At 40.3% G+C, this 72,089-nt stretch overlaps 1 protein-coding gene across 1 annotated transcript; it reads left to right on the top strand.

Annotated features, from left to right (window-relative positions):
- The first annotated feature begins 5,430 nt into the window (after positions 1 to 5,430).
- LOC115792690 (protein sprouty homolog 3) lies at positions 5,431 to 22,812 on the top strand. The gene is made up of 2 exons (XM_030747320.1): positions 5,431 to 5,539; positions 21,482 to 22,812. Exon 2 carries the CDS (start codon positions 21,567 to 21,569, stop codon positions 22,464 to 22,466), a length of 900 nt encoding a protein of 299 aa, XP_030603180.1. The 5' UTR covers positions 5,431 to 5,539; positions 21,482 to 21,566; the 3' UTR covers positions 22,467 to 22,812.
- Positions 22,813 to 72,089: the final 49,277 nt, after the last annotated feature.

Consider the following 72,089-nt stretch of genomic DNA (forward strand, 5'->3'; position numbering starts at 1 on the left):
TGTTCCCATTTCTTTAGCTGAATCTATGAAAAACACTCCTAGCCAAAAACATTTCTTGGCATGGTGTACAGTGTGTCCTGTGACAACAGGTCTTATGGATGGATGGACGTCTTAATGGTGAATCTAAATGTGAAATTTTTGGTTCATGTCATCATCAATAATAAAGTCATCATCATCATAGGTTAGGAGAGAGGTACAACAGTGAGTATCTACAGTCAAACATGGTGGATGCTCTGCCATGGTTTGGGGCTGCATTCCGGCCAGTGGTGTTGGGGAGCTTGTTAAAATTGGTGGAATTATGATCGCAGAAAAGTACGGTCAGATTTTTAACCACCATGCAATACCATCTGGAAAGCATCTGATTGGCAGTGGCTTCAATTTTCAGCACGACAGTGACCTCAATCACACTGTCAGTCCATTAAAAACATACCTGGGTAGTGTTCAATTGTGTGTTTTTCTATCAGTCATGGCTTAGACTCTCCAGAGCCAGGACCTCAACACTGAAGCAGTGTGGGGTCATTTTGACAGAGAATGGAAGAAATGGCAGCAAACATCCAAAGAAAAGCTTTGAATGTCCTTCAAGAAGCCTGGAGAACTATTCCTGAGGCCATTTCAAGAAATCTGCCTAAGGAAGTTCAGGCTGTGTTGAAGAATAAAGGTTTGAATTGTACAAAGTATTTTTTTTTTTTTAATTTACTGCATTGCCATTTATGTTTGCACATTTCAATAAATCACTGCACCTTCCCATTCCCATTTGCCTAGCAAAATAGGAAGAAATGAGGGGTGACTCAAGGCTTTTCTACAGTACTGTACCCCAACACGTATATGAAAAAGGTAGTTAGTGATAGCAAAATTGTGATGATACTGTACACCATAAACAAAGAAAACAAGTCGAGATGAAGGGGAGAATGTAATTGTGACATACCTCATGTTCTTCCTGTCCATCCACATCTTCTCATATCATACTTAATCCAGCATTATTAATTTTAATAGGATGATTATTGTAGTCATACAAAGTCTCATCTCAGCTCCACCCAGTTTCTTTCCCTGTAAGCTAAATTTGGATTTTCTGGCACTTGGCATTGCTATTAAGGAGGGTAAACCCAAACTTCAAGCTTCAAAACATCTGCTCAGAAACCACACAGGGAACCACATGGCAGCACTTTTTACAGTCTGTGGTTTAACTAGTCTACAAACTTTCATCATTCCTCACCTTTAACTAAAAACTATGTCAGGCAAAACCCCTAAAATGACTCATCAGTCATTTTACATCGATTCATCAAACCTGTCATCACTGCAGTTCTCAGACTAACCTTGAAGCATATGAAGTAAGGAGATATTTCCCCCTTGCTTCCTGTCTGACTGTTCAGCCAGGCACTTCAGATAAAAGCAGTAAAAGGAAAGTGTGTGTGTGTGTGTGCATGTGTGCACTTCTGTTCACGTGACAGACATACTGTAATGTGTTGTGTAAGCTGACACCCATGTGCTCCATGGGTGGGACGCCTCTTCCATTTCCAGCAGGCATTTGTTACTGCAGCACAATATGACACATAAAAAAAAGAAAAAAATCATACAGAGATACAAGTACTCACACACACACACACACAACCACAAAGAGTGCCTCCAGAGTGGAGCGCCGGCAGAAATGAATGACTTTGTCAGCTGTGTGCTGTAAACCAGGCCATTTGGCATTGATCCCTGCATGACCCAGAACATCGTTTTATCTCTCCCCCTCTTTATCACACACACATTTCTACTTATTCTCATCAGCTGGTATGCAACTTTCATTTTAGACGAGCAATAGTTTACCCATTTGCTACACAAAAAGATGAATGTATAGACCCATATCTGTTCATTGTCACTTGCCTTTAGTTAGTCTTTTTCTCCAGTGTCATGGCTGAGAAATGTCTTACCTGTTCAGCCATCACTCATCCAACCTCCGAATGTGGACTTTGTAGCTTCTTTTTTTTCTTTCACTTGGGCTTCAGGAAAGTGTTGACAGGTGTCCCAATCCTGTAGATGAAACGGGTAGCAAACTGACATATTGTGTGTGTCAACAGTTACAGATTGAGAGATCTTTCACCTTGTTTTCTTGTAATACGCCATTAGAAATCACAAGTGGCTGCAACCAAGAGTAAAGACTAAGCCACAGTGGACACATGCATGGCAAGCCAAAAACATGCAGGAAGCCCTCCACCAGTGTCCAAGGCCCCGGCTGAGACCCAATAGAGGCCAGACTGCACATCCCGGCCCCACTCAGGCAGCATGGGAACCCAGGAAGAGGAGCACACCACACCGCAGGAGCCGAGGGAAAGCGAACAGACCCAAAACCCAAGAAGGGCACCAGCTGGCACAAACAAGGTGGCAGGGCACACCCCCACAAGAATGACACAGCCGCACCTAGGCTGCTTTTGTTGTAACATTTGTCTCATACTGCATATATTGCTGTGTCACTACTATTGTACTACAATGCTGGAGTTGGCACTTTATGGCAATAGATTCACACTTTGAATTAGGTAGTGCGTCATCAATGACACTGGGAAATAAGGATAGAAATTTTGTGTCCACTAATAAATGCTGAATTTTATTGAAGTAGGGTGATGTATTTTTGATAACTATGAGTTAGCAAGTGTTTGCCGATAAGCTGGTGTCCATGCAAACTATGGGCAGTTGTGGCAACCTGGTTGCAACCAAAGCAATCACAACGAGGTTTTTGGTGCAGCACTCTCTTTGCAACTGATTTCACCTAGTGAGAGCCAGCAACGTGTTGCCATCTGCTTGGAGACTACACATCTTTCCATAGCGACTGGTGGCTGTCACTGACTGTCCTCTAGACCTTTGTGACTGAGGCCTAAGGAGGCTGAATCATTTAGGGCAGTCATTGTTAGACAGCCATAAATTTTCACAGTGTAAAATTTTCTTGTATTCATGCTGTCCCTTCAAATCAGACAAAACATATTAACTAAGCTGCTTCTAACTCCTAATGCATTTACAAACATATTTGTAAATTATAAGGGTTTTTTTTTTTGTTAACTTTTTATTCATCTTTTGATTTTATGGGAAGAAAAGGTCCCTAATTGAAGGTAGTTTTGGTTTCCTTTAGATAATCTAATTGTCTTTGTCTTTACCTCCTCTCCTCAGTGTCTCTATCAGCAGTTTGTTTCATCTCAGATGCTTTCCTCAACAGGAAACAGAGCTCCCCTCACCCCCATTAGGGACCAGTGTCCAGTTACCTTAATGTGTGTGTGTGTGTGTGTGTGTGTGTGTGTGTGTGTGTGTGTGTGTGTGTGTGTGTGTGTGTGTGAAGTGCATGCTTGTATGCTTGCACAGTGTATCTTGCTCCAGCAAGGATCCTGCTGAGTAAGAGTGCAGACCAAAAAAAAAAAAAAGACAAAAAGATTGTACACATAAAAACATGCATGCATGAGCATCCTCACACACACAAAGGATGAGGTTCATATTTCAGTTATGTAGCATATTGTCAGTGATGTCACTTGTCCTAATGGAACAAATGAATGAATGAAGTATAGCAATCTGTACAACATTTATTATCTAAATATAATAATCCAAAAAAAAAAAAGTGTTCTGAATCTACAAAAAATGCACAAACAGCTTCACAACAGAGAGAATATAATGAGGATGTACAGACAGTCATGACACAACTGACAGAAAAATGTTGTGATGCAACTTTGTCACAGACTCCATGGTGAATTTCAGGTTATGTGTTTTCCCAGCGTCCCAGAGTACTTGTGCGTGCACATCAGTTATCCAGCTTTGGATTGTGGGTGAGGCTGGGGACTAACCTAGGTTTCAGAAGGTGGGTGGTGGTGTACACTCTGGACAGGCTGCCAGTCCATCACAGAGCTTACAAAGAGAGAGAAATATGCACATCCATTGCTACGTACTAGCAATTAAAAAGAAAAATCTACCATTCATGTCTTTGCATTAATTTTACTTTGTATAAAGGCAGTATACTCTTAAATTGATCTGGATATAACAGTGTTATAACAGTGTTATCAGTGGAAATAATGGTTGTATTGAGAACAAATGGAACATCAGTTAAATTCAATTCAATTCAGTTTTATTTATATATCACCAATTCACAACAAACAGTCGCCTCAAGGTGCTTTCCATTGTAAGGTAAAGACCATACAATAATTACTATAAATTAGATCACTCTAAATAAAACTGAATTCAGTTATGGGGTCATGTAATTTTCTTTTGACTGATCTAAACCATAAATAAAACTGGTAAGTTATTAGTTGGTTGTTGCAAAATGTCTGGTGGTTGTTGTTGTTATTAAAACAAAATACATAAAAAAAATGCTTTTTGGGCCAAAGTGTATCACATGACAGAAAGGAAAAGTGGCATTAACCCTCGCAGCCACTGCACAAAATTCACTTCAAGTGGTATTCCTCACTGGAAACCCCGGACAACCTTCAAATTAAACAAACTGGTTTGGGTTAAATCAATTAACGAAATATGTTAAGAATCAGCACCTGTTTATTAGTTAACACCCAAAGTTCTGCTCTGTCATGTTCAGACAGCAGAGAATTGAATTTAATTCAGTGATGCTGGAGGGAGGAGTTAGAGAGGAAGGGAGGAGGAGGGGTGACTGGATTGTGTATCTGTGTGACAGAGAGAGAGGGAGTGAGGGAAAGTGCATGCAGCTCTCAGTCATTCATCTCTTGGAGAGTGGAGAGGAAACTACAGCTGAAGGGGAAAAAAAGATTTTTTTTTTTAAAAAAAAGTTCTGTGATCAGTTTCTGAATTTAGATGTCTCTCACTTCAGCCTCTGAAACTGCACTTTTGTTTTAGTCCTCATGACCATTTATTTTTACAACCAAACATACTGAGCTGCAAGTATTTCACTTTGCTCCTTCCGCCCTGTGTGGAGATATTTCCATTTCTCTCTCCTGCATCAGAGGACACTTTTTCTGTCTGTGAAAGCTGAAGAGAAAATATTTAAGCAACAGACTTGTGCCTGGTTTGTGACACAATCTGTGCATCAGAAGGCTCCGTTGTAACTTGAATGCCTTGGACAGAGAGAGTGGAGACCCTCTTTGCTGTGTGTGTGTGTGTGTGAAAGGACTGGTTGGCTTTTTTTGAGGAGGTGGAGGAGGAGGTGACCTCAGGAGGACAGCACCACGATCAGGGTGTTCTGGGAAGAGCTCCGTGAAGAGAAGGAGGGCGCATCGCACCGAGCACGAGCATCCTCCCTGCCTCTTTGCCACCCTCAAGCACACACCCTCAAGACAACAGGAGTTTGTTAATCTTATAACAATTACTGTGGAGGGTTATCATTTAAGTGTTTTAAGAAAATAACTCTGCTGTATGATAAAGTAAGATTAAGACACCAAAACTTATTTAAAAAAGTGCATCAAGTCAAATTCATCTCTAGATTCCTGACCTACTACTAGCCATTAAACGGTTATTGTAGGGATATTATAGCTTTTTTAAAAATTAATCAGACATACACACACTGACAACCAGGACGCCCCAGCACACCGCTGCAGAATGGATCTCGCACCAATCAGAGGTAAGCTTAAATTCATCCTGTCGCCATCGGATCTGCCGATGAACTATTGATGATTTGCATGACCTTGATAAGACAAATTTCCATTCTTTTTTTTACTCAAAAGGTTTTTTCTAGCTTTACAAGCAGCTGTTGCAAGTTTTCTATCCATATTTGGGCAGCAATTTACATTATTTCATTAAGGTAATTCTTCTTAGTGGTCTAACACATTTGCTTCCCTCATAAATAAAAACGTGCCGTTCACCATCTTGCAAAGATTTCACTGGATCAATCTCAGTGATCTTCATGCTTAGAAGTTCTTTAAATGATTAATTAATATACACAATTTATTATAATGGAGGAGGAGTTTGAATGGGAACTCCTTACTGCTAGAAAAAAATTTCCCTACAAAATGAAAAAGTGTGCACAGCGTCAAGGCAACCTTCTGATGTTCAGGTAAATCAAGCTGAAAATGGTCATATGCTGCCGATTTCACCTCTGGAATCGCTAAATCAACATCAGAACTGTTTTAAGCCTCAGCACATCTGATCCTAACATCAACTGGAAGCAACCTCCTGGATATCTAATGGTCAAATTCCCTGTTTCTTTTCAATGCTTGACTGGTGCTCCACTGTTTCTGATAATTAGTTAAAAAAGATGAAATCTTGTCCTTTCGCCTGTTTCTTTTGTTTGTCTCGGCTGCTGGGAGGGGAACAGTCAAGCAGAAATGGCTTTTACTTTTGAATCGCTCTTCTCTATAAATGCATATTACACATGCATAACGATGCAAAGACTGAACCAAGTCATTCATTATTACTGAATCTGTGTTGTTCACGTTGACACTTATGCCATGTGTTGAAATGGTACTGTGCATATTGTATCTGTACCAACTACCAACTGGAGAAAGTCCGGTGACTTTAATCAAACTCTTAAATTACTGAAACACATTTCAGAGTGATACAAACCAAATGGAGCAATATACCATAGTCATATTTACCAGTTGTTTGGCTACATGGTAACATCCGTCCTAGTATGTTTTAGCAGTGTGTGTGTGGGGAACTGCAATAGGGACATGGTGGGGTTGGGGATTGATTGTCCTCAAGGTCGGATACAGAATGTCAATACCCATCTCCGCTGGGGTGGGACTGGAGTGGGAAACTGATGGGATGGACCGATGGGAGGGAGTGAAAGAAAAAGAAAGTGAATGGGATGAGAGGAGAGGAGAGGAGTGGCAATGCTAGGCAAGAGAGATTGACGATGGATGGATGGATGGATGGATGGATGGATGGAAGAAAGAGGACTATGGAAGATACAAAAGAGTGATAAAAGAAGATTCAACATCAAATCAAATGAAACTTGCGCTAATGTCACCTGACTGTAAAGCAGTCATCAGAAAGCTCTCAGAAAGCTCAACAGTTTTGCCAGCAGATGAATTTTCCTCAGACAAAATGAAGGCAAAATGTCCAAATAAACAATACGATGATATCACACAGTCATGATTTCAGTTTTATACTTTCTTCCAATAATAATAAAAAAATAAATGCCACCAGTGACCTCTTTTTACTAATCTTTTTACTTTTCTTTTTAAAGCTGTCTCTTGGTTTTAACTTCAAAAACAAATCCATAATGTAGCTCATCTGTGCAGGATTTTCTGATAAAAATCTTACCGAGATCTGAATTTTCCACTTGCTTCTCTGTACCGTTATTGAATGCTTACTTGCTCCAAATAATCTTTGTTATCCAGTCTCTCGCTCTTTGGGAGAGACTGGATAATATTTGGCTCTCAGTTTAATATAACTAGCAACATTCTGATGACTTTTCACTTTTTATGTAAACTAAATTATATAAATAAATAGAATAAATTTAGACAGCTGAGAATTTGCTTCAAACCTATGGTATTACAAGACTGTGGAAGGTTTTAAAGGAGGATTAAATGTCAAACAAGCAACAGCTGTGAATCTTGACGTTATGTTGGTGTTTTAGGCCTCATGTGGTTGCTGTGGTTGTCGTTTAGTCTTTAGTCCTGTGGCGGCTTACATTTCAAATCTTAGTTTGTGTTCCACCAATGGCATTTGTACAGGAAGCTAGAAGTCAGAGGTCATGAGTTCAAAACCAGCGATTCAAGTAAAGTCAAGAGAAAATCCCAATATTTAAGAAAATACAATGACGCAAAGACACAAATATGGTCCACTTGCACACAAAGTGAGAGAAATGGTTTTCTACCATGGATGGACCTTGTTGGAGAAACTACTTGTATGCTTTGTCACTCTCTCTGTCTCTATTTTGGGGGTTAATACAGCCTCTGGCAGGATATTATCTCTGCTTACAGCAAATGTGAGAAATGTGCATTCTTATCATCTTTTTCTAATGTTTAGGCTGTGTCCCCTTTGTTACTAATAACTCAGCACTACTCGTCCTCTCACAAATTTCTTCTTTGTATCTTGTTTTGTCTTAAACTCATCTTTCTAGTCCTTCTGCCATTCTAGGTTAATAAATCTCTTGCTAACAATTTTCACATGTGAACTTGGAGAATCGGGTCAGGACACTGAAGTTGTAGCACACAGCAGAAGCAGCCCATCCAGCAGTCCTCTACCTATACAGTACATTGCCACCAGAGGATTAATTGCACGGCACGTGTACACTTACTATCAGACATCGCACAGGCTTTCTTTAGGGGAGTTGGAAGGTTAAAGGCCATTTAAAGGGGACATGTAATGTTCATTTTCAGCTCCACATTTTTGTTTTTAGGCTCTGCTAGAGCAGGATTGCACAGTTCCCTGGGCCTTGGCGCAGTCCCTCGGCCATTTTAGTTTCCTTCCCTCACTCTTTAAACCAACTTTCTTCTGACTGGCTGCCCTTCCTCAGAAAGATGTTTGAACAGCAGATGGGTGGGGCTCACAGCTCACAGTTTGAGATGACCATACTATGGACCATAGCTGGGATCAGAGACCATAGCCTCTTATACCTCTTTTCCATTTGTACCTACTCGGCTCGACTTGTCTTTTTTCCATTAAGTGGTAGTACCTGGTACCAGGTACTTTTTTTGTAGCTACTCAGCCGGGGTTCTAAATGAACTGAGTCGAGATGAAAATGTGACATCAACAGACTGCGTGCCACTGACTGGTCAGGGAGTGATGTCCTTCACAAGAATCAAACCGGCCATTTTTGAAACCCGGCAACGAGGAAAATGGCAACACACTAACAGGAGTTGCAGACATTTTTTTTGCTTGTTGGCTTATGACAGAATCCTGAGGGAGCCAAACGGAGCGATCGTTTGTGTTTGTGTGGCATACAAATGACGTCATGGGACTTGGATGGTCCTCAGTAGTAATGGAAAATGACCAAAACTGAGTATAGTAGAGTCAAGTCAAATAGGTTCTAGTGGAAAAGAGAGCCAAGAGTCAAACAAGCTGCCAGCAACTGAGCATTTAGAGCAGTGTGAAGCCTGAGCTTTTGGCTCACAGGTGTCACTTGCATGCAATTTATTTTGAGCATCCATAATTTTCTGACACCACTTCTATCAGAAAATATAAGGAAAAGCACAATAGGCCTACTTAACAATTGATCCAACCACATAACTTAGTAATGTCTAATAAATTTCAGGGCTGCATGTGTAAAAAGGGTATTAGTTTGCACATAAAATCCTTATTAGGATGTAACTAAACTGGGTTGCACCAGAAAAGCACTTACAGTTAACTGTGGTCAAGCCTTTATAATGTCTAAATTATATGTAACATCTGTGAAATCCAAATCAGCACAGATCTAACAGTCTTATTAGTTTCAACTCCAAATATTTTCCATTGATCCAAATTCTTGCCTATGGCTGAAACAATACATTAGACACTTCATTGATATAGATCAAGTTGGTTGCCTGACATGTACTGTACTGTAATATTAACAATAGCTAATAAGGTGATCAGTTTTTAATACCTTGGTGCTCCAAATAAGCTTTTTCTTTGAATGACACAAAATGTGTGATTATCAGCGCTGCATTACATCCTAGTAGCTACTACTGTAAATATTGAACATCATCCATTTCTAAACATAACTAGTTGATGTGGTGTGGCCATCTATAATTTAGTTGTCCATAAATTCTGCGTCAGGAAAGAGAAAACTGGTCTCCACCACTTTCATTTTTATGATTATTAATATCACCATCCCTCACTCATATGTTGCCGCTTCCTTTCCTCTTTCGCTCCTTCCCCTCCTGACCCACCCCCTCTGCCTGGACTTGCTGGTCTGCAGTGTCTATTTCAGTCTTTCCGTTGGGGTCAGATTTGGCACATCCGGTATCTCATCCAGTTTATTGTCATTCAATCCTGCTGTGCTCCCAGAGGGCATCGGGAGGAAGGCCCCTGGGTCTTAGTGCCTGACTGGCGTGACACACATTCATGCAGTCATACATCAAGAAAAACAGGCGCCGCTAAAGGCAAATGTGCCTAATGAATGAAGCCGTTTAATGTGGTTACACAACATATGGCTGACTAATCCATTCTTATTTGGATTCACTGATATCTGTTTATAACAGCCAGAATCTGATGGGTTAAAACTTATTTAATACACTTAAGTTTGGTAGGGTTCCATTATGAGGCCTAAGCCTTAATATACAAAAGCAAAGTGTAAAAATAACTAACTTCTATTTGAGTAGAAAAGTACCAGTGCGTTGAAATTAGGGGTCTGGGGCAATTCCCTGAAGCTTTACAGTCTATTCTTGACATGCAGTATTTTTTTCCATATACTTTTACAACAAATCAATCAGAACAAATCCAATATCAAAGGTTTTCTGAAATAACAGATTGCTTTTTTCTGTGCTGAAAAAGCTCTTCTTGTTAAGATAATACAAGCAGGTTTACACAGGGAGACAAACCAACTCAGTAATAGGGGGGTGGGGGGAGGCTAAGGCATTATGGGATTAATGGTCCAAGTATGGTACTGCACTGGTAGGCCACAGGTGCTATGCAGAGCTTTGCAGACCTACATCTACGTGTTGCAGATTTGTACTGTCACTTGAGGGCAGTGCCAAAAAAAAGAAAAGAAAAAAGAAAAACTAGTGGGCTACTCTTGCTTATGCTTATGTGATGTTGGTCCTTGCTTGGAGAAGACAGAAGTCATGATCTAGAAAAGTAGTGGTGTGAAACCCAGCGTTAAAAAGAATTAAAATTCTCCATATTGTCTGCGCACATGTGACTTGGTTTGAGTTTGAGTCTTTTGCTACCTTTAAGTCCAATTCCACCGGTGTGAACATTTAGAGTCATTTATAAGTATTTCACCCAGCGAGGACGCAGAAAATGCTACCAGAAATTTCGTTAATGCTTTGGGATTTTTAACCTAACCTCCTTTAAAGCATGAGGAGACCCTCAGTGTAAAATTACAACAGGCTTACACATTTTTTAAGACAGGTTCTGAAATCTTTAGAGATACAATTTGCAGAATATATATTTGAACTCTTAACCTGCATATAGTAAACAGAACCATTTTTATTGCTTTGTGAAACATGGGGCTTACTGTTGACCCCTGTATTTCTAAAGTTGCGTCCACACTAGACGCGAGTCGCTCATCGTGCTTTCCTTTGAGGCGAATAATCCAGGTTCTGGTTACCTAGGCAACCTTCAAATGTATTTACTACCTGGATATATATCAATCGGCGGTATTTGTCTCACTCATTGGTAATTGCTTCCGTTGCTTGCATGGAAGTTGAGAAAAGTTTATCTTGGGTCCCGCCCACTTTGTGTCCCCAGCAGTTATTTCGGCCATAGTTGCCCAAAGTCACCAAATATCCTTCACTTTCTCTGGGCTCTGGTTGTCACGTCACTACGAATCACTTCCAGTGTGGATGTAGCTTAAAAATTTGGCTATCGCCCTGTTTGGAGTTGGTGTATTCCTTTTTAATATTTATGCTCAGTGGACTATTGGCACGAAGCTGAAATTAATATTGATCCTCAGTGGTGAAAAAATTTCCCAAAATGCATCGGTGTAAACTAACAGACTTTTTGCCGTGCCAGTGCTACGTTGCACTTGCATAGCTTAATAGTGTCACAGATAATTTCCAAAATTTTCAGGAAATATGTGTAACAGGTCACAAGAAAGGAAAAGTATGGGCCAAATGAGCAGAGAAAAATGCAGAAAAAGTGAAAGGAGTTAAAAAAAAAAAAAAGACAGCAATGAGGGAATGAAAGAGAAGGCTTGAGCGAATGCAGTGAAGGTGACATTTGGGAGTGAGAGGAGGAGAGAGGATAGGGGGAGATATGAGGGAAGGAAGCAGAAGAAAGGAAAGGAGATGTGAAGAGAGGGCAACCCCTCCTTATTTCAAGGCAAAGGGTCACTGCAGTCAATTCTAAAATAGCCAGAAACCATGATGTCATCTGGGAGAGATGCAGCAATGCCTTATCCATTAAACGCCATCGACCATCAGCAGGTCGAGTCCAGACTCGGCGGAAGTCAGAGAGTCAGCGGGCAGACAAGCAATCAGGACTAATTACAAGTTTCTTTCTCCATTTGATTTCATAAAGCAAATGGGTTTTCAAGCTAAAACATTTTTTTACTCAGAGTTTATAAAACGCTGGAAGTGCACTTAGACCACATCCAAACAATGATGGTCAGCTCTTAACACCACAGCCAAAAGTCAAATATACTAACTGACATTCGATCATGTTAATAATTTATGTTTTTTAAACAGATAAACTCATGTTTCTGTAATTTCTACCTGCTTCTGGTTTTCTGCTCTTCTAAACTCTCGCTGGTGGTTCTCACCTGGACAAGAAGCGATGAGTTTTGTGTTTCCGGCTAAAGTGAAGTTGATCAAACAAAAACCCAAAAATAGAAAACCAAAAACAATTTAGTATATTTAGCATTAGCTGTGACAGCTGAAAGGGCTTTGAGTTAAATGTAATGCTGGTACGTTAAATGTAAAAAAAGTAAAAGTTTAAAGACTGTTAAACCTGTATAGGTCTTTAAACTAAACTTTCATACATTAAATACATAAAGATGTAGAGGTCTTAAAGTTTTTGTGATCAGTATCTTGATGGTTGGTTTGGTTTCAGTTCCTTAACCATCGTTTTTCAAAGTGATTTTCACTTTGACTTGGTGGAGAAACCTGTAGACACAGCATTTGCTTTTTAACGTACTTGTAACCAGTAGCAGTAGCTTTTTTTTTTTTTTAAAGCTAACCGAATGTATCAAATGGAGTGGGAGAGAAATGCTAAGAAAACAACTTAAGTTTGTCCACGTGTATTTTCCCACTCCTTTTTCTTTTTTGGATAGAAGAGGTGTGAAGACTACAATACTAATATTGCTTTATTACATCTACTTTACAACCAAAGGTAGCACAATGTGGCTTTTTTTTTTTTTTTTTTTGGATACTTTGCTAACTCTGGGGCTTCAGAAATAGAAACATTGTAGCCATTGCACGTGCACAGTAATGGGAGCTTTCATACATCGTAATGTATGAAAATCAGTTTTTCAAACAGTGATTCTGTTTTAACAGCATGCTTTAGATGCCACTTCTTTTTTACTTTCTAAAGGAATCTGAATTCATTGGTTTTTAAGACTACCACCCTTACAGAAAACCCCATAAAGTCAATCAAAAACAGCAGAGCAGTGATTGCTGCGAAGGCCAAATGAGCAGAATCAGTTCCAAAATTGAGAAAAAAAAGAGAAAATAAGCTTTGATAAGAAATATTGCTCCAATGCTAGCAGATACACTGCACTCAAGTTTAAACCTGGCAGTGTGAAAGATGACTGGGCAGCAGTGCAGAGCAGTATATGGTGCTTGTTTTTGTAGAAACGTGTGACAGAGGAGGTGTGTGTGTGTGTGTGTTTGTAAGTGTGCCTGTCCCAGGGCACAGGCTCAGTCATTACTGATACTCCCCCCGCATAGACATCCATCCTCAGGTTACCGCTTGAAACAACAGCTCTCTGTGACTGTTTTCTTTTGGGTGGATTTGCTTCATTGACATCTATTGTTTATGTTACTTATGCAATGTTTAGAGAATTCAGCATGCTAAAAAAGAAAGAAAGAAAATATTCCAAAAATAAACTGTGCGTTCATGTTATGAACTCTCTCTGTCCACCCTCTGTTTCTGTAGCCTCCTTTTTCTGCTGTTGACACTTTGTCCTTCAAAATATTCTTATGGTGGTGAGCACCATTTTCACAGAAATACCCGTACGTCTTTTTTACACTGAACCTGACAGAGAAATAAAACAATTACTGTGTTGCTTTCAGTGTTAGCCTCAAATCTTCATCAAGTTTCCCCTGAACATCAATCTCATTCAGGGTCATAAAATATCAGGAAAGCATGTGAGGCAAACTTTAGATTCTGCTAAATTTACTGGAATAAGTGTTTGATGAGAAGTGTGATACAGAGTCCTGCTACAGAGCTCTAAAACCCACAAATTAGTCAGTCCTTTGCCTTTGTGGTTTTCCAGTCTCCAAGTAAGTGAGTTTTGGGTTAAAAGCCCCAAATAAGGTCTGTGGTTAACATAATCTTTCGACATTTTCATGTTTTGGTTTGCTACAAGGTCTCTAAAAATGGAGGGCTATGTAAAAAAAAATGACTGCAGTTCCTAAATGTGTAATGCAATACAGTTCTTTAGGTAAACCCCGTGAACTACAGCTGACGGTCTGCACTTCAATCACATATTGATTAATTTAAAATCCAAAAACACACAAATCTAATTATTCCATATATGCACAATAGCCGTGCACGGAGACACAAACTGCAAACAGTTTCATGCTATTTTATCACCCAGAGCTGAAAGTTGGAGAAACAATAATGCATGTTTGTAGTTTTTGAAATTTTAGGGTTTCCCAAGTAAGTGACTGCTGCAGTTTACATACCATGCTCCTTTACTAAAAGACTTTTACCTACAATCCCTGATTGGGAGCTCCCCAGAATCCACAAAACAAAATAGCTGAGGCTGCTGCCCCCGTGACATGGCCCTGGATAAGCGGAAGCAAATGGATGGAAAATACATCAACACCTTTACGAACTTTGTATATGCTTGCTTATAGGGCTGATCAGTTTATTCGATAATATTTATGTCAATCTTTATCGCAGCAATAAACCTCAATTTATGGTGGAATTTGATGGTAAATTAGAAGCTTTCTGCAATGTTTCAGTTCTGACACAAATTCTCGTTTTTAACAGGAATTGTTTCCTTCATTCTTTTTATCTTTTCATCATGTTGTCTAAAAAAATTTCAAAATTATTGTTCTGACAGGCCAAATATCCCTCTCCAAATATCTTGATTTGCTCAAGCCAAACCTAAAGATATTATACAACAGAGAAAGGCAATCCAAATTGAAAACACTGGGTCATTATGCTTCACATCTTGAATTTGTTGAAAATGTCCTACAGCACCTCTCAAGCTGCCATACTTTCCAGCGTACTGACTTGACTTGCCATAAATGTATCACGTTAGAGGGGGCAGCAGTAGGCTCGACCAGAAAGAGAAAATATTATGAGCTCATGGAAATAGTTGGCAGGCCTCTTCTTTTTAACAATTAGATGGGGTGATAGGCAAGCAGAATATAAGCGAGCCACAGCCACTGCTCTGTGATGAGATTAGTCACCAGGTCCACTTCCCTCTCCTCAGACTAATTTGAAAATGCATCCTCATCCAAATAACCTGGCCCTCCTTATCTGCAGGGTTATGACTGGATTTCTGGAAGCAGGGTGCTGCAGGGGGTCTATATAGAAAGGCCAGAGGCGTGGGCACCTTTCTGGTCAGGCTACCACAGTTTGGCACTGCATGGAGGACAGGGAGAGGATTTTGTATTCTTGCAAATTCTTACCTCCTTCATCCCTGCATCTGTTGCACTTCTGTTGTGTTTGTGCTATAGGGTGTTGCTACAAATGGAGATTAACTGATAAGTGCAGCGGTTCTCAAACTGTGGAGCAAGCCCCTTTGTTGGGATGCGAAGCTGCTTACAAAAAAATAGCATGCGGGGTGTGAACTTATTTTCAGTTTTTGAGGAGGGGCATGCCAGGGAAAGTTTAAAAACCATTGAAATAGTGAAGTATGTAGAGTTTAAAGCTTCCAGTGTCACAAACTTCTCTCTTTTAAACTTATTGTCAACTTATGTTAACATATAACTTGACCTGGACCAGGTCATGTTCAGAGTTTCAGATTAAGATTGAAACTACACACACACACACACACACACACACACACACACACACACACACACACACACACACACACACACACACACACACACACACACACACTATATTGCCAAATGTATGGGCTCGTTGGCTCGTATGCATATGAACGTAAGTGACGTCTCATTCTGATGTGATGTCAGCCCACCCTATATCAGCTTCAACTCTGGAAGGCTTTCCACAAGGTTTAGGAGTGTTTATGGGAATTTTTGGCCATTCTTCCAGAAGCACATTTGTGAGGTCAGACACTGATGCTGGATGAGAAGGCCTGGCTCACAGTCTCTGCCCTAATTCATCCCAAAGGTGTTCTATCAGGTTGAGGTCAGGACTCTGTGCAGGCCAATCAGATTCATCCATTCCAAACCCACTCATCCATGTCTTTCTTTTTGTGCGCTGGGGCTCAGTCTGGGGAAGGGGTCATCCCCAAACTGTTCCCACAAAGTTGGGAGCATGAAATTGTCCAAAATGTCTTGGTATGCTGAAGCATTAAGAGTTCCTTTCACTGGAACTAAGGGGCCGAGCCCAACTCCTGAAAAGCAACCCCACACCATAATCCCCCCTCCACCAAGCTTTACACTTGGCACAGTGCAGCCAGACAAGTACCGTTCTCTTGGCAACCACCGAACCCAGATTCGTTCATCGGATTGCCAGATGGAGAAGAGTGATTTGTCACTCCAGAGAACATGTTTCCACTGCTCTAGAGTCCAGTGGTGGCATGCTTCACACCACTGCATCCAATGCTTTGCATTGTGCTTGGTGATGTAAGGCTTGGATGCAGCTGCTCAGCCATGAAACCCATTCCCTGAAGATCTGTAACGATTGACTCTGCAGAAAGTTGGTGACCCTGCTCTGTGATTTTATGTGGCCTACCACTTCGTGGCTGAGTTGTTGTTCCCAGTCACTTCCACTGCTATAATACCACTCACAGTTGGTATTATAGCAGTTAGTTGTGAGGAAATTTCACAACTGGAGGTGGTGGCATCCTATCACAGTACCACACTGAATTACACGTCGTCTACCAATCGGAAGGTTGGTGGATCAATCCCTGGCTGCTCCCGTCCGTGTGGTAAATTATGCCTCAGCAAGATACTGAACCTCAAGTTGTGCCCCGTGCATCTATCAGTGTTTGAATGTGAGATAAAAGTGCTTGAATATTGATAAAAGCATTGTATGGGTGAATGAGACCTGTAGTATAAAGCTCTTTGAGTACACAAATTGAGTAGAAAGACACTAGCAGTCCATTTAGCATTTGTAGCCTATTTATCACAGAATATTTAATCAGTAAGAAATAATTTCACTTTGATCTGCCACAAACTAAAGTGATTTCCATACCTACTGAGTCTAGAACAGTGTGAGACATGAATGCTTTTAATAGGCTACAGTATATACTGTAGTTCAAATGTATCAAGATTACAATTTTACAACTGTAAAGCGCACCTGCTACAGTACATTAGTGGGAAACGGCAGCACTGAGAGTGTACTAAAAATATATAAACTTGTAAGATTAGCTGCTTTCTCACAGCATTTTTCCCCAACTTGCCTTATTTGCTGCTCCAATGTTGCCTTTTGCCATCTAAATGCCAGCTTTTCATATATGTTGACAAAAACCCACCATTGTTGTCTCTGGTTGGGGTTTTTGTCAACTCAGCTAACACAAAGAAATCCTGGTCATATTAAACTTACTTCATAATACAGTCCTCTGAAGACAATTTGGGAAAAGATAAACCTGCTTCCTAGACTTGACTGAAATATGTCGTTCTAAGAATTTTCTGTTGACCCTCTGTGGTCAGTTTCAGTATAACCTCCTATAGGACAGGAGTAAATAGTGTGTTTAGCGTTTAGTGGGCTGCACAGAAGTGAGCATGCTCTAATTTCTTTAATGCTTGTATAACAATGGGTATTTTTTTCTTTTTACTCAAAGTGATGAATTAGGTTAAAGAATAATGTTTACTGTGCATGTATAGAACATGAATTCCAAGAAGACCTTAAAAGAAAACCAAGAAGAGAATCTCAAATATTTCTTTTGTTCTGGCAGTAATACAAGTGTGGACACTTAGACAATAATAGAGGAAACGTTTTTTGGAATAAGCCTAGATGCATATGGATGTGGCTAAAGAGAATTATTTGCTTCTGCTTTCTCTTACCACCCTCCTCTATCTAATCTCATGATCTGAGCTGCTTTAAACGCATTTCCATTTGGCCTCATTACTCTCTAAGAGGGCTGGCCCCATGTGAGGAGTGAGCCAGTGATCTCTCCCCCTTGGCCACTTGGCAGGACTGCCATTTCACCATGAGGATATAGCTGAGTGTGTGTCTGTGTGTGTGTATATATATATATATATATTTGCCTTTTAAGGACTAACTCAGCATTTGAATGAGTATACAACACATTTCATTCCAGTCTTTCTCACTCAGACTTTACTTAGGCAGGCCACACATGTATATTAACATGGGTGACCTGCCTAGAGTTACCATGAATACCTGGTGACTCATTTTAATATTTTATATTTTTATTCTTTAAGCTGAAAGGATGTCATATGAGATTTAATTGATAGTGGACAGTTCCCTCACTCTTCCTTGAAAATCTGGATGTTGCTAAACTGGTCCTTTCAGTTTTGTGCCTTTCTGGCAGTAGGGCCACTCTTATCTTAACCTACCTGCAGTAGGTGAAAACCTGCTTCAAACACCACTGCACCAAGGTCACCTAGGCTAGAGGACAGAAGAAGAAATATGACTGTGGAATGGAATCCAGTCATGTGAAAAGGAAAGTTTTTACATGTCTGTCCAGTCCTGTGAGAAACCAAATACACCATAACAGCTTCCATAGAAAATAAAAGGCTAAGTAGCGGCCAGGTGCTGCTAATCAAATGTACTTGATTAACTGATCATCAAGGAGAGGTTCTAGCAGTTTGCCGGTCTTGAGGTGTGTGTTAAAACAATGTCAATCTTCACAGGAGTGGACATCCCAGCAAATTTATCCCAAGGTGAGATTGCGCAATACTGAGAGAAACTGCAAAAAACCCAAGAGCTACATCTCAGACTATTCAAGCCTCAGTTAGCATGTTTAATGTTGAATTCATAACAGCGTAACTAGAAGAAGACTCAGTATGGCTTGTTTGAAAGTGTTGCCAGGAAAAAGCCTCTTCTCTCTTAAGTTGCAGCTGAGCAAACCACAAGACTTTTGGAACAACATTCTTTGGATAGATGGGACCAAAGCGGAGATGTCTGGCCATAATGCAAAGCACCACATTTGGAGAAAACCAAACACATCAAATCAGCACAAAAACCTCATAGCAACTAGGGGTGATGATTTGGGCTTGGTTTTTTCAGCCACAGGACCTGAGCACTGTGCAGTCATTAAGTCGATCATGAACTCACCTGTATACTAAAGTATTCTAGAGTCAAATGTGACAGCTAAAATTTTGGACACACAACAGGACTGTGACCCCAAGCACACCAGCCAAATGGTGGAAAAAACAAAAAAAAAAAAAAAGAATCAAGGTGTTGCAGTGGCCCAGTCAAAGTCTGGACCTCAACATGACTGAAGTGCTGTGGTGGGACCTTATGAGAGCTGTGCATAAACAAATTTCTGCAAACTTCAACGAACTGAAGCAATATTATAAAGAAGAGCAGGCCAAGATTCCCCCATAATGATGATGACTGAAAGTCAAACTGAAAGTGATATCGAGTTAATGTTGCTAAAGGTGGCTCTACAAGCTACTGAATCACGGGGTAGACTTAGTTTTTCACAGGACTGCATGGAGTCCCTTGAAAAGTTTTTTCACATAAATGTAAATGCAGAGACTGATGGGTATGTATATTCCATCCATCTATTTTCTTCCACAAATCCTTCAGGTTCGTGGGACTAAAATAACTGAACTTATACCTGGCTTCTGCTTGTACTATAGAACAGAAACTGCAAGCTAAAAAAAAAATCATCATTTACTTCACTCTGCGTTTGAAATCAGACAAAACACATCCACAGGAGTTTTATGTGAACCTATGCAAGAAATGTCCATAGTGCTGTGCATGAGGATACTTTTGGTTTTAGGCAAATCAAATTTCAGCTCGAGGTAAACAAGGTTTATTGCTGGTGCTCAAAATAGCCCACTTACTTATAATTTACACACACAGAGAGACCTCCATTGTAGAATGTGCTTTCACTGAAAATAGTTTATAAGGAAACTGTTACAGGAAAACAGGCTTCTTACTGGCAGATATTGGTAGCTAGTAAGGAAATACATGTCTTCAAGTATCTCTGAACTGACTGCAGCATTTAGCTGTGGTTGCTGCTTGGTTGGAACCACAGACCGAAACTCAGTGTAGCCTGCTTTATTTTTATCAGATGATTTTTCTGAAATAAAGTATTTTTACAGTGAGGTTTTCCTCAGTGAGAATGTCCCTCAATTAGTCTTCTAAAACCTTTAGCATTCATCGTTAAGCCAATCAAAGAAAACATGATTAAAATATATTAAATTAAACCACTTAAAACAAAAAACAAACCTATTTCTCAGCGAGTCGCTCAAGTGCTCGGCCACACTGCCAGCCTCTGTCTGCAGGTGGGATTCCTCCATGGCATCAGCAGCTGTGCTCAACAGATGCTAAATTACAGTGTGGACCTCATAGTTGTGTCTCTTTTGCTCTGGCAGGCTAATAATAGTGTTAGCTTGAGCAGCGGACACCCTCAGCGGTCATGATGACATGGCTGATGGTTGTGTGGAGGTTCTGCTGCCAGAATCCAGAATCCATCCCCAATCAAGCGCTTCTTAATTTTTTGGAGAACAACATGCAGGCTACTGTTTGCTTTGCGTAGTATGAAATAAGACTGATTTATTCTGGGTTAATGACCAACAACTCTAATGCCATAAAAGGCGTACCAGATGTTCTTCTTGTAACATTTTTGTTGGCATGGTTTGGATTCACATGTGCCTTTAGCAGGAAATCAGTAAATCACTGCAACCCAGTACACAGCTTTTCAAAGTGATCACCTTTGTACTTCAAACATTTCTATCCTTTTAGGATTGTTTCCTTTCTTGATAACAATGTTCATTATTGACGGGACACAAGGAGTCACTGAATAGTTTGATTTAGAAATTATGTCATCACATGCTAGCTTCGCAGCAACAATAGCTCAAATTAACCCTATGGCAGATTTTCGACCAGTATAGATTGTGGCACTCTGTACTGCATTATCAAAATATGATAAAATTATTGTTACATGCCATTTTCATGACGAACTCCAGACATTGTCGGGAGATTCAAGTCGCCTCATTGTCCAAAGTTAAACTTCCACACATGTAGCACATAGTGGGAGATTTCACTTTAGACACTGCCTGGTCTGAGCGTGCAGGGTGCAGGACGCATGGCCACGTGCTTGATGTGAATCCACTGGACAACTATCCATGCTGTTCTCAAATCTGCACCCATGGATATCACATGGACTTTGTACTGGGGAACTGGCAATTTAAAGACCACCTAATATCTAATAAGACTTCCACATCCATCGGGTAATATAGAAATATTCAGGGCTGAAGTTCATGTGTAGAAATGGCTTAAGATACTGAAAGTGGACCAATGATGCCAATTTCCAGCTCCACATTTTTATTCTTGGACTTTACTAAAGTATCCTTGCATGACTGATAATTCAAAATAATCCTTATGTATCTTAGAGTGGGCCTTGGTGCAGGTCCTTATTTTTCAGCTATCTGTATAGAGATAGATGTTACATACTAGAATTTTATAATGAAATAAAATAAAAATTTAAATCACTAATCACTGTTGCTTCCTTTCTTTGTGTTTGCAGGTTTATCTGATGTGCCGTGAGCACTGGGAGCACTTTGCCCCTCCCCTGGCTTCCAGCCCTGGTGCCATCCAGCTGGCTCACCAGGATGGACCCTTCTCATTCCTTTAGGATGGAGCTGGACTCAGTGCTGTCGCTTGACCAGATACGTGCCATCCGGGCCAACAATGACTATGTGGAGAGGCCTGTGGCGCTGGAACCTGCAACACAGTCTGGATTATTTTTGGTCCATGATGACCGTTATCCTCATGGTGCATACATCCATCACCCCCAGCCTTCCTTCCCCTCAGCTATGTCCCGCAGCCAAAGTCAACAGCAGCACACTCATCTTTCCCATTTGAGCCGTTCCAGTACCATAAGCTCTTCTATGTCACGAACAAGTGCCACTTCAGACCAGCGGCTACTGGCAGGTTTGACACCATCTCACTCTGGCTTAGCCTCGGCAGTCCATTCTCAGCCTAAAGGAGAACTGAAGCCTGATTCTTCTTTGGGTAAACGCCTAGCAGAAGGTGAGACTGAACTCAGTCGCCATCAGTTCATCTGCGAGAGTTGTGGTCGCTGTAAATGCCAAGAGTGCTGTGCCCCCCGCCACCTGCCTTCCTGCTGGGCCTGTGGACAACGCTGTCTGTGTTCTGCTGAGAATGCCGTGGAGTATGGCACATGCTTGTGCTGCGTTAAAGGTTTATTCTATCACTGCTCTGCCCAGGATGATGAAGATAACTGTGCTGACCAGCCATGTTCCTGTGCTCCAGCCCACGCCTGTGCCCGCTGGAGCGCAATGGGACTGCTGGCGCTGTGTCTGCCCTGCCTTTGCTGCTACCCCCCTGCCAGGCTGTGCCTTGCTCTTTGCCGGTGTGCCCACGACCGGGCTGTGCGGCCCGGCTGCAGGTGCAGCAACACCAACACTGTGTGCCGCAAGATTTCCAATTCCAACCCCAATCCTTGCCATCCGTCGCTCCGCAGCAAAGCTCTGGAGAAACCGTTATGACAGGCTTGAATGAGGGCCAAGTAAATTTGTTTCCCCTCAGATGTGGCCAAAAGCAATGCTGTCGCCAATCAACAGCCCCTCAGCTGGTATTGTGATGACAGTGCCATTGTGACCCAACTACCTACTTATGACAAGCCAACTAACCAACCATGTTGTTCACCTAATGTACCTTTACTTCTCCAGCTCAGGAGGGACCAAAGCTTTACTGTGCCTGCTCATGTTGGAGAATTAATGCCTATAACAAAAACTCTTCTTGAAGAATAAGAAGCTGTTGTGCTTTGCTGGCCCAACCCTTCAACCCTCAGCAAGACATCTAGACAAAACAAAAACAAAAAAACAAACAAAAAAACATGCATTCTGTGGTGAAATCTGGGCATGTTAAAATGTATTTATTTATTATTAAACCTCCTTCCTTCTCAACCCTTTGCAAAGAGTTCAGACAGTGAGTGGCAAAGGACCGGATCAGAAAGGAAAGAAGCCTGTGGATGGTCTTTGCCAACAGGTTCTGACCTGTGAAAAGATCAGAAGTGTGTGAGATGGAGGTTAAAACCACAAGATTCAGAACTTTGAAAAAATGTCAAAGACAAATGAACGAAGAAATCAATGTTGTACTGAGGTGAATGCCTAACTGGAACTCAACAAAGCACCAAGGTATAAAGTGGGATCAAAGACAACTGTGACAACAGTTTGACACCAAAAAGGGACCATTCACTGTATAAACTGTGTGAATTTCAAAGCTATTAAGCTCATTTGTAAACAAAAAGCACTGTGAGGTAGATGGACAATGTTTCCCCTACCAGCCTAGAGCTCAGTCGTGGATTAATTAACCAGAGGGAGGATGCATCCATTGTGAGGTAGCGTGCGTGTGTGTCTGTCTGTGTGTGTCCTCCTACTGTGCAACAACCTGTGTATGAGCCTGTGTGTTTGTCATTTTATCAGCAGAAGAAGCCTGCTTTGTGTTATTTTTAGCAGTACTGCGTTGCTGGTGCTCTGAGGGTCCGGTCGGGTTTCCTCCTGAAGCCAGGCTGTCGCCAACCTCCTTCCCTCCCTCCTTCTGACCAACCTCTTTCACAATCCTGTCCTCATACACATGACCCCCCCCCCCCCCCCCATCCATTCACTTCCCATTGTGAAATCAAATGCCATTTTCTAAGTATTTCTAAACTCCACCTGATTCAGAGGTTCTGAAAACCAAATTCTTAATGAACTATATGTCTGTATAATCTATTGAACTTTTTAGCATTAAAAACAACTCCTTGGTTTAGGGACTCCAAACCTATAACCTTAAATAAAAATCAGTTGATCACTTAGCTGAAAAAATAACACACAATGAAGCTTTTTAATAAGGTGAAAAGTTCATAGTAAAATGTACTTTTCAAGTGCCAGAGTGGTTATAATAGTGGTGGACCAATGCATGCTCATCCTACGGTATCAAATACTGTCCTTTTGCCATGATGCCGTTGCAGAGATATGCACAAGGGTTCCTTTGGTGCCAGTGCCTTGACGTACCAATCGAGGTAACGCTCTATGCTGAGAAATAAGGGGCCTCTTTTAAAGAATAATAAAGTCATTTGGAGTTAGGTGGCAGTGGAGCAAGTTACAACTTTTTTTAACCAGGAGACAGCAGTTCATGTTCTGTTTTGTGCTTTGCACTTTGTTTGATTAATGCAATTTTCATTCATTGTGGGTTTTTTTTTTGTTTTTTTTTTTTTTCACATTTACTGTCTGGTTAGGAGTGGTTAGGTTCAAATATACCCCTTGAAATACCCAGTGTATCGAAACCGGTATTCATATGAGACAAGCCATGACCAAGATGTATCACAGGAGTACCACCAAAGGACACATTGTACATATCTGTGAGAAAACAGTAGTTTTGACAAAATGACAGTATTTAACACCCTGGCAGTGTGTAATGGACTGACTGGAACCATGCAATCATCAAATCAACAAATTCTAATAATCCAGTTACCTCAAACAAAACTCTTAACTCACTGTTTTTATTTGCTCCCTTGTAAACTGAGTGTGCAACATTAATGAAACAGTTTAACATAAAATCTGTTTAGAAACCCGAGCACTGAAAGTACCTTGTGAGCATTGTTGCAAGGCTGATTACATTTATGTCTGTCTAGATGTCCAACAGGAGAGTTACAAAGCCATCCTTGAAGTCCTCTGGCTCCGTGCTCTATAATGTTTGTCCTTTGTGTAATGTCCACAACACACACACACACACACAAAAAGGAAGCAAGCCAGGACCCAAATATTTGAGTGTTTTTTCTTTTTATTTTGGTTTCTTTGTTGGAATGTATTTGATTTTCATTTTTAATATTTGTATTAAACAGGAAAACATGCACTCTTTCTAAATTTCATCAAGTCCCCCCTCTCTGGACAAAACTTCAAATATTCTGTTAGTTAGCAGTAAAGCTAAGAAGCCTAATACTCATCAAAACAACCCTAAAAGCAACCAAACCAGCAAAAGCAGCCAAACACAAGGCACATTACACACCCATACCACATTTTATATCCCTACTGCCTCGTCCGCCTCTCCTCTTAAGCTCAGACGGCTAAAAGCCTTGAGTTCCAGGTCCATGGAGAGTTCATCAAACAGGCAATTAGCTCCATGATAGCTCTTAATGGCCTGGAGAAGAATGGAGTGTGGGAGGGAGGAAAGAGAGAGGACAGGATGAGTAGAGTTGTGGTGTTTGGCAGACAGACAGAATGGTGAGGAGAGAGGGATGCTAAGAGGAAAAAGAAAAAGAGAGCTGTTGGATGAACGAAAAGTAACAGAGGATGCTGACAAGTCCATTTGGAGATCATGCATACTGAAAAAAAAATTTAAAAAAGCAGTGCGATATTTTTTTTAGGTTGTTTAGGACTTCAGGTGTTGATGTAAAACACACATGGAGCACTTTTAGGGAAAAAACAAAAAACAAATAACACAATGGCAGGTATGCGTGTATGTTTGCTGGTGCGTGCACATGTACATGTTTTAAGCACGTGTGTTCATGTTTGGATGAAAATGGACTTTATGTATGTGTCACAAAGTCACGTAAGCACAGACACACACTTGCCTGATTGTTAAATGTTCCTTTGTTATATTTTTATATGTAAATATGGGCTGTTAACTGTAAAACTATTTTTATTCTGCTTTATTTTGTGATATTATTACAGCTATATTTCATTATTGTTAACATTTAGCTGTTTAGAGGCCATACTGAGGAACTTTTAGGGCAACAGACAGTAATTCAAACATCAGTTTTTTAATACCTGATATTAATATTGTTAAATAACCTCTTTTGACCCCCCCCCCCCCAACAATCCTTTTCAAAGAGATGTATACTGTAGATCCAGTGAAATTATAGTTACATACATTACAGTCACTGCTGCTTTTTGCTACACAGAGCAGTTCAGTTCAATTTAAAATAAATACCCTACTCCAAAGAAAGAGCTTCTAACAATTAAATGCTTCTGGTTGAGGAATTTTGCTAATTTCTGAAACAGACAATCCAAAAATCTTCCTTTACTCAATCTATGAATGTCTTTAAGTAGCAACTGTCATTATTGCCACAAGAGGAAAGCGAGGCAGTGGGTGCAGACAGGAGAAGACTGTTGATGGCAGGCACTTTCACACAGAACAGGTAAACACTTCAAACATTAGCTGCGCTAACAACATTTTACAGCCTAGAATGGAGGAAATTCAGGACTTGTCAGGGGTTTGTAAACTGACTGAACTACTGGTAATAGGGTAGTGTCAAGCTAAAGAGTAAATTTAAACAGGACCTGTTATGCTCATTTCTTTGCATTAATCACAGTTTAAAATAATAATTTCTCTTATACGAGGCTGTGGTGCAGCCCTTGACGTCAGCAAGCTGTTTTTACTCTTCTTATCTTTAACTTACTTTTGATTGGCTGTGTGTCGCAAACAGAAGATTTGAATAGAAAGTGGGTGGGGCTTTGGTGACCATATTAAGGCTATCCACTCATACTGACATCATACAGAGTCAAGAGAAAAACAAAAAAATGGTGTGTTTAGAGCAGTCTGAAGTCTGAGCTTACAGGGATTGTGCGACAGAAAAGTGTAACAGGTCCTCTTTAAATGTGTGTAGGCATTCTGCTCAGTGCATTGTGTATTCTAAGTATAAATGTTACCCTAAATGTTTCTGGTCTCGTCACAGGCTCCACTTTGATAGATGGGTTGGCAACTGTGGAGGACACACTCAGATTAAATATGACCTTCTCTCCCATTTTTTTTTAAATGCAACTTTTTCCATTGTTATTACTGTTAGAAGCATTGGTATCCATAACAAACAAAGAAAAACTCTACATAACTGATATCTATTAAGCAAGTCACCTGGGTTGACATGTCCACCTTAATGCTAATGAATCTGAAACGTTAGCTGACATTTCATCACAATTGAGAGTTTTAGCTTAAAAAAAAATAAAAAAAAAGAGAAGAAATAGAAATTGCTTGAAAAATACCAGTGTCATGAAAACGAGCTTTTCAAAAATAAATAATGCTGACAAATGCTTGTCATGGGAGCCGTTTTTGATATATAGCTGGCACATTCTACCTTGCATGCAGCTCTGTGAACAACAACGCTTCAAAAGCTTGATTGAAAACAATAGTGTGAGTGTAAAACTTTCAAAATGGAAACAATTTCATATTCAGCTGCATCATTGTGGACATGGCTGCAGACGGGTTTCCACACAGATGCACACGCTGTCTCCTCTACCCTGGCTGAACGACTTCAGTCAGATCTTGGTGCTTGTGGAGATGACTTGGAGAACATTTATTTCTGTCTGGATTGTTTTCTATCTGAGTGTGATGACATTGCACATGTTCTTTTGTTTGTTTGTTTTTTTTTTTTTAGCTAATTGTGTTACATCTGTGTTCAGAGTAACTTTAATATCTTTGCAGTGACAACTATCCAATCATAATCTCTTCAGTATGCAGTCTTTTGTATGTACAACAAATACACATGGAGGCATAAGCACTGCATTGTGGGTGGGGTGTGAGTCAAATCAACATCTGATGAGTTTCTTTTATTTATTTATATATATTTTTGGTACATTTTAAAAACCTCAGATAAAAGCTAATAAGAGCTAATTACCTACATAATTGCAACAGAAACAGCACTGGCATCAGTAAATTTGAGGAAAGTACCATTTTTAGTTAATAAGAGAAATAAAGGACTGCTGTTGTGGTTTCAAAACTTATTTTTTTATTATTATTGTTTTCAGCTTTTTGTTCTTTTAGGGAATTAATACAGTGACTCCTCCACACCTCACTCCTATTAAAAATCATTTGTGCATCTATATGTACAAATAAAGTGCTCCAATTTAAAATCCTAAATGTTTTCAGCATTCTGCCTTCAGGGCCGGAGCTCATGTGTGAACCTGTCTGATGCTGTACGTACGCAGGCTGCCACTATAACCACTACACTTCTCCGCTCGTGTCTTAGCAAGCATCGCTTTTGGTACAAACTGGCATCCTGTATGTTGCAAAAGAGTTTAAGGAGAGTATATGAAACAAATATATAGAGAAATCTATCTTAAGTGAATATATTCTAAATGGAACAGTACACTCTTCACACTTTGTTTCGTTACCATTTTTGCTTCATGGATATTTATTTAAATGGTTGCAACAATGGTGTTAACACTAACTGTGGAGATGGTGTTGACGTGTATTTATTTTAAAGTGGTCAGAGGAGATGAAGAGCACCGATTTTGTTGTCGTCTTTTGGTTTTGGTTTTTTTGCTCCTCTCGGTGTGGTGTGGCTGCTGCTGACCTCCAGGCTAAAGATGACCCAATAAAAAAAAATAAATAAAAATGTGTGCTATGAATGAATCGTTTATTTCTGCAATTGTTCCACCTCATCAGGGAAGCATACATTATTAATTATTTATTTAGTTTTGTTTATTAATTTTTATTTATTTATTCTTTACTTTAAACTGCTTCAAAAGCAGTTTAAAGCTATGTTAATGCTGTGTTCATTTAACATAGCATTGACAGTGTCCTGTCTCCTTTCCCCTTAACCCCCCAACTGGTCATGGCAGATGACTGCCCCTCCTCCAGCCTGGTTCTGCTGGAGGTTTCCTTCTGTTAAATGGAGTTTTTCTTGCCACTGTTGCCAAGTGGTTACTTTACAGTGGGGTCATCTGATTGTTGGAGTTTTCTCTGTAACCCTTTCAACTTCTTGTGACCCTTCTTGACCTCCATTTATAGATCTAAGAAAGAACCCAGGTACAAGAAGGGTTAATAATTCCTTGATATTATTGGGAGCATTACCATTTAATGCTTAAAAGATTTAAATGATTTTAAAGCAGATGAAATTTTTAACAGGCAGCCTGTGTTAATTTGCTATCCTGGAGTATATTAATATTTCTTGGTGCCAGTTAAAAATCCAGGCATCCAGAATCAGCAGGATTCAGTGAAGTGAGTTCTGACTGTTTGACAGTCTGGTAGATCACATTAGCACCATGTAGCAGAGGGACATATGACTGTGTGCCTGCATGGCTGAGTTGGGAAATATTATGGCTATGAATGATCTGGCTGAGAGGTAGCTGAAAACAAATGTGGACCAAAGATAGAGCCTTGAGGAACACCACAATTAAAATGGGCAACATGGGGGGTATTAACTGTGGTGAGAGAAGGTTCTGTTACATATGTAAATGCAGAAAGGATGCAAAGCAGATCCCTTAATCCCAACCCAGGTTTCAAGATGGTGCAGTCATCAGCTTCATCAGTTGATAACAGTAAGTCAACGGTAACCTTCATAATTTCTGTGGTATGGTCCTTTAATGCACTATCTGCTTTGCTTTTCCTCCTACTGTCTGCATTTGTCCCAGTGTGAGTTGCTCCTTCTACTGTAAGTTAGTTAACTTTCATTCGCTGAATTAGTTTGATGAGCACCACCAAGAAGAGTTACAAAAGTGACTGTGGTAGATCAGATTAACACCATGTAGAGCTCCTGCATGTTCAAATAAAATAATTTTATAGTGTAAATATATCAATTATGTATTATGGGAGGAGAAACAATATACAGTTTATTGTTATATAAATATGCTGTCATATCACTACAAAACCAACAATAACAAAAAACAAACTGATATTAGCGCTACTTAAAATATGTGGTAAAACAACAAACATGTCAGTGTTTGTGTTTTAATAACTAAATGTTACCAGTACCAATCACAAAAATACAATAATAATAATAATTATAATAATTATTATAATAATATATACTGCAATACATGTCTTATCCTCAAAGAAAGCTTTACAAATACACAAGTGAAATTATCAAGTAGTTTTATGGTTCATCTGAGAATAGCTGACTTTTTTGTCAGTGACCATCTTAACAGTTTCACAATATCACAAATGTGATTTTATGCATCATTTTATGCATTTATTGTTTACGTTGTTAGAAATTATAACATCGGCTGTGGTGAAGTCAAACAACAGTTTTATAAATGAAGATCCCACCCCAGTCCTGCTCTCACCTCACTTTACTCTGTTGGCCTTACTGATAAATAAATAATCAAGGCTGGGTCACACTAATGGTTTCCCAGAGCAGTGAATACAGACATGTGTGTGTGTGTGTGTCTGTCTGTCTTCATATAAAACACACGCACATAAATAGAGGAGGAGACAAGATGAGATTACTAGAGGAGTGAGAATATGCATTTTTTTTTGGTGTGTGTGTGTGTGTGTGTGTGTGTGTGTGTGTGTGTGTGTGTGAGTCCAGCCTTGGAGGGAAAGAAAAACCATTCACCATCACGTTAAGGATGAGCTACACCTTGCACACTTCCCTCTGGACTCACACACTTGATGCAAACATACATAAAAGCATGTTATTCATGGAACACACAATTCTTCTGTAGTCCATCTGCTACACACAGATAGTGTATGCGTGTGTGTGTAAGTGTGATAGAGCAAATTTAATATGCATGAAAATTTTGCTCCACAAGCTTTTACCAATAATAAAATAATGAACCCATTCATTAGCACCAGGCAAAGACAGTCAGACAACACACAGAGGGTTAATGGTTCAATCCCGCTGCTGCGTGGAAGAGTTCACACCTCTGGCCTTTTTAGTCAGTTTTCTTTTTTTGTGAACCTTTTTATTTACCTGCTGTGGATAAACTTCTGTCACCATTTGCCCTCTGTGACCTCTGACCCCATTAGTGAAAGCGACACAAGTATGTTATAGGATTTTAGTGCTTATCAAGCGGTACAAATGTTTTGCAGCAGTTACATAAAAACAAATTATCGCACCGACAAGTTCTTTATGTAACTGTTGTTGTGGTTAAGTACAATTTAGCCATGAGTGCTGGGCCCTGAGCCTTTCACACATGTATTGCAGCCCTGAAAGTTTCTCAACATTAGCATTTGTATGTAGCTGTATGTGAGAATTCAAATGTCTCATGTACTTAAATCAGATATTACACTGTCTTTACCCTAGCAGCTTCCTAGTATAAGTCTATGTAATACCAGACTGAGACCATGTGAGAGTAGAGCCATGGCCCATGTGCCAGAAATGTTTCTTAGATTACTGAGACTAACTTTTTCTGTGCACACTTGCCTGCATATTTCCTTTTTTTGCCATTCATAAGAGACTGACTTTAATCAAGGTCAGTATATTTGGCTCAAGTGCCATTTATGTTTCATATTTACTAAAAAATAAAAGCGAAGGGAGCTCGGCACACAGCTGCACAATAGAGAGCCTGAGAAATTTGTCTCCTCTATAACCTGAATTTAGAATAAATAACCAAGAACCACAACCAATTGAATTAATGCTGTAGAAAACTCAGTCTCAGACTTGCTCCTCATTAACACTCTCCAATAAAAAGAAACACCTGAGAGATCAGGAAAAAAAACTGTGAGCTCACCTGAAACAACAGCATAAATTCCATGTGGAGGAAAACTGTGCCCACAGTTGTAGCAAGATCAAGCAATTTTTGTAATTACAGTATTTAAGAATGTAAAATGATTAATACAGTATATTGCTTTAAAAAAACAGAATAAACAGCCACCTTGCCAATATGCTATATTTTATAACAATGACGCTATAAGAATGACTTTGAGGAAATGAATGAGTGTTTTCCCATTTACTAAAGCTTTCTAGCTACACTCCAGTGATGAGCCAGGCTGATGAGTGATGCCACTTCCAGTTGTGACTTCTGACCCTGCTGTTGAAGCAGTAGGCGTCCTGAGGTGAGGAGCTGCCCCCCCACGCTGCTCGACCCCCTACCCTCTCCAACTTGTGCATCTTCGCTGTGGCCCTTGTTGTTTGTGAGGAGCCGCTGTCCCAGTGCACCCTAGGAGTCGGTCTCATGACCTCTCAAGAACAAAACCGCCTGTCTGTCAAAGGCCCATACAGCTGTCATTCACTCCAAAAACACCATTCTTGTGCGTTTACACGAACGAGCCTGTAGCTCTTCCGCGAGTGAGGGCTATCACTTAGATAGATGAAACTGGCCTCACACGGATTCATCACTGTGGTTTATAGCTGTCACTTGGCAAGCACAATGCAAATGAATAAAGGTTAGAGGCCAGGGTCGGCCTCAGAACAGCAGCCCAGGATGTGAAGACGGAATCGGTGTCTTGCTCAGAGGATACTTCAGAAGCTGCTGACAGTCCATAAACACAATAATGTGACCTGAGTTGTGATCACTGGAAAAAAAAGAATAATTAAAAAAAAAAAAAATGTGTGTGAATGCAAATTACTGTTGAATGAGTTGAGTTTTCATGGGTTGCAGCCTGGCATGGCTTCCAGTGATGCCATGGAGATACTTGCTCTGTAATGGGAAAATGACATCCCACGACCTGCTTACACCTTCCACACATCCCTTTGCCTTCTCATCCCTGTGATGCATTCCATTACCACTACCACTTAGCTAGCTACTGTACAGAAGAGGAGCAAGCATAAACGTGCCAGGTGATTTCAAATGCAACTTTCAGCAAATAACACCAAATGCACAAGCTGTTTCTGTTTGTCAAAAAGATGTGTTTGTAAACTAGATGTATAGTTGCTGTATTTACCAGGGAGAGAAAAAAGATGAGAGGTAAGGACTGCTCAGCAAGTGACAGACTGGAAATTTCATTTTCGTAATGTCTTCATTCATTTTAGAGTTTTTAAATCAGATATTAGAGTTGCACACAATGTCTAGCTGAATTATGTTTTTTTTCATGTGGAAGAACAAACTGAAGCGTACTAATTTTGTGTTATTCAAAGGCTGCATGAAAGTACCGGGCTGCTCGGTGCAGGCTGCACTGCTTAGTTTGTAGTATTTTAATAAAGTTCATAATGATGCACTATGCTGGGCTGGTTACATCTAGGGTACTGTTATCAGCTTCCATCAAGAGTAGCAGACATCAAATTAAATTTAAGCTGATGAGGGTGATTAGAGCCACTCACTAAATTCTACATTTTACACTAGCTTTATTGTGGGTTGGAAATCAGCCCCATAGCTCATATAAAATCTACAAAGAGCAGTAAATATAAGAATAGCGGCACGAGTCAGTTGGTTTCAGCCAGTATACAAAGAACAAATTATGTGACTTATTTCTAAGTACTTCTGTTCCTAATGCTGCTCTGCTGATTTCAGAGTTCCCCCACCTGCCAAATCCCACTGTAACCCCTTCCTATTAGTGAACATAATGACAGCCAAAGTTGAAGTTTTAAAAAAAAGTACAATCATTATCAACACAGTATCAACGCCACAACCCAGTTAATCTTGTTATCTTTTTTCTGAAAAGAAAAAGAAAAAAACAAACCCGACCCTTTAAAGAATAGCGAGAACCTGCTTTCACATATTTCACTTATTCCTGCCTTTCATTCTGTTTCCTATAATATTTTGTCCACTCCAACCACAACAGTAATGGGTACAGTGAATAGCAGAAACAGTTCTCAGTATTATGCATTATAATTTAACAGCGCTACACTCTGCAGCCTCTAAAAGGCCCATTAAATTGAATCGGTGGTGCTTGAAAACTATTGCAGAAAAAGCTGCTTAAATTACAGCAAAAGTTATTGCAGGACTGTTGCATCACTAATTTCAGTGCACCTCATGAACTTACAAACGAATGTACAGCTTATGTTTTAAATATCCTGCAACCTATTATAAATGATCAACAACACAATACAAGAGGCTTAGCTTAGCTTAGCTGGTGAGTTTGCCTTAAGGGGTTCAGAGTTTACGTCTGTGCAGGTTCTCAGTCATCCAGGTGATGGTAGTCTCAGGAGCTTGAAAGACGACTGGATTTCTTTAAGTTTAAGTAGGGTTTAAATACCTGGAGCTGAAGACGCCTCTTGGATGAGAGGTGAAACATCCAGTTGCCTTTCAAGCTCTTGAGACATTCAGAGTTTATCATGCAATGCAAAGAATAACTAAGCATATATGCTAGCTTGTATGAGAGGCTGCCAGCATCCTCTGGGGTCCATTATTACTGTATGAACTCCTGTTAGGAATGAGGATATAAGAAAATCTTTTTCTAGATTGTATCTGTCAAACTTGTTTAGTGTGGTAAACAACCACATTAAACCACATGGTAAATAACTAGAAGCTGGCTTACTGACAGTGAAATAGCCACACAAAAATACCATGATGAATAGAAAAAAATCTTTACAGCCTCAATAATATGAATCAGCCCGATTTTAAAAAATAAACTGTCTTATTCATTTTAAGTCCAGTCTTGACAAGGAGACTGTTATCAGAGGAGGTTGATGGCATTATAGTGACTTACAGGAAATAAGTGGGAGAGACAGATTTAGGGAACAAGGGAGGGCTTCACACAGCTGCAGAGGATGGGGGAGGGTGGGAATGTTATCGGCAGAGGTCTAGAGGTCAAGTGAGAGGTTTTAACTCACTTCCTGTTTCTGCTGCTGGGCTGACAAAACTCATCTCCCTGCTCTCTGGAATTTACATCCATCCCTCCCACACTCATTCTTTCGTCCCTAGTCCTGTCTTCAGCTTCTTCTTTGGCAGCTCACAGTGGCTGGGCTCATTCAGAAGTGTTCAAGATTGCTTAACGACAGTTTAATTCTTAGTTAGTGGGGTTTTTTTTTTGTTCTCCGAAAATGCAGTTTATGTCAGCATCAACCTAACATATCCTAGTTTATATTTCAAAAATGAACTCAAACTAACCCTGAGGAATTTCTGTCCATTAGTTTTGCAGATGCTTGCTGCTGACCCAGTGGAGTCCAGACGCAGCTGTGTTCAAGGACTAGGACAACCCGTTTGCTTCAAAAAATGTTTCCACCCACTTTATGAAGGCACGCATGAGACTGGTTTTGTTTTATTTGGTCATGTAACAGAAATACCAAAAAATGGTGCGGCTTGTTAAGCACAAAAACTGCAAAACAAAGCTGCAGCTACAAAACAGAAGTCTTTATGTGTTGGAGGAGACAGATGTTGAGATGACATTTCATACCTGGAAAACCACCTGTGGATAAATGTACTGTCCTGGAAACAACAATCCTCTGTTTTTGGAGAGGTGTCGCTGAAAGCGATCTTTTTCAAAAATATATAGGATTGGTGTTTACAGTTAGATCAGAAGAAAAATCATACAATGTAAAAAAAAAAACAACTAAATAAAAAATTAACTAATAATATTCTGGTTGTATTTTCTCTGTGCATGCCTTCTATTTTACTACAAACCCACAGAGATGTGAATATCTCTGCACATCTGATGGTTGGAAGGTGGATAGACCATTTTATAAGCAGCAGTCTGATGACACCATGATTATTGTCTCAGCCATAATGTCGGACATGAACCTTGTTACTGGGCATGTTTGCCAAACTTTGGATTATATTTACTGTCATCATTCACATGTTTGTTTTCCACAATACCTGCATTTGGTGACCATAGTTGGGCTGCAGGATTCGTTGAATTTTAATGTTAACAAGTTTGGCTAAATAAAAATAAATCAACTGATATTCAAAATGTGTGCTCTGCCAAAATGTGTGCAAAAGCAAATCAAATGCTCCTTAAATCACTGCCTGACAACATCCTCCGCGTGGCAATCACAGCTGTTTCCCGCTTCGTGCTGCTTGAAGTTTCCCGGATGTAGTCTGGTTTAGTAACACAACTTTAAGAGACAGATATCCAACAAAAATCCCACGTCTGGCACAGCAGAAGGCGAAGAGCTTCATCTGTTGTTTGGAAATGCTTCAGATTTAAGGCAAGTGGTGCTAACCGGGAAGAAATCACACACAAAGACTGCTGTAGAGTTGTGTCTGCACCGCAAAGCAACACGATCAGATCATTCAGCTGCCTGAAAACACACCACTAACCGTAGTGTGATGAATGCATGAAAACAGAAAAACAATGCAGTGTTGCTAATGTGAATTGTTCACTAAACACGGTGAGTACTGAAGGCTTCAGAAAAATGAGAAGCAAACTGGCCAGAACATGTGGTATCGCCTCGTGCAGTTGTTTTTCTAAAGTGGTAATACCTGCACTCTATACGCAAAACATTGCACTGGAAAAAGAGAGAGATCTCACAGCTGTCGAGTACTTTGCTACAAGTTTTACCCACACCCAGCTTGCAGGTACAATGAACCAAGTGAAAGACTTTAGTTTGCTGCTAGGAGATGTGCTTAAATCAGGTGAATACATAACTCATTTGTCTGCAAAAATGTTTTAATTAACAGGAATGCAGCACAATGTAAGAGTGGAAGCACTCCCCTGTTGGCTTCATTTTGTGTTAAGTTTTGATACTTTTTAGTTTACAAGTGTGATATTCAGAAATCATGTTGGCTTGTCTTTATCGTTAAACCATACAATAACACCTTATGATTTAACAGCAACAACCCAGTCTGTGCTTTCAAAGACATGTCCATATAATAGTGACACTACTAATGACAAAAAGATGGCTTGATTACATGATTCAGAGGCCAAAAATCCAGAGATGATGTAAAAATGCTGTGATATAAAACCACTTTGATCCCTCCAAGTGTGCTGTATAAATACAATCCATACATAATTTGCCATTATTACAGATCATGACTCTTTGTCCAGTGCAAATGTTGTGAAACATGAGTTATTTTATTGTTGAAACTAACATCAGGGGTTATCACTGTAAATTCATTTTGGTGCAACATGGCAACCTAATATAGGTCATGACAAGAACTTGACTGCACTCACACTCTCTGTGAGCACTTCAGTACAAAGAAATACTCACATACACACGCACACACACACACACACACACACACACACACACACACAATCTGTGATTTTCTTGCAACACTTTGCATCCTGTAGAAAATGCAGAGAGGAAGTGATTGAATAATTCAGCATATTTCCTGAACAGTAATGGCCTTCTGCTGATGTGGTGTGGTATTCAGTGATGGGGTTAAGTGCTGTGTGTACTCAGGCAACCATGCAACCAACCATCCATTCATCTATCCATCCATCCAGCTTGGGTTTATCCGTACAATATTTCTACCATAAAGCATAAAAACTGGGACATTTTGGGGGCTGGGAGGGTGGGGGTCAAACTGTGAAGCAGACTTTAAGAAACTCTAAAGATATATTAATGACACCCACATAACTGCTGATTCATTTTAGTAGTTTTTCCATTTGTTCTCGTTCGTTCCATTTGAAAGAATCCACAATCAGACAATCCCCTTTGGCCCGCCTCATGTTTTCACTGCTGGCCGGCCCACTGGCCAGGTTGCTGTTGTGGTAGTCCTTGATATAATTCAGTTGCTTCCCCAGAGAGGATCACGTCCCACAAAGACATTCTCCAGCTCCACCGTCCTGGACCATGGCTGGCAATGCTACGCCTTGAGATCTGCTGCAAGCTGGAGGGTCGGTCTGACCAGAATCTGCAGCAGGTGGAAAGCTGGTTAATGTGCTGAGCTCACCAAGACCGCAGACCTTCAGTCTTAAATGATGAAGGTGAATTTTGTTCGCATGTGAGAGACTCACTGAAGAAATTAATCAAGTGTATTACTTGTTTTAGTCCGTCTGCATGTCCTTTCATGGTGCATGCAAACATATGCATATGCGGTGCATAGTTTGGGGCTTTAAAGTTTAGATAGGGCTTCAGCTAAATATGACATCAAAGTACAGAGAGAGAGAAATGTGGAAGTAAAATCACTGGAAAAACATGCTTGATGTCACTGCTGTATTTTGGGACAAAGCGGGAAATCCATGGCCTGAGCATTATTTTTAGCTGTTTAGTGCGGGAAGCAGGATGAGAAAGGAAGGCAGTTGTTAGATATTAGCAAGCCTTATGGGACTAACCATGGTTCCCACGTTCCCACAGTCTGAGCTGGAAAACGCTGGACTGGATGAAGGCCCTGACAGCTGGCCCCGCTAGGGACTCTGGGTAACAGACTGCCCACTGCTTTCACAGGAAGGAGAGGTCACAGTGTAAACACACACACAAGCACACCAGCACATCCACATGTCTGTCTGAAACACACAATCAGTCCTCTCAGTGCCTTTTTAGCAGTTTTAAGAAGCAAATGTTTTAGTTGGACAACTTAGTTGTAAAATTATGACACTGACATAAAAATTGCACCCTTTTAATATTTCCACTGGCCATACTATTACAAAACATGACACAGTGTATCTGTTAAAATTCAACCAGCCACCGTCAGTCCAACAAGCACGCTGTGTTTCCAGAGGTGTGCAGTACTCGGACAGATTACTGCATCTGGGTGAAGTGGGTACTGGCCCGGGGCCTGGAGACAACGGGGCCCTTTGGTCTCTTCAGTGTGCACAGTATTATTGTTATTAAAATATTGGAGTAATGGGATTCAGAAAAGTTTTTGAATCATGTAGCTGATCAAACCACATTAGAATGACGCACTGTACAGGTCAACTGTCAATCTAGTGATAAACATGGAGGACTGAGAGAAAGATTAAGGGTTTAGCAGGTTGGAAAAGCATAAACTCTCTTCAGGTGTGCCAGCGCTACAGTCCTGCCTACTAATGCTGCTAGTCACAGGGTTATAGGAAGACTGCACCTTTGAGACAGTTTTTCTACAGTTTATACCACAGTATTTAATGCTTCCTGTTGGTATCAAGGAGAACAATCCTTGATACCAACAATCCTAACACAGACATCTGAAAAGCCTGTCAATTATGACAATTATGACTCCTAAATCAGAACAGTATGGGAGTTGGAGACAAACACGTTGATCAGTGATTTTCTGTGAAACAAAGGCCAGAAAGAAGTCAGTAGTTAGGATCTACATTTTTTTCACTGTAGTTTTATTCAGATTAAAGTGTGTTAGACTCCTTAAAATGTATTTAAGGCGCTGTACGTTGCACATAAAGAACGCACGAAAATAGCAGTAATTTAAAATCAAAATAATGAATGTGCTTTAAGCTGCCTTGTGCTATTGTATGACCAAGCTGTATTTAGGAAAGGCACATGTAGTGCGTACTTTTTGCATGAGTAGGTAGAGTAAGTGAGCTCATGCATATACATCCTGGTGGTTCAGTGCAGCCGCCCTGGTGTATTTATTTATTTATTGCTTTAAACTGAAAGAAAGTAGCAAGCTGGAGGCCTAAGTTAAGAAAATCGGATGACTTACAGCATCTAAATAAAAAAAAATAAAAGAATAAAAATAAAAGGAAACTCACAATGGAATGGAGGAGGGCTCATTTAGGTTAGACTGTATGGGTCCCGTAGTAATTGTGCCTTTTTGGGCCCCCAAGAGTAAGTGGCTTCATAGTGTAGTGGTTACAGAAGTTCAAGCATAGAAAGAGCCACAAATCCCATGGGGTCGCATCAGGAAGGGTATCTGACGTAAACATTTGCCAAATCAAATATCTACACCTGCTGTAGCAACTCTGTGAATATGGAAGCAGCTAAAAGCCCCCCCCCCCCCCCCCCCCCCTCCCCCCCACCTTTTTTTTTTTTTCCAGAGCAAGATTCTGGTCCATGCTCCATCCCAGCTGGTGGTACATGGGCACATGTGGGCTCCGCACTGTGGGAACTGGTCAGGGTCAGGGCCCCAGTAGGAGTACATTGTACATAGTGGGGCCCTCTCTGCTTAGCGTAGGCAGCCCACAGTCAGCCCACACTATGAGCTCTACATTTCAAATCCTCTCAGACTAAGGTTGTCCTGTTTTGCACCAAATATTAGTTTGCTGTTTCAGAAAGTCTAAAATCCTGGTAAATTATTTGATTTATCAAGTGACGTGTCAGAAAGAAGAAAAGACTCAACAATTTTGCAGAGTTTTAGCTCCCTCTTGTTGCCATATTGACACATGACCACTACATTCAAAGATAAAAAGTTCCCTTTTGGATGAAATTACATTGTGCTAATAAACCACACTCCTAACACTGCCTCAACAAAGACCCCCTAACAATTTTAGAGGAAGCACAAAAGTCTGGCCCTTAAAATCTATATTTGTGTGCGATTATAGTCTTCCTTCACATTTTGTCACAGTCAGTACAACACTGTAGGTGTCCCAATATTGAGATTTGTAATATATCGTGGTTAAAGTTGTGCAACACTGCACACATTCTGTACGACTGTTTCAGAAATTTCAGGTTGTAAACAACAAAACTGAAACCACAGCAAAGCACATGAAACAAGCTGTCAACGCACGACAGATAGATAGATAGATAGATAGATAGATAGATAGATAGATAGATAGATAGATAGATAGATAGATAGATAGATAGATAGATAGATAGATAGATAGATAGATAGATAGATAGATAGATAGATAGATAGATAGATAGATAGATAGATAGATAGATAGATAGATAGATAGATAGATAGATAGATGGATGGGTGGGGTTGTGTGCACTTCACTGAGTGCCCTTCTAGTTGTATTAGTGTTTATCATTAACTTGCAGTATTTCAGCTGCACTCTGGATATTAAGCAGCTAGAGGTTTGTGGACAGATACTCTTCTTTTGTAAGTGTTTGATGTTCTGTTCTGTTTTTGGATGGGCTCCATCTACTGCATGTTAAAGGCCCTCTCCTGTTCCCATTTCCATATGAAAATTCCTCCAGTGTGTGCAAAAACAAACTGAAAAAGTAATAAACAATAATCAAATTTGCTTAGGAACTGAGCAGCCACAGTAGGAGCTGGTTGAATTTTCAATATTCTAAATACTAAAGAAAGGTGCTTCAATCGATTACCACCTTTAGCAGAGGATACACCGGACCACCATTTATGAAAGGAAAGTAGAAGATGCTGTTCATATTCATAATGATTCAAATAAAAACAATCAACAACTGACAAGTGGCTCAGATCATCACCAACAGTACTTCACTATTTCACAACATAACTTGCTGACAGGTTCTCGGCCTCTTTTAAACCCACAGCCGAACAATGAACTTCATGCTGCAGTGAGAAAATAAGTTGCTTATGAAGTTGTTGCTTTGCCAGAAGAACATAGAGTTATGTTTAAATATGCAAAAGCTCTATAAATAAAGATTATGATTGATTAGATGATCAAAATGAATTTAAGATTCAGTTCCCTTTAGTTGTGTAGCAGCTTTAAGAATTATCTTTGATTATTTTTTTCGTCACAGATATTGAAAGTCTTAGTAAAGGCAATAATTACACTGGAAGAGAAACCATAAGTGGACAGAATGGCATGTTTTTGTGTACCATTTGTTCTGCTTCATGTGACATTTGTTGTGTTTAAGATTCAAAGTCCTTATAAATTTTCCTTTAAGCCTTTCCTTGACCTGCTCACGCTGTCCAAAATAATCAGGAAAAAACATAGGAGAGTTTTTTTTTTTCATTTTAGTTATTTTGCTGCTGGTTGCAGTGCCATCTGACACCCTGGGGTGTACTACAATGCCAGCATGTGAGCCAAGAATCAACCGACTTCAGGGTTGCAACACCAGTCGATATCCCACTTAATGCTCCCTGCAAATTCCTGTGGGCTAAAAGCAGAATAGCGCAGGCTGTTAAAGATTGTCCTCCATGGTTTTGGAATGGGGGGAAAAAAAAAAATCAGATTATAGAGGCACAGAGTTCAACCTTTGGTTTATCTTTTATCAACCTTCAAGTTTCCATTTCAAGTCTTAAATCACCTCCACTTTGCTTTAACTGTTGCACACAAGCAGTAAAGTAATACAATATTTTAAGCATGGTTCAGTGTCTTTGAAGGCCACAGCACAACCAATAGATTGAGAGGAAATAGTTTTATTTTCTAACCTGTGTAGTTATCAGTTAAAGGCATCAGTACTGCTGGTCCCGGGTCTTCTGTAAAACCAAGTGAGCATCAAAGTGCAGGGAGCACAAAAGTTTATATAACCTCTTCCATTCACCACATAGCGGCCCTCTTTAATAATAAATAGATGCTCCACTTTCCACAATGAGTTTAGGCTATTGAAGGGGGGAGGGTGGGGGAAGGAGACGCAGAGGGACAAAAAGAGTAACCAAAAGAAAACCAAATGTAAAGAAAGAAGTAAAATAAAGAAGGTAGAGGATGAAGGGAAAATAAGGGTGGATGGAAAGGAGTGGGTATAGAAAAGGAAAAATATTCTGTTGAGAAAAGATAAGCAAGTGTTAGTTGGTCAGAGAAGGTCGGCTGGGGGTACAACAGAATGCACTGCGGAGCTAACAGAGGAAAACAGCATGCAGAGAAGATTATTAGAAAGGAAACAGGAAGCAAGGAAGGGAATAAGTGCTACTAGACAAGAGGAAGAGAGGAAATAAAACAGGAAAACACAATTATTCAATTATTTGAGTCGATGCAGTACTGGTTGTGACCACACAGTGACAGTATTGGAGCACTGTAATGATTACTTGACGGAGGAGTCAGAAGGCCTCAGAGCGCTTCCTCCTGCTGCAGCCAGGAGTCAAAGGCCTTAGAAAAAACGTGAAGCTGGGGGTTATAAGACAACCTACTACAAGCCTGCCAAGCTAGCTTCAGGGAGCTCTGGTTTCCTGGCAGCAATTTTGGTTAAATCTACCAGTGCAGACTGCAGGCATTGCTTTTCCCAGCCCCGCAGAGAGAGACCGATCAGCACACCTGCCGCTTTTTCAGCAACACCTTGTTTCTCTTTAACTCATTGGCCTCTAAACGGCTCAGCTTAGATTTGGGGTTCTGGTCCTCCCACAGTGCAACCTAAGATATATTTTTGAGGGGTCCAGTCAGCAATACTTTATCTCTAGGAGTTATAGCGCATGATGTTCGACAGTCTGCGATCCTTTTATGAGTATTTGTGATTCATTTTGTATTTCGTCTCCACTTTTTTCTTCAATCTGCCTGGACAAACTATACTTTAGCTGTTTCAGAATGCAGTTTGTTTTTCACATTGCATTCAGGCACGAGTTACTGTATGTGTGTAGCCAGACAATCTTTCCAATATCAGTTCATCCACTGGTGCGTGACGCCCCGTTTTGAAGCCTCAAGCCAAATTCTTTGGTCATCTTCAGCTTAGTTTTTGAACATGATGAGTGACTGGTGACGCTAACTGAGAAACAGAAGGACAGCGTGCAGGGTTGTCGATCACAGTGTGGCCACACACTAAAGTTTACCCTCCTTATTTGACTCTAATCAGGGGCATACATTTACAAAATCAACATGTTAAATCAAACAAGACTTGAAACCAGCAACTGAGGCCATAAATCATCAGCTTGATTTTCATATCAAAGGGTCATTTTCCCATAGACCCCCCCCTTCACCCACTGCCCATTAGAAAGAATGCTGGTTAAAGACTGTTGTGTGTTGGTGACACTTTTCAGACCTGGTAGTTCTGACTGAATTTCAGCTGAGATCAGGAAATGATTGCTGACCGTGCCATATTTATTTGTCACATTTCACAAACAAAGTATTTCCCATCCAAAGATATACAGAACGTGTTTGGGGGGGGGATGATACAATAAGGAGATTTCAAGTAAGTAAATAAATAAATTAATAGATGCCTTGGGAGGAATCACAAGGGAATGTCAAAATTAACTAAGTGAGGGCCCAAAAAGATTTAATGTCAAGGAAAATGAATTTGTTGTGTTGCTACATTTGCAGGATTCTTACACAGCCCTGTCTCGCATAGATTCCTGCTGCTGGCACCTGTTGAAGCAGAGCATGACACTTAAAAAGGGCTTACTGAAAACTGTATTCATGACCTCTGAACCCTAAGTGATTGCTGTCTCTGTGATGCTCTCTCTCTCTCTCTCTCTCTCTCTCTGTGTCAATACACACAGCAATACATGTGCGGATTGCAGCAGCAGAGTCCCAGGCTGATCAATAAGTGGCACCCAGGGAGGTTAGTTGTCACTCATCCAGTGTCTGAGAGCTGCAAAGGAGAAGGCCCGAGCTTGTGATACCCTCCCTGACTGACTGACCGTCAGGCTGATTGCTCTGAAGTGTGGCGTGACGATGTGCCATTCTATCTGTTGAATTGACCTGTTAATATTCTGACTATTTGCTGGAGCAGTGGCCAGGTCGTTACTTACTGTTTGTAAGTCTGACTACATTTTATGTTCGAATAACTGATGGACCAACTGGTCCTCTCGTTGACTCGATGCTGCACTGTGTAAGTATAATTACCCTGTGTAAATTTTCTTCGATTGCAGCTTACACAACATTCATTAATCATATATTTTTATACTTTTTTTGATGTATTAATCTACTACTATTTTTTTTTTTTTACATCGACATAATTAACTTTAGGCTTCACCAATCTGAGACAGCATTCAGTGTAATTTACTGAAAGGGCAGCTCATGCATCCTCTCATTTTTGGTGAGGGTCTTAACTCAGAATGCAGCAGCTAGACTTGATTTTTATTGATTGCATTTAAAGTGCATCTAACGCTGGCCCAAAGCTAACAGAAATGTTGACCTCCATATGAGACATTTATGGCTCTTCCAAAATTAATCTTAAATATAAAGGTGGCCATGTTTTTGCCATCAGGGCTTTGGAGTGACCTGCCTGAGAAGACAGGCTTTCAAAATCAGTCAACAGATTTTTATTTGATGCCTCTTATTATCTTTGATTTTTTTTGTTTGTTTGTTTGTTTGTTTTCTTGTGCATTGATTTTATTAGTTATTTCTTTCATTGTATTATTCTCTAGGTGGTTATTAATATTTATTGACTTGGTACTTAATAATCATATTGACATTTTTTTCTGTTTTTCCCTGTTCTTGCTTTTTAAACTCTACCTTCATTTTTATCCTATTCCATATGTGGCTCCCTGTTTAAATTTAGCATTCTGCTTTTGCTTGTCTGACCAAAGCACTTTGTAAACTCTGGTTTCAGATGCTTTATAAATTATAATTATTAATAATACAGCATTATGTGCCATATGCCACAAGTACACAAATGCAAACAGCTCATTCACCATCACCCACACACAACCCCAGACCTCAGCTATTATACAAGAAGATCCAAATAATTCATGAATTACATCAGCATGAAGACTAGTTAAAGCGGATTGTCTTCAGATTATTTGTAGTAAATAAAGTATAAATTGAAAGTACGCAAACATTACCTTAGAGATCAGGGAGCTGCACACCTGTCTTGGCACTTACTGCTGTTAGCGACACCACATTTATGTAGGACAATGAAACTATGGTGCAGCTAAATGATGATTTCAGGTGAAAAGACAAGCGTCAAAGAAAAGTTGAATTTCTGTGTTTATAATAAAAATGAAAAAAAAAAACACAAATTACTGTGTTTACATTGTAAACTCTGCAGCACCCGCATGGCCATATGAACAGTGTCATCTGATGAAAACAACGTTATATCTGTACACTGAAGAAAAAAGAAAGAAACTGGGTCAAACTGCAGACATGAGGAGTATTTACATGCAGCTCTATCATATAATCTATTTAAGGAGGACAGTTTAGTATGCATATGCATATACAGTGCTCAGACCAAACAAAATTTAATTTTAGAGATAACCTGAGCAAAATACAAAATGTAGTTCATAAATGATGATTTCATTTATCGGGGGACAAAAGCTATCCAAACCTGCCTGGCCCTGTTTATTTTTTAAATAACTACATCACATCAGTGAACGGCCGCACCAGCTGACGACCCTGCAGCTGACCTAAAGGTGGAGGTGCAACAGGCCTAAATGCCAAGGCAGGAAGTAACATCTTACCTGTATAATGATCAGGCCTCACTTGTCTCAGTTAAGGTCAGTCACCATGATTCAACAATGACAAATAGACTGGTCAAAAATGGCATCCATGGGAGAGTTTGAAGGAGAAAATCACAGCTGACCAAAAAGAACGCAACAGCTCACACCCGCTTCGAATGTTATCAGTCCATTAAATGGATGTTATTAGCAGTTTTCAGGCCCGTAGTTAAGGGCCAGGAGGGGCCGTCTCTGCCTTTACAGAGTTTTTTTTTAATTCAGCCACATTGGAGGATTTTCCAGCATGAACGGCCTGTTTAAGGGCATGCCAAAGCATCTCAATCTGATTTAACTGTGACTCTGACTGGGCAGCTCAAAAATCTTCATTTTGTTTTTGGGTTTTTTTTAGGCTTTCAGAGGTGGACTTGCTGGTGTCTTTCGGATCATTGTGTGCCTGAGCCTCAGGGCATGAACTGATGGTCGGATATTCTCCTTCAGGATTTTCTGTTAAAGAGCAGAATTCCTGGTTCCATCAATTACGGCAAGTCATCAGAGTCCTGAAGCAGCAAACGAGCCCCAGACCATCAAACTACCACCACCATGTTTGACTGTTGCTGTGATGTCATCCAGGTGATGTTGCTGTGATGTCATCCAGGCCTTAATGTCTTAAAGACATTAAGGCCTGGATGACCTCTAATTTCCTGCTTTTAAATTCAGATAAAACTGAAATTCTTGTTCTCGGCCCCACAAATCTTAGAAACATGGTGTCAAACCAGATACTTACTCTGGATGGCATTACTTTGGCCTCCAGTAACACTCAGAAATCTTGGAGTCATTTTTGACCAGGATATGTCCTTCAATGCACATATTAAACAAATACATAGGACCGATTTTTTGCATTTGCGCAATATTTCTAAAATTAGAAACATCCTTTCTCAGACTGATGCTGAAAAGCTAATCCATACATTTATTACTTGTAGGGTGGACTATTGTAATTCATTATTATCAGGCTGTCCTAAAAGCTCCCTGAAAAGCCTTCAGCTGATCCAAAATGCTGCAGCTAGAGTACTGACAGGGACTAGAAAGAGAGAGCAGATTTCTCCCATATTGGCTTCTCTTCATTGGCTCCCTGTTAAATCTAGAATAGAATTTAAAATTCTTCTCCTCACCTACAGGGTCTTGAATAATCAGGCCCCATCTTATCTCAAAGACCTCATAGTACCATATCACCCCAATAGAGCACTTCGCTCTCAGACTGCTGGCTTACTTGTGGTTCCTCGGATACTTAAGAGTAGAATGGGAGGCAGAGCCTTCAGCTTTCAGGCGCCTCTTCTGGGGAACCAGCTTCCAGCTTGGATTCTGGAGACAGACACCCTCTCTATTTTTAAGATTAGGCTTAAAACTTTCCTTTTTGATCAAGCTTATAGTTAGGCCTGGATCAGGTGACCCTGAACCATCCCTTAGTTATGCTGCTATAGGCCTAGGCTGCTGGGGGGGTTCACATAATGCACTGTTTCTTTTCATTCACCTTATTTACTTTGTTTATACTCCACTCTGCATTTAATCATTAATTGTTATTAATCTCTGACTCTCTTCCACAGCATGTCTTTTTCTCTCCCCTCAGCCCAACCGGTCGCGGCAGTTGACTGCCCCTCCCTGAGCCTGGTTCTGCTGGAGGTTTCTTCCTTTTAAAAGGGAGTTTTTCCTTCCCACTGTCACCAAGTGCTGCTCATAGGAGGTCGTTTTGACTGTTGGGTTTTCTCTGTATTATTGTAGGGTCTTTACCCACAATACAAAGCGCCTTGAGGCGACTGTTTGTTGTGATTTGGCGCTATATAAATAAAATTGAATTGAATTGGATTGAATGTTCTTTTGATGAAATGCTGTGTTAGTTTTATGTAGATATGACTGACAAGACTGTCTACACAACATTTTCCAAAAAGTCTTGAGGATCATCATGATAATTGTTTTTTTGTTTGTTTTGTTTGTTTTTGTTTGTTTTGTTTTTTTGGGGGGGGGGGGGGGGGGGGGGGGGGGGGGGGGGGGGGCTGAAGAAGAGTGGGCTAAAATTCCTCCACAGTGATGTGAAAGGATGTGAAAGACCTGTGGCAGGTTATCGCAAATACTTGGTTGCAGTTCTTGCTGCCAAGGGTGTAAACAGTTTAGGAGGCAGTTACTGTTTCACACAGGGCAGGAAGGTTTGGATAGCTTTTATCCCTTCATAAATTAAAGAACTGCATTTTGTATTTACTCAAGTTATATTTGTCTAATATTAATATTTGTTTGCTGATTTGAAAAGTGTACGTGTGAGAAATATGCAAAAAAAAAAGAAGAGAAATCAAGAAGGGGGGCAAATATTTTTTCACAGCAGTTTACATGTGTGTTTTGTAATGACAGCAGACCTAAAAGTAACAGAAAAAGGATGCTCGCGCTAAACACATGCTGTATAATCCCTCCTATGTTGTCTGTCAAACTCATATCAGAAAGAGTAACACAGGGACAGATGAACAGGAGCTCAGACTGGAAGTGAACGGGGAGGTTGTCACACAAACCAACAGCTAAGAAGTAGACTGGCAGGTGAATACACAGTGTTGTCACCTAACTGGAGAAACAATGAGATGGACAAAAAAAAAAAGCATTTGGGAGGCCAAGCTGGGAAGTCAAAGTGACAGGCAGAGCGAGCAGGAAGTCAAGCGGTGATGCAGGAAGACAGACGAGTGCGCACAGAAGAAGCATCAGTCAAACAGAAGCAGCAGTGAGATACACATGTGTTGATGAGAGAAGCAAAGCACGCCGTCCTTTCCACCAGTAGAGGCGGGCCGGCCTCTGAAGTCGTGGCGTTGAGGTGAGGTGTCTCGCTACAGGGAGCTTCTGATCCGCCGTGGAGGTGGAGTGTTAATGCTAACTTCAATGCAGCCAGCTCGGAGCTCCCTGGCGCAGCTCCGCCAGGAGGCTTCAAAGGCTGCTCCGGCAGCCAGATTTCAGTGATATGTCTGCCTGAGAGCTTGATATTCAAAAATATATTTGATTTTTCTCAGAAACGATCAACTGATCAGATATTGCCACAGGTATCAAAACATTTTAGATACCACAAGTCAGAAAATACCTCACTTACTGTTTGTACACAGTAACACAGTTTGTACACAGCTACACAGTAACCAGTTTAGATCCTGACCACCCACCTTTTAGTTACAGTAAATGCATAGAAGAAATACCACATAATCACAATGATTTGATTTAAGATGATACAATTTGATACAATTTTAAAGATAAGATTTCAAGATAACAAAACCTATCCAGTACACACTGTCACTTTTATTGTGAGTGACTCTACTATGAACAAAACAATAAAAAAAGACCCAAATAGGGACCAAAAACAAGGCAAGCTGGTAGAAAAACAGGGGATCCATAAGGACAAAAAGACAAAAGCCAGCAGAAGGTGGATAACGTGATGAACTGACAAATAATGCATGAAGGCAAACACACTAAATGCATTTCATGAAGAAGAGTAATAAGGCGCAGCAAGCGGAATGAGAATATAATAAGTGATGAGAGAAGAAGCTCGTTTGGGAAGAGATCTTTAAGCTGTTGGCATCAAGAATGTAAAGATTTGTTTTTAGTCTTCTTACATCAGCAGACAGGAACCCTCTGGTTGGCCGGATGCTTGAACAAATGCTGAAACTGATGTGAGCCTCTTAATAAACGTGGGTATTTTTGTGAAAATCTGTTAGCGCTGAAAAAAAAAAAAAAAAGGATGTGTTTTGTAAATGGGACTGACTCTGTAACCGTTACATCAGTGCTGCAAGACTTTTGATAGCCCTCTCAGCTGCTTAGCAATGTAGATTTCTGAGCCATTTCTCATCACCTGGGACAATCTTACCCCACTAACTTCAGTCACATCCCCACCAAATAAGTTGCCCCCGGCATAAAAAAAGAGAGTGAAATTAGAAATTGTGAGGTGAGGAACAAAAACATGATCTCAGCTCTTGTTGTTGAGATGATTTCCTTTGAAACTAACCCAGCATCAGTCAGACTGAGTTTCAGTTGCTTTGCAGAGCTGTTGTCTTTAGATTATTACACTGGCTAAATCTTTACTTAGCTGTATTTATCCAAAGACTGGAACTCTGGAGAGTTACAACAAGTCAGAAGTGTTATACAAATGTGGCGTTATATTACCATTTAATAAAACCATCCTAAAGTTCACTTTTAAGAGAAATAAACACTTCAGTCATGATGTCGTTTCTCTACATTAGACCTCTTGCCTCTTAATTAAACTTTCTGCACAGATAACAAAGGAAGGCTGAAGCTGTTTTTTTGTTTTTTCCAACCTTTTTTTTGTTGCCCAGAAAAGTTTCTGTAAAAAGGAGAGGAGACGCTGTCCTGTAATCACAGCTACAATGTCTTAAAACCGATCCGTTAGTGGAGTCTTATTTGTGCCGCAGCTTTGTGATGATATTTAAGAAGCGGTGTGTTGAGTTGGTGAAATGATCACGTGTCACACACTTATCTCAGAGTTCTGGCAAGTTGATTTAAAAAAAAAAAAAGGACACACACACACACACACACAAAATGTGAACTAACTGGAAAATAAGTTACATATATTGTAGCTGATGGTTCTAAATGCTTTTTCAAACTCACAGCTTACGACAATATTTTCTCAAGATCTCCGTGACCCCATTGAAATGAAGGAAAGATCAAGTAGGGCATGATCACTTTGTTACTTATGCAGTTACCAGTGTTGAGCTAATTATTATTTATTTATTTTTTTTTTGCAATGAGGACAGTTTTTGCTTTGGGGCGCTCAGAAAATATCGATCATTGAGATCCAGATTTACCTGTATGTCTGACTCCATTGTTGTGCATGCTTAAGGCTGTGTGTCTCTCCTTTCTTGAGTCAAAGCAAATTAAAGGTGAAAAAGATGGAGGTAAGCAGGCGGTATGAATGGAGAAGGAAGTAATGTTTCTGTGCAGTGGGGGGAGCTACTGTTTTCTGAGAGATGGAGGAGATGATGGGGAGAAAGAGTAAGTTTGTGTGATAAAGAGGTGTCTGAAATCAAATATCAGACGGATTTATTTATTTTGCAACAAGGGGAGTGAGACAAGAGGGCTTTAGAAATTGTTGGGGGAGTTTTCAGCATTGAGGTATTGTACTGGGAGATTTCAAGGCCGGAGAAATTTGAGAACACAAAAGTAGAAGAAAAAAGCAGCTCTTTATATATTTTTTTCATTATCAATCCTCAAAACAAATATTGTTTTTCTTCTGCGGTGAGAGGAGGGGATGTGGGGTAGTTGATTTTTTTCTTTTTTTTTTTCCCCTCTCTGTTATTTTTCTCTTCCCTTTTTCTCTTTATTTTTCAACAGATGTAAAAATGATTGAAATCCCAGCAGGCCTCATTACTGCGGTCCTCCAGAGAACCGGGTGAGGGCTTAAGGTCTTCAAGTAACGATTGAAACATGATTTGTATTAAAGCCAACGATCTTCCTCGCCAGAGCATCAAATTAGCAAGGACCTCTAGTGAAGAAAGGAAGCGATATCACCAAATTATAATTGTCTCTGATGCCTCGAGCCAGGGATAGATTACTAGCTGAGACACAGGAAAAGCTCTCAAGGAAAGTTTACTTTGAGACAGTGCTATGTTTACTACCATCATATTTATTGAAAGTATTCTTAAAAAGGACAAAACTTTGCGATGCAGCGCAGACATACAGCTTGTGAGGAGAGATATTGTAAGGTTACATGGGTTTTACTTGATATTGTTTGATCTTTATTAAACAATTAAAGCCAAAAAATGGAGGTTATTGTCAGTAAAGTGGACAAGCTGGAAGTCTTTAATGCATGGACACAGTACAGAGGTGTCGCTGTTTAAATAATTAAGGCTTTCTTTTTTCTGTTTGGCAATGAGTGGCATTTACCCTTATAAATTTGCTACTTAGCCTTGTGTCTAGGAGTCACCCACTGATGCATGTACAACAAAGTCATTATTTAGTGACTTTTAACATACCATTAACACCCATATGTTGCACATATTACCAGTTATATTGATATTATGGGAACAAATCGGCTAGTCTGAACCCCTCCCTGTTCTGTGCACTGATCACTGTCACATTAAAAGGAGCTAATAAAAAGCTAAAACTCAGGCAAACAATTGCTGATTGTTTCTAACACTGAAATTTTGCAGATGTGCTTCATATGTTGGACTTTGTACTTACATGCAGCTGAAGCTTTCTTAAACAGGACACCTCAAAGTACACCTGGAAAGCTTTTAGTACCAAAGGTCTTATTTCTTGGCCACATGTTCAGCTTATTCATGTGTAAATATGTGTTTATAGAGGTTACATAATATGATACAATTCAAAGGTCAACAACTCATTTGCTTTTAAGATTCTTTGAGGTTACACTGAGGTGATTTTCCATTTATCTGACTATTATTTAAAAATGTCATTAGACTATCAGTACCAGTCAAAAAAGCAGTGTTTCATTCCCCTGTACAGATAAAAGTTTTACATTTGGCGAGCCTAACCATGCCTGCCATTGCCTACACTTATCTATCACTCCAAGAGATAAGAAGCTGAAGTCCTTTTGAAAATTGGCTTCAGCCAGGGCACATCATTCCTGGAATCTGTTATTACAACTATAATGCTACCTGTAGTGGCTGTATGAAGTGTGCAGGATGGGAGGTGTTGATGCCTTTGAAACACAGAAAACACGTTATTTAAAGCTGACATTTTAACCCAAACCAGGAAAATGTGAAAATCAAATAGTGGCTGAAAATGACAGTTAAAAGGTCCCTCATGAGATGTGAGTGGGAGACAGTCGTGCGTATTTGAGCAGCCGTCACATCTTGTCATATTTTGAAGAAGCTGCAGGTTGAGGATCCAAATGCAGGACTCATGAGCAGAGGCAGAGTTCAAACAAAAGAAGAGCCGTTTATTTGGCCAATCAAAGTCGCAAATATAAACCCACAACTGAGGCAAAACAGAGTACACAACGCAAAGTAACAAGAATCCAGGAAAGTTCAGGGAAACGTACGTCGCAACAAACAGACAGGTAACAGGACAAGAAGCTGAGACCTTAAATACACTCACACACACAGAAGGCACTTGGGGGGTGGAGCCACCTGAGGAACTAATCACACTGAACTAAATCTGAATGATGAGACACAGGGAAGTAAAACTGAAAGAAAAGAGAAGCGATAAAGACTGGCCAAAATAAAACAGGAAGTAACCAAACATAGAAAATAAGACAGTAACACACAAAGAGAACACTGGGACATAAGGAAATATCCCTAACCAGAATAAATTCATTGATATAACCTCAACGTAAGAAGGAAAGGCTCAATACAAAATACAAAATATGAACATCAAAATCAAATGTAATAATAAACACACAAGGAATCAAACAGAAAACATAATAAACAAGAATTTAAAATCCCAAAAGACCCACGACCGTGACACAGCCTTTTTACACAAGGATGGAAACAATTGGAAATTCAATTCAATTCAATTCAATTTTATTTATATAGCACCAAATAACAACAAACAGTCGCCTCAAGGCGCTTTGTATTGTGGGTAAAGACCCTACAATAATACAGAGAAAACCCAACAGTCAAAAACGACCCCCTGTGAGCAGCACTTGGTGACAGTGGAAAGGAAAAACTCCCTTTTAACAGGAAGAAACCTCCAGCAGAACCAGGCTCAGGGAGGGGCAGTCATCTGCCGCGACCGGTTGGGCTGAGGGGAGAGAAAGACATGCTGTGGAAGAGAGCCAGAGATTAATAACAATTAATGATTAAATGCAGAGTGGAGTATAAACAAAGTAAATAAGGTGAATGAGAAACAGTGCATTATGTGAACCCCCCAGCAGCCTAGGCCTATAGCAGCATAACTAAGGGATGGTTCAGGGTCACCTGATCCAGCCCTAACTATAAGCTTGAACAAAAAGGAAAGTTTTAAGCCTAATATTAAAAATAGAGAGGGGGTCTGTCTCCCGAATCCAAGCTGGGAGCTGGTTCCACAGAAGAGGCGCCTGAAAGCTGAAGGCTCTGCCTCCCATTCTACTCTTAAGTATCCTAGGAACCACAAGTAAGCCAGCAGTCTGAGAGCGAAGTGCTCTGTTGGGGTGATATGGTACTATGAGGTCTTTGAGATAAGATGGTGCCTGATTATTCAAGACCTTGTATGTGAGGAGAAGGATTTTAAATTCTATTCTAGATTTAACAGGGAGCCAATGAAGAGAAGCCAATATGGGAGAAATCTGCTCTGCATATGTTGTTTCAGGAATTACATCACATTGGGTTTTATCAGAGAGAAGGTGCAAACAACACATTGCAATGTTGGAGGACTTGCTGGCTTTTCTGTTGCTCTTAATTAGCACCAGCACTGGAAATGCACTCACCTTTGCATGGGAGAATTAAAAAAAAAACTGATGTGCTTGTTTTAAAATCAATATTAATGAACAAATCTGCAAAATGTGTAAGCGTTGCTTAAAGTACCAACATAACAACAAAGAAGCTAGCAAGTGTACATCACTGTGAAACTCAGCTGCTACTCTGTTAGGTATCTGTGCTCTGCAAAAGGTGACAACCAGGTGTGCGTTACCTGCTCAACAAAGCTGGTGGCACAGAAAGTGCAGCATGATAGGTTCAGTGAAAGCAGATGTATCAGATGGTACCACTGGTAAAAAAAAAAAAAAACTCTCCATCTCTCTCCCAATTAGAAAAATGAATTTGTATTCACAAGCTCAAGGACTTTCCAATCGATATTTGTGAATACAAACAACTTTCTCCTCAAAGACCGCAATCAAAGCACTAAACTTGATAAGAGATTCATTTGCGCACATTAAGGAATCACAATGTTTTTCATATATTCTAGGTGCAGTGCTGCAGTGCTGTTATCATTTGTACTAAAATGAAGTGACCCTGGATCGACATACTTTAATATAGAACAAAATAAAGGAGAACAACATCAACAAAAGTTTGACACAGGGAGCTGAATAGTGGTTGGTTTGTAAGAAAGTGGACGAGGAAGGTGAATAAGGAAGAAGCAACAGGATAAAAAATCTGAAAACAGAAGGTAGAAGGAGTATAATGACAAACTTTTTTAATAACCTTTAGTTTGAAACTACTGAGCAACCATCCTGAAGCCTGCTGAGGGCAAACCTTATTGCAGTTAGTGTATGTTTGCATCCTCAGGCCTATTCTCTCTGTAAAACCTCTTCTGCCTGCACATCCCCTCCTTATGTCCACTTCTGTCTTAATCAGCAATATCTTCAACACCTCTAACCTTCACCTCTCCTACAATGGTCATCAGTCATTTAATGATATTTTTAAAAAAAAATTTTTAAAACTAATTATCAGTCTTTTATTGCTTTACCTCCCTCCACCGGCCTTTTCTTTCTTCCTCCTATGTGACTTTTCTCATATCTCGCCCTCCTGCTTGCTTCTTTTGCCCTTTTCTCTTCATCTACCTCTTTCTATTCCTTTCTCTCACTCCCTTCTCTCTCTTGAGTTTGACCCTGAGGCCAGGCAACGAGTCCAGAGAGGATAGAAGAGAAAGACAAGTGGGAGAAAAGTAAGAAGAGAACTCTCATGTCACTCACAATTCTCTCTCTCTTTCCGCTGCGCCTCACGTCTCCTTTCTCTCCTTGTTTGTCTGTATGAATGAAAAGCTTTGAAGGGGAGAAAAGGAGTCGGTATCGATTGACCCTCTGAAAGATGCAGCCTGAGCAGCCAGACCCCCGCTGCATTGTGAACGCACCTCCCACCTCTATCACACCGGCAAATCAATAACTCCCCGCTTGGAGCAGGCCAGGAGTGAATTTTGTGTGGAGAGCTTGAGGAGGAAGACAAGAAGGAGGAGGAAGTGGAGGAGAAGGAGGCGAGGGTGAGGATGCTTTCCTCAAGCCCTACTGAGGAGGGAGGTGCAATGAGCAGAATGACTAAGTGACTGACAGGCTGACTAAAACAGTGATTATAAAACTGCCTGAAAGTCACTGATTGGACATTTTGAAGGGGGAAAAAAAAGGCAGGAGTAAATTTTTACATAGTAACAACCACCAGCATCACTGATAAAATCTTTAAACAATCTAAGAGCATTTTCTTTTGGGAAAACAAGGCTGATATAAAACTACAATCGTGGTGATTTCAATTAATCTAAATATTTTTGTGTGCTGATCTAAAGACAGAGATTTCATTGTCACAAAGATGGCTCCTTTGTAACTTTGTAGGTTAGAGTTTGTTCAGTTTAAGCTGTTACTCTGCTGTGCGCTTTGTAATCACAGCTCAAGGTGAGTTTATATTGTGCTTTATAACAAAAGATTCAATGTGGACAACAGTCCATGAAGTCAGACAGAAATGAGAAAAAAATCTCGCACGTGTGCCACACAATGGGAGCGACAAATGATAGCATAATGACTGAGTTACCTTAGCGTTAGCCTCCAGCCAAAACATTCCCAAAGAGAAAGCAAAATGCGAGCGAAGCATGGCTGGACACTGAGCATTTTTTTAATTGCAAAAAAGTGATTTAAAACATTAACACTGGTGTGTGGAGTGATGGGTGAGTTTTGAAGCCTTGACTTGAGCATTTTGGCTTGATTATCACCATTTTGTATTTTACAAAACCAGATGTTACAAGCAAGGAGTGGAGTTCACTGAGACCGAAGGACACTATGCACACTTATACAGTCACTGTTATATTTGTCAATTACAAGGCAGTCCTGCCCTAAGGTCTGTCCAGATTTATAGACAGTTTTACTCTAAATGGGACGATAATTTATAAAACTAATATCAGGCAGCATTGAAGACTAATTCAATCTAGCAAATGAGACCATAAACTCATTAGAAAAAGTGTTTACAAATACATTAATTTAAGTGAGATGGAGGGTCATTTTCCCATAGACTTCTATACAACCGCAATTCTTTTTGCAGTCCGAGCGGTCGCCTCCTGCTGGCCATTAGAAAGAATGCAGTTTTAAGCCTTCTACACTGATCTGGGGGTTAAGTTGATCTTTTAGAGCATATATGATTAAAACACATCAAATTGTAAGTCTCTCTTTGGTGACAGCAGTGTGCCATAAATAAAAGCATGTCTACAAGAGAAAATAACACATTCACAGGCAGGCACAGAGGCAATAAGACATGGAATAAGTAGGAATGAGTAAAAAGAAAAAAAAACCAACAGATTTAGGGAGCAGGGTTCTCAGCATCAACTACATTTGTAAATGGCATTTCTAAATATTAACACACCGAATGGCTTCCCATTACTGTACACTTCAAATTAATATAGAAATTTAAATCTAACCCTCCTGTCTATATATAAAATTAAGATGTATAGACTGATGGCATTTTACATGCAACATCTGAAATTAAGCAATTACACAGTTTTAGACTACACTCAATGTTTCATGTCTCAAAGAAAACCTCTTGTTCTTGTATTGTTTCTCTGAAGAAAACCTCATTATCATTTAACAAGCGAAACATCATGGAATCAGCTCATTAGGTGTGAACTCAAGGCAGTGATTGAGAAGCAGCCAAGCGCTGAGGCAGAAAAGCAGAGAGAGTCTGACCGTGCTGGTTGGTGGATTATGACTTTATCCAGTGCTAATGAGAGCAGCTCAGCTCTGAATCCCTTCTCCAAATCAATAAAGAGAGCTAATAAGAGCGGGGCAGTTACCGGCTTACCCTGAGATCACAGCAGGCATAGAGGGGCTGGACAAAAAGGCCCAAGCTGGTGGACATTATCTGTGGTGAGAGAGCAAGGCATCCCTGGGAGGAGTGCATGTGAGTGGTATCTCATATAATAAACAAGAGAAATAGAATATAAATATGCAAAACACAATTAATACTATGAGACTGTGTAAATTTGCACTATTTATTTTGTTTTTTATGAAATGAATTTTTTGAGGGGCATATTTGCAGCATTTATAGTATATAACAATTTGATGCACTGATCATGCAGGCTCGACGCCCACTACACACGCACATACCCATAAAAGCTAAGGCATAACAACACACATGCTATCTAATTACACAAGTAAACACTGGCAGTTTGCTATGCCAGTATTTGTACAAGGAGAGACACACACAGCAATCTCAGACAGTTTTTCCACTCGCAACATTTGGGATCATAAGTGACAGCAAGAGCGAGGGAGAGAGTGGAAGAGAGACTCTTGGCGTTTTCAGCAAACATCTCCTCTTTCTTTGTTGTCCATTGCGGATAGATGTGTCAATCCCCTCCAAAACCCCAGACTCTCAGGGGGGAGGTGGGAGTGAGGGCGTGTGCATTGATGGCGCGCCTTGATCAAGCCTTAATCCAGGGAATAACAACCCCTATATAAAAGACACACACACACACACACACACACACACACACACACACACACACACACACACACACACACACACACACACACACACACACACTTGTCCCACTTCAGCAGGATCTATGCAAACACTATCTCTGCATGGTAAACAGTCTTCTCCCGTCTCAGGGCGCAGAGAAATGAGAAGACAGAGCAAATGAATGAGGAGTGGGGAATAAGAAAAACAGTGCCATCTGGTCCAAAGCTGTAATTTCAAGTTGATTATTTTGCATCAGTTAACCATTAAAAAAAGAGAGCAAAATCTACCCAAACTCAGCTAAGACTCATCCCAGTCACTCAGGCCCCCAGGTTGTCCTTTTAGTTTATATTTGTAACTTTATTACTTTAGAGAATATGCTCATTATAAATGATCAAATCCTAACTTTATTAAAGCAGCACAGCAGTGTGGTGGTTAGCACTGTTGCCTCACAGCAAGAGGGTTCCTGATTTAAATCCCCCAGAAGCTCTAGCTTCTTCCCGCAGCTCCAAGACATGCTTGTTAGGCTAACTGGTGATTCTAAACTAGCCGTAGGTGTGAATGGTTGTCTGTCTCTCTATGTTAGTGGAATAAGGTTCACAGCAAAATAGGACTTATTGCAATTTTTAAATAGCAGTCATCATTTTTATTTATCATTTTTATTCTCTGCGACTGTGCATTCTCACTGGTGTGGGTGGCAGGAGAGCATCAGGAGTGCTGGATGGAAACTAGCTGGAAACTGGTCAAGAGAGCTCAGTGCAAGGCCAGCTGGTGGGTGCTGAGTGGAAGGTGAGGTCAGGACTGGAGAGTAGGACAAGGCCAACTTTATCCATGGAGAAAAGGTGGAGGAAAGCTGGGTGAAATTAGCAACAGGCACACCAATGAGTGGAGGAACTTAACCTGAGACTTAAGCTGTTTTTTGTTTTATCTTTTCTCTCCATTATCCAGGGGAGGCACACGTGAGAAGACAGAAGACAAACTCCAGACAATGAGCTGAACATATATATATATATATATATATATATATATAAACAAAGATTGCTTGGAAGTTGAAAACAGCACAAGGAAAAAAGTAATAGACTATAACTTCAACTTAGCTGCACCACACAGAAGGATAGAAGGACTCAATGGTGTCATGGAGAATAATTTGAAGAGCCTGGCTTTAAATACTGCTGCGTCTCAGATGAATCTTAGATTTGCTGTTGATTGACACCACACACACGCACACACACACACACAAACACACAGATAAACACACAGGAGAGGCAGACAGATGCCGACATCAACAACTGAAAACTTGAGGTAAGATAAACAAAGAGAAACCAACAGGAATGAGGGGAGGTAGTCCCAGGATCATTACAAATATTTATCAGCTAATTTATTATTTAAAAAATACATACTTTGAATAAGTTACCAGTGTTTTCCTGTTTCTTCCTTTTCTGAATCAGTTTGAGAACAGATAGTAACTAACATCTTGTATTTTTAACCATGTTGTCCACTTATTGGCAGCAGAATGTGTTATTCTATCCAAAACAATAAATGCCCCATAGATCAATGCATCTTGCATCTGGTGAAAAGGGCCCCTTAAACTTAGTCATTAATAATTAAGCCACAGAATAAAAAAAAGGCATTCAACTGTAAAATACATCTCTAAGCCTGTATATAAAAGAGGGACATAGCTTCAGGGTCTAAAATGTGAAATCAGTGTGAAATATCCTGAGTCTGCTTTCTTTCTAATGGCCAGAAGGGGGCAACTGATTACAAAAAGAAATCTGGATTACTCTGACAATAGTCAATGAGAAAACAACTCTAATGCGCCCTTGCTCTGTGACCCCATAAAGCAGTTGCCTGATGAGTTTATGGTTTCAGGTCTTACTGAAAATTATAAAAGAGTCTGAAGCCTCGAGTTCAACATTTTTACTGGCCCCATTTTAAGCTTTTTTGAAACCAGTTGTTACAAGCAAGGACTGGATGCGACTAAGAACGCAAGGCTGTGTCCTAAAGAATGCCTGGATTTATAGTTAGTTTTACTATAAGTGGAATCATAAGTTATAAAATGAATATCACGCTATATTGAAGATGACTTAAAGCTAGAAAATGAGATCATTAACTTACTAGAAAAGTGTTTCCCGATACATTAAATCAAGTGAGAAGGATGGTCATTTTCCCATAGACTTCTATACAATTGCAAATCTTTTTGCAATCAGAGGAGTCGCCCCCTGCTGGCCATTCTCTCCAATGGCCATCAGGGGGCGACCCCAACCTATGTAGAAGATTTAAGGCTTCTACGCTGATCTTATCACGTGTACCTAAAAAATTGTGAGCCTTGTGTCATAAATAAAAGTGTGTCTACAACACGAAATAAAGCGTTGCGGATTTGCGGATACACATCTTTGCCAGGTGTTAGCCAGCTGCTGTCAGTCAGAAGCTCCTGTTTATGTGTACATTTCTAACACAAAGGTAACAAGGCATGGGAGGAGCTGAAGTTTTTTTCCTTGTCTATTTAAGATTTAGATGTGTAGATTGATGGTATCTTGCATGCAACATGTCAAATTAGCATGCGAGTTTACAGTGTGGTGAATGAAGACATGTTGTATAGAGCGCTTTGAGTCCTTAGGTAGAGTAGAAAAGCTCTATATAAGAACCATCGTCCTGCTTCAAAACACCAAGACACCCAAAATGTTCAGGTTGAAGCTTCAGAACAGGACATCGCTAGCTAATGAGTGATGTAGGCTATGTATGTTTTTGATTTATACATAGAGAAGAGAGCAGCAGAGTGAAAGAGGAAAGCCAAAGGAGAAGCCAGAGAAAGCCTCAGTGAGAGGGCGAGGAAGATGGATGAAGTGACAGGGAGAGGAAATGGCTGTGTGAATGGCAGGGAGGCAAAAGAGAAAGGCAGATCGCTGAAAAAGGGAAAGACACCCCCCCCCCCCCAAAAAAAAGAGAAAAAAAAGCTGAAAAAGAGACAGAGGGTGGAAATAGAGAAATTGAGGAAGGAAAAAGCCTGTGAGCCAGCCAAGAGTGGGGTTAAAATTCTTTCAGATCAGGTACACATAATAGGCCTCGTTAATATTCATAGTTTCCTCAGGTACAGCGAAGGTTAAATTTTACCTACTTTTCAACTCTCATTATTAATACATGATGGCAATAAGAATATTCAAAGCAGACGGGTGACCAAGGGTTGATGAGAACCTTACCTTTCCTCTGACATTTAAACACATTACCATTTCAGGGCCCCTTCCTTTCAATCGCGCCCGGCAGAATAAATTGCCAGCTAATCACGACTTGCCTTGCGAGCTCCGCCTGAATGATGATATTCCGAGTGAAGTCCACCCCTCCTCCATTAGAACCGGACTCTCATTATGTGGAAAATCAGTATGTGTGAGAGATCTATCTATCTATCTATCTATCTATCTATCTATCTATCTATCTATCTATCTATCTATCTATCTATCTATCTATCTATCTATCTATCTATCTATCTATCTATCTATCTATCTATCTATCTATCTATCTATCTATCTATCTATCTATCTATCTATCTATCTATCTATCTATCTAGCAGCCAATCAGATGCGTGAACAGAGGTGTTATTTACAGAGCTTTTAAATGGTGAAATCTCTTGTTCAGTGTCTTAGTGAAGCTCCATGTGGTTTACCGTCTACTGGATTGTGGGTCTGAATCACCGAGTATAGATAAAAGATGGTGTAGTTATTATGGTGTTGATGGCCATTGCAGTCTTACTTTGTTGGAGCAAACTGTGACCATATTTAGAGGAGAGGTTGGAGTGCTGAGCGATCATGTGCAGGGTGCTTCCATAACCTAAATGTGTGCAGTGCAGAGACACAAATGTCTGACAGCTAATGCTAAGGATAACACATAACTAAAATTTCATACACTGTATATAAAAGATGGACAAAGCCACTATGGCATCACTCACTGGTTTTCAACCCTCAATTTTAAAGCCTCATCATGAGTGTTTTTGGCCTCTATGATGTTTGCTTTTTGAAACCAGAAGTCACCACAGCTGGATGTGGCGTGCTAAGTTCTTAGCTCGTTAGCAGGTTTTGTTAGCAAGCTGCATTCATTATATATATATATATATATATATATATATATATATATATATATATATATATATATATATATATATATATATATATATATATATATATATATATATATATATATATATATATATCTATAAAGTTAATATGGGTGTCTGTGAAGACAGACCTCACTTTTGGAGCCAGCTTCAAATTCACTGCATTTACACAATGACTATTTTTCATCTCTGGATGTATACTGTATGCTAGTTTTTTTTTTTTTGTTTGTTTTTTTGTTTTGTTTTGTTTTGTTTTTTTGGGAAGGGGGGGGGTGCCTTAATCTGACAGTAGCAGTAAAGAGCACCTGCACACCCACTGACCTAAACTGGCTCTTAGGCATGCATATTCTTATATGAGGATTTATTTTATCAGTTTCATCAGCCCCTGAGTTTTATATATATTTACTATAGTTAATCACCGTATGAATAAATAATAATAGAAATATTTTATAAGCCACTTTCTTACAATTTTATAATGGGAACATATGTGAAAACAAGAGCTATCAACGCAACAAATGACAATCAAAAGAATTCTGATTATTCAAAATGACTATATCAGCATGCACCTGAATGACAGACAGTTCCCTTCCCAGGTGGTGCTGTGACATGCCGATGCTTTAGGTTAACAAACAGGGACAAAGCACTTTCCATCAGAACTGATCAGCATCAGAGCCCCCTGACATGACATGGAAGTGCCTGTCGCCCTGAGGCAGTCACTGCAGCAACAGGAAAGATGACAGGAGAGAGGAGAGGAGGACAGGAGAGGGCAGGTGATAGAAGTGAGCAACAGGGAAACCAACCACCTGAAAAGATAAGATAAGATAAGATAAGATAAGATATATTTGTCACATGCACAGTTATACACAGTATAATTCACAGTATTTTGTACCTGCATCCAATAATAAGTAGAATATATATAAATAAAAAGAATAAAAGTAAGTACTTCACACTACACAGAATAGAATAATTTACATTGTGCATAATAGTGCATTTTAGGGCTCAGAGTTGTGGAGACAGATGGCTTGTGGATAAAAACTTCTTCAGCCTTTCAGTCTCAGTTCTCAGGCAGCGGTAACACCGGCCTGATGGGAGCAGGGAGAAGAGAGTGTTCAGGGTGGCGGGGCTGGTTAAGGATCTTCATAGCCCCTAACCTGCACTGCTTGGTGTAAATGTCCTGCAGTTTCCCTTTTCAGTGTCCACGTGGGAAAGGGCCTTACTGTATGGAGGAGGAAAGTTATGGTGTCGTCTGTGGATCTGCCCGGCCAGTATGCACACTGTAGTGGGTCAAGGGGGGTGGGCAGTGAGGAGGTGATGAACGTCTTGATGAGTCTCTCAAAACATGTCATCACCACAGAGGTGAGTGCTGTGGGCCTGAAGTCATTGGGGCTGCTGGGGTGTGGTTTCTTTGGGACAGGGACTATAATGGACTTTTTAAAGCAGGTGGGAATCACACACAGTTTCAGTGAGAGGTTGAATATCACTGTAAACACAGGTGCCAGCTGGTCAGTGCAGGTCTTAAGGACACGTCCGCTAATACCGTCTCGTCCAGCAGCTTTCCTGGTGTTTAGATTTCTAAACACCCTCCTCACGTCACCCTCCATCACAGTGAGTGTCTCCGCCTCTCCGGCTGGGAGCTCAGCGGGCTTCAAGAGTGCTGTATACACCAGCAGACATCACCTTTTATTTATTTCAGCGCTGTACATTTGCATTATGATTCATTTTTAGACTTTTTTTTTCCAGCTGGGTAAGGCTGATAAAAAGGTGTAAACATTCAGTACAAGCAATTTGTAGTGAATTCGACAAAGACCCAAACAGCAGTCAGTCTTGAGAGAAATGCGGGAGATGTGTGAGCTCCCCAGTCTCCTTAAAACTCAGAAACCCTGAAGTGTTTATATGTTTTTTTTTGCCAGTTCACTTAGAATTACTCTTCAGTCTTGTTGTTTTCACGCAGGGCCGAGGCTCTCGCAGTTTGTTTGGACTTGAGTGACAGGCGAAAACATTTGAAGATGTGTGATAGCGCCTGTTTTACTGCGAACATGCCTGTCGTGTGATTCTCCAGCGTCGACTTCAAGGCTTTCTTTGAAGTGATCAAAGTGAAACAGTGATGATGTCAAATAAACCTTCTGGACAGAGTTTAAGAAAGCCATCATCCACTCATCAGTTCATTGCATTACGCACCTCCGCTGATGCTTTTCTGCTTCACTTTATGCGTGTGTTAAACTTTTTATATACTTTTATAATTCTCCAGTCCGATTAGCTCTGAGCGATGTTAACTTTGTCAACAAACGGTGGAGGCGAGACTCCAAGCCTACATGTGCCAGATTTTTTGTGACACTCGATTTGAATGCACCAAGTGCAGCTCTGCTCTTCAGGTGGATTCAAAGCAGAGTGAAAAAACTATAAGAATAAATCCTCGTATGTCTGCGTCCACCTCCAACTCTGACTTTGCGATTTATTATATATTTCAAAGGCTAGTGGAGTGGTGCTCAGCAAACAACTTGGTCATTAACACCTCCAAGACGGTGGAAGGAGGAAGTCCAACCTGCAGTCAATTTGCATCCATGGGCAGTGTGTGGAGAGGGTGTCCAGCTTCAAGTTCCTGGGGGTGTATATGGATGCAGATCTCCAATGGGGCTCCAACACCTCAGCAGTGGTGAAGAAGGCCCAGCAGCGTCTCTATTTCCTGAGGATCCTTAAGAGGCCGAATCTGGGAAAGAAACTGCTGACCATCTTCTACCGCTGCTCCGTGGAGAGCGTTCTGACGTACTGCATCTCTGTGTGGTTCTCCAGCTGTACCACAGCACACAAAAAGGCCATGCAGAGGGTCATCAACACGGCCCAAAAGATCATTGGACACTCTCTCTCTCTCCTCCCTGGAGGACCTTTACGGCACCCGCTGTCTCAGAAGGGCCTACACTATCATCAGGGACAGCACACACCCAGGACACCGGATGTTTGAACTGCTGCCATCGGGCAAACGCTACAGACAACTAAAAACAAAAACAAACCGTTTGAGAGACAGTTTTTATAACAGGGCCATATCCCTGTTAAACAAAAAGACGGTTCACCTGTAGGCAGATCTGTCTTTCCGTTCAAGTGCAATAACTTAGGTTGCAAAAGCACCATGTGCAATAACTGATGCTGCAGTTGTACATCTGTATATGGGATATCTTATAGTTAATTATATTTATGCCCTTTTAAATTATTTATTGCTCTTTTAATTTAATTTAATAGCTAGTAGTGACTTCATGGATTTCTTTACAAATAAAATTTTAGACATTAGAGAAAAAATTATTCATAACCATCTCAAAGATTTATCTTCATGTTCGGCTGCTTTCAGCACTGCTGGTATTTGTTTAGACTATTTTGCTCCAGTTGATCTTTCTGAGTTAACTTCAATAGTTACTTCCTCCAAACCAGCAACATGTTTGTTAGATCCCATTCCTACTAGACTGTTCAAAGAAGTCTTTCCAATTATTGATGCTTCAATCTTAAAAATGATCAATCAGTGATCAATGATCAATCAATCTTTATTAGTTGGCTATGTACCTCAGGCCTTCAAGGTGGCTGTAATTAAACCTCTACTTAAAAAGCCATCACTTGACCCAGCTGTCTTAGCTAATTATAGGCCAATCTCCAACCTTCCTTTTCTTTCAAAGATTCTTGAAAGAGTAGTTGTAAAACAGCTAACTGATCATCTGCAGAGGAACAGTTTATTTGAAGAGTTTCAGTCAGGTTTCAGAATTCATCACAGTACAGAAACAGCATTAGTGAAGGTTACAAATGATCTTCTTACAGCCTCTGACAGTGGACTCATCTCTGTTCTTGTCCTGTTGGACCTCAGTGCAGCTTTTGATACTGTTGACCATAACATTTTATTACAGAGATTAGAGCATACTATAGGCATTAAAGGTACTGCACTGCAGTGGTTTCAATCATATTTATCTCATAGACTCCAATTTGTTCATGTAAATGGGGAGTCTTCTTCACACACTAAGGTTAATTATGGAGTTCCACAGGGTTCTGTGCTAGGACCAATTTTATTTACATTATACATGCTTCCCTTAGGCAGTATTATCAGAAAGCATTGCATCAATTTTCATTGTTATGCAGATGATACTCAGCTTTACCTATTAATGAAGCCAGATGACACACATCAATTAGTTAAACTGCAGGAATGTCTTAAAGACATTAAGGACTGGATGACCTCTAATTTCCTGCTTCTAAATTCAGATAAAACTGAAATTCTTGTCCCACAAATCTTAGAAACATGGTGTCAAACCAGATACTTACTCTGGATGGCATTACTTTGGCCTCCAGTAACACTGTGAGAAATCTTGGAGTCATTTTTGACCAGGATTTGTCCTTCAATGCACATATTAAACAATTATGTAGGACCGCTTTTTTGCATTTGCGCAATATTTCTAAAATTAGAAACATCCTTTCTCAGAGTGATGCTGAAAAGCTAATTCATGCATTTATTACTTCTAGGGTGGGCGGGGCGGGGGGGGCTGTAACCCAATTTCATTGTGCAAATGTACAAGTACAATGTGCAATGACAATAAAGGTTTATTTCATTTCATTTCATGTCATATTTTCACTATCATAGATGTAAATGACCTTCCTGATCAGCTGGTTTCCTCTGGGTGCTCATAATCCATAATTCAAAGAAATACATGTAAGGTTAATTGCAGATTGTAAATTGACAATAATTGCGAATGTAAATGTATTTCTTTGCGATAATTAGAACTGAGGTTTGGTGCTATTTACCACCAGGGTTGTCAGGAGGACCTAAAACATCATTAAGGACATTTCACACCGACAACATGGAGTGTCCACACTTCTGTCCTCAGGTTGATGCTGCAGTAGCCTGAAATCAAGGACAAAAAGACTCTCAAATAGCCTCTACCCCTGGCTATTTTTGTAATTGTTTTGTATGAAGGGAGATTTCCTTGTACAGTGTAATTTTTTATTATGCGTTATGACAATAAAACATCTTTATCTTGTGATCTTATTAATCTTCACTATGTCCATACATTTTCTCTGTGGTCTTCGTCTTTTCCTCCTGCCTGGCAGTTCCACATTCAGCATCTTTTGCCTGATATATTCACTCTCCCTCTGTGTCCAAACCATTTATAACGATCAAATGTTAGATTAACCTCATAAATAGATCATAAAATCATTTGTGTCTCAGTCTCATTTCCAAGTAAGCCAGTCTGCCCAGCTTGACCCCCTCATTGAAAGTGTCCTCCTCCCTCTACTCTGTTCTTTTCCTCAAAGATGGTTGCCTTTTCTTGCTCCTTCTGATTCCCTGTCTTTCATTCTCATTGCCTCTCAGGTGTGGAATAACACCTGAATTAGTAATTGACTGTCATAAAGATGTATATGTGGTACATGGGGAGGACAAAAAGTGTACAAATACACCCAAATATACTGATCATAGAAGCCGTTATCTTCAGCACTTGAGGTATATAAAGGTCGGTAACTATAAGATGAATGATGGAAAAAAAAAAAGCAACACTGTTCATAGTTTATTTAACTGTCATGTCTCAGCTGAAAGGATATTTTTCTGCTTTTTCATGTTTACAGGCTGACAAACAGACATGAGAAAATGAAAATATTGAACTCGCTAAGCTGTCCGAAGGCAAACTACCACCGGCTTTTAAGGTGGAACGCTTTCTTGCATGTCATTCAGGGCATGAGTCAATGTCTTGAATCAATCAAGACAAGGTAAATATCAGTATAACAGCTTTGGCCATTCACTTTACCCATCTGCTTGCATGACATATCACTTATTGAGGGTTGAATTTCAGCTGGATTACATTAAATGGAAATATATTACATTCCCTCCCTTGGAGGAAAGAAAAAGTGTCTGAGTGGCGTTCAGGTGCATTTGGGCAGCACATCATACCTATGAAGTTAAAGTCACTGAGTTAAACCATGATAGGTGAAGCACACCTGACATGTACCACCGATATGTAGATTGAGAGGTGAACTCCAGGAAGTGCAGAGTACAAACTCCAAAGCAAGTGGAAGTAATGAGGGCTCCGGCTATCTTGTCCACAAACTTTCCCTCCATCTGCCCACTTCCTCCTGCTGTTTTTCTCCTCCTCTCGTATGAATCCCTGCATGCCTGTTTGTCACTTAAACGAAAGCTTACAGACTGACAGGCCGATATCCGAGTCTTTAAAATGAAACTACTAGCGAATTAATTTTTCATCCTTTCTTATCAGTGACTGATGGGCTGCCGGGTCCCTCCCAAAACCCTTGGTGTCCCCGCGGGCAACTCCTGCAGCCCGGGAACCAAGGTTTTCATCCTAAATGGTGGTAAATGGCTCGCCGCACAAATAATGCATAAACAGCTGTTTTGCCCAAGTAAGTTATCCTCTTAAAAGATTCAGAACCCTCTCTCTCTCTCTGCCATCCCACAGTCTTCTGCTCTCTCTCACTCTGCCTATCTCTCTCACTCAGTTAATTCATCAATTTCTTATGATAGCAACAGTTCTGCTCGGCGCGGGTGTTAAGTACCAATTAGGGGGGCGGGTTCCCCTCAGCCCGTTCTGCCACACCTCTCCTCCTCCTCTTACAACATTTCTCTTCCTCTCTTGCTTCTCTTCCTCTCCTTTTCTGTCATTTTCCAGTAATTTTGTTTTGTTTATTTTCCAGCTGTAACTCATCCCCTCTTCATACACACCACCAAGTCAGTCCTTTATGTCTATCAAATCTTTTCCTTAGTCTCAGAAGTCCAAATTGGAAAGATTTCTTTAGTCTCTATTAACTTTTTAGTACTTTAAATTATTTATCCTAGATAATATCTGATCAAAAGATGGAAAACACACATCAGTCAGGATAAACTTCTAGTGGGTGGCCATATATGTTTTGCTAAATCACCGGCTTAGCGGTGTTCTTACACTTGGACAGGGCCGGCACACTCTGCTGGTTAGGGTGTCTGACCCCTCAGAACCAAAATCAGACTCACGTTTGTGCTTGCAGTGAGCTTTACGCTGTTGTAGCTATCACAGATGGTGGCCTTCTTTTGACTGTGTGACTATTTATGTATAAAAATGAAGAAGATGGAGAGTATCTGCTTTTTTTTTTTCTCCTGATAGCAGTTCTGGCATTATAATTAGACAGGATAGGAGGGGGGCAGGCCACCATCTTGATTTCTGAAGTCCTGCCACTTGGCCTCAGAGTTGTCTTCAGCCTCTGACTCTTCGAGAGGAAGCAGGGGTGGAGGGAGGGAACTGAGACTGTTTGTCTCGTGTCTCTTGAGCCTCTCAGATGTCGCTGCCAAACGTCACACAGACTGTCTGCTCACAAGAAAACACTACTGCCAACCAGAACATGAATATAACAAGTAGCACTCTTTTTAAAAAGAGTGTCGAAGCAGCAATAAACCCAATTCATATTTGTATTTATGATAAAATCAGACCATATTGTTGTTCAGCAGTATGTCATGCCTTTAACCAATTGGTCCCCACATGAATTTTAGTCTGTAACATATTTGTTTTAGTTATTTATACATTTTTTTAGTAAAGACCATGCACCAAAGCCACTCCAGGTTAGAAACTTTCTAAATGATGAACTCAATTAGATCCTCTAGATCAAATATTACGTGATAAAAGAAGAGTGCATGAGTGATTTAACAATGTATGGTTTGTAGACACTGGCACTGACAAAAAGACAGGAGGCCGAGCTGGAGGTGGAGGTGGAGGTGGCAGAGTCAAAGATGTTAAACTTTTCAGTGGAAGTGGAGGAGGGAGAGTGGACAAAGGATGCTGAATATGGAGGGGGAAAAAAAAGAAGACCACAGTGAAGATTCATGGATGTAGTAAAGGAGGACATGCAGAAGGTTGATGTGACTGAAGACGATGCCAGTGATAGGGTGAGATGGAGGTAGATGATCTGCTGAGGTGACCCCTTAGCAGCCGAAAAAAGAAGAAGAAGAATGATACACTGTATAAAGGTTTACCGGAGATGTAACTCCTAAGCTCAACCTCCCCATTTCAATTGAACAGGATTGTTTATACACCACAATACTCTATCAGGTAGTTGTGTCATCCATTAGCTGTATTATACTGCCCACAGCTGGAGTCATATTTATAATAAACACATCTGATTGTGCTAAAATATCTTGTGAAATACGTTGAAAATGATTAAGTCAGGATGACTGTCGTCAAATACTTCATGACTTCAGGAGCTGGAGTGGAAGTGGGTTGCAAAGATGCTTGCAGATGTACAGCAAGTGCAGGCAGGCTAAATGGCATATAGGGCTGATAGCGCATGCTTAAATAGAATGCCTTATTTACAATTTGCCAACTGGGTGCACAGAAAGGAGCTGAGCCAGCAGCCTATGAGATCAGCTGATCCACCAAGATTGGCTGGCTTCTTGGCCCGCATGAGCCAATGTTAGGGTCAATTTGATGGTGTATTCTTTCCTGTTGAAAAAATGGCAAATCGTTTTTTGTTTCCTATAGTGTGAACTCCACAACCTAACAAGCTTTCTCATTTCTCAGTGTTCCCAGCAAAGTTTTACCTTGTTTTACCTTGTTTAATCTTTAAAATGTTCTCACATTTAGGATATTTTTTATTCACATTCTTTCCCTCTTTTACATTTCACATTTTCATAATGATTTCAAATATTTACATTCATCCATCTGTCCATTTATCTATCTATGCCCCATTTGCATTTTGCCATCTCTTCTCCTCCCTGTTCTATTTTCTCTGGCTGACATAGAGTTAAAAGAAATCTCTTTTCCAATCAAATTATGCCTGTTTTCTTCACATGGAGCCCGTGAGATGGAGCCAAGGGAAAACAAAACCAAGAATATAAAACCCATCTTTGAAACTGTCCCCAGATTCTGCGAGCCTTTCAAGTGCGCCATCTAGATTCATTTACTCTGCCTTTCATGTTAGAAATTTGGTTTCATCACTGCAATTAGCCCCTTCGTGTCCTGACCAATTACTCCATTAAGTTAACGACTCTTCCAAGATAATAAGGGCTGTAATTGATTTTATCTGGGTAGCCAGGCTTCCTTCTTCTCCAGCTCGAGTGTGCCGTTACACCTCATTTGAAAGGCTTTTCTTCCATCTTGCCCTCATTAGCAGTTCAGTGTGGTGTGTGTTCGCCCAACCACTGCTCCATCTGCTTACCGCCGCACACAGTCAGCACATATACGCACGGCACATCAGCATCCAAGCTGTGTAAAGTAATTTGTCAAACACTTCCTTTAATGAAATACACAGAGGGACGTGTGACAAAAGTGAGACTTTGTTCCTCGCTTTGCTGTTCCCTCTATGTCCTTAACCATCACCACCCCAATGCACTTTTTTCCTCGCTTATAGTTCAAAAGTCCCTACTTGCAATGATTGCAGTGAAATAGGAGAGCAGAAAGAAAATAAATGTTAAGGAGGGGAAGAAGGAGAATGGGTGGTTGGGTGAAAAGGCGAGGAGTTGAGTTGGGATGGAGGTGGAAGAGGGGTTAAATGAATCATTCATTAGTTCCACAGAGAAAGGGAGCAAAGCGAGCAAGAGAGGGGAGCGTGAAGGAGAGAAAGAGCAGCAGGAAGAGGAGGAGGAGGAGGTTGTTCAAAGGGGAACGCCGCTGATTTTTCTGGCCCATGCACAGAAGCAGGAGGTCGGTCGCGGGGAGCCCAAGGGAGACGGGTCCGTCTCCAGTGGAAAGACGGGCTTTTGGTTTGGTATAGAATCCAGCCCCCCTTCTGCGTGCCCCCAGGCTGATAGGGTCGGCCTCCAGATCTCTCTAATGAAGCCCTTGGCCTCTACACCACAGGCTGCAAAAAAATGTCAGTGCTGCAAAAAATGTCAAGACATAAATGAGACTTTTAGCTAAGACAATCAAGAACTTAAACCCAGGACAGCTGAACTATATTATTTTATATGCAGTATAAACTACGTTGAGGAATACCCATGTCATATTTTGTCTGCCCAAGCTAACTCAAAGAGGTTTGAGTTTGCAGGATAAAGCCACTGTAGCAATTTTACCCGAATTTTTTACAGCAGTTGGATCTTCATCACCTTCATCTCTTGATTCCTCCCTCCTTCGTTTTTCTCCAGCAACGCTCTGCTCTCCTTCCCACTGATTCCCTCTGAGGACCCGAACACACACTGAGGAAGGCTAACACTTTCTCTCTCACACA

This window comes from Archocentrus centrarchus, chromosome 14, assembly GCF_007364275.1.
Source record: "Archocentrus centrarchus isolate MPI-CPG fArcCen1 chromosome 14, fArcCen1, whole genome shotgun sequence".
NCBI classification, from domain to species: domain Eukaryota; kingdom Metazoa; phylum Chordata; class Actinopteri; order Cichliformes; family Cichlidae; genus Archocentrus; species Archocentrus centrarchus.

What these genes read in the sequence shown, in the direction of transcription:
- LOC115792690 (XM_030747320.1), top strand. Translation starts at nt 21,567, where the DNA reads ATGGACCCTTCTCATTCCTTTAGGATGGAGCTGGACTCAGTGCTGTCG.